General features: G+C 32.4%; 2 protein-coding genes and 1 long non-coding RNA gene across 3 annotated transcripts; 1 reads left to right on the forward strand and 2 right to left on the reverse strand.

Moving 5' to 3' along the window:
- The first annotated feature begins 201 nt into the window (after nt 1–201).
- On the forward strand, nt 202–5467 carry LOC143078939 (carbohydrate sulfotransferase 11-like). The gene is made up of 3 exons (XM_076254017.1): nt 202–473; nt 3619–3698; nt 4323–5467. The coding sequence occupies exons 1-3, from the start codon at nt 371–373 to the stop codon at nt 5442–5444; spliced, it is 1305 nt and encodes a 434-aa protein (XP_076110132.1). The 5' UTR covers nt 202–370; the 3' UTR covers nt 5445–5467.
- An 18841-nt stretch (nt 5468–24308) lies between these two features.
- LOC143078941 (uncharacterized) lies at nt 24309–31603 on the reverse strand. Its single transcript, XR_012979308.1, has 4 exons — nt 31512–31603; nt 28397–28789; nt 26209–26498; nt 24309–25263 (listed from the first exon to the last, which is right to left on the reverse strand). It is a non-coding gene; the product is annotated as an uncharacterized LOC143078941 (long non-coding RNA).
- Nucleotides 31604–37373: 5770 nt separating this feature from the next.
- On the reverse strand, nt 37374–53267 carry LOC143077984 (uncharacterized). Its single transcript, XM_076253025.1, has 3 exons — nt 53057–53267; nt 40266–40502; nt 37374–37976 (listed from the first exon to the last, which is right to left on the reverse strand). The coding sequence occupies exons 1-3, from the start codon at nt 53124–53126 to the stop codon at nt 37384–37386; spliced, it is 900 nt and encodes a 299-aa protein (XP_076109140.1). The 5' UTR covers nt 53127–53267; the 3' UTR covers nt 37374–37383.
- Nucleotides 53268–72089: the final 18822 nt, after the last annotated feature.

Raw genomic sequence — 72089 nt, forward strand, 5'->3', positions numbered from 1 at the left:
TAAAACAGGTGTTCCCCGTTACGCCTGATAGTATCATATTAACAAAAAAAATACCATTATCGACTATTTTTCATCATCTGTCATTATACATGTGTGGCCGTTAACATGTACATATAAAAAATTACGAAATCATACTGTCTTTATTTGTATACTAGTATGTGAATGTCATGCTGCCCATCAAGAGCCCTTCGTTGTCTTATTCTTATTATATATGCTGCTGACCTTTGGGAAGTTTTACAATAGTGATTGAAGTAATAAAAAAATCGAAAAGACTTATTACAAAGAGGATTAAGTGATTTGTACGAATAAAATTTTACAAGAAATTGTAACAGATGTCAAATTGGAAACGATTTGGAAGAATTTGAAATTAATGCAGCAAACGATGACGTTTTTAAACAACAAAAGTGGTTGTATGTTGTCTGTGATTTGTATAATCTGTATGGTGATGATGTTATTTCTCGTTAATTTAACAGGTAAGCAATACTGAACACAATATTCAATGGTTAGTTTGTTTATATTTAATCAAATGTCCAAGATTATTGGTCTTTTTTAATATTGAAGATTCGTACCCATAGATATACTAGTGAAAAAAAGTAAAAACAATATGTGGTAGAATGCGAAAAGTTTATTCATCGTTTTAAATAATTATATTTTAATTAATTTGCCCTTTAAAGGTCACCTTGATTAGTTAATAAAATTATCTGTATCTGTATTTTAAAAGTTGCCACGAAAATGTTTTATATACTCCATTTGACCACTATCGTAATAACTATCTAAATATAATCTGTGTCGATATTCTGTACTCCGTGAATTTGAACTTTCTCCTAATAAAACCTCTCATCCTAAGTTACTATGTATCAATAAATTAATAACGTTTTCCACGGAAATGCAATAGAACATTAGTTTTTTTTTCTCTGTGAAAGAGTAGATACCAGGCAGCGTCATAATTATGCATTTATTTTTAATTTGAGTACAGTTATTTCATAGTGTTATCTCTCAAATAAATTTTCTATCTCTCACAGGTTGAACATATAATAGCTAGTAAATCCTTCTCGAAATAGAAATAAAAAGGCTAACATGAAAAACTTAAAATATTGTATCAAATATTTACATATTTCCATGAAACAAAAAATTCATTATACTCTAAGATATATTTGGTACAAGAATGCAGGTTGGCTTTTGAATAAGACGTTGCTCACACATATTGTACCAAATTTCAATATTTTGTATCCGAAAGTCAATTTATAGTTTTAGTTTTTTTAGGGGGGTTAATATTGTCCTTTATAATAAGTTTTGCGATATAAACTAAAAATAAAACCCCCAAAAAATGGATTGTACTCAATACAGATAACAAAGTTGACCTCAATTTTGCTAGGGGTTGCCTATTAAGTGCCTAACGAAACAGAACCGTAAGGTATCATATAATTGATTATACATCCATGTCCGTTGTTATCTGGTGTAAAGTTGTCCTATTGGCATTCTTATAGCACATATTATCATTTTATTTATGGCCGTAAAGTCTTCATATTGTTGGAACTTGAGGATTTATATTAAATCAGAGTTTTTGGAAAGGACTCGATTTGTCGAATTTGCACGACACATACTAAATAAGAAGCACACTTTTAACAAACACAAATTTTTAAGGTACTTGTAGATACTAGTTCAAAGCCAATTATAACTAATAAAAGCATGGTTCCAGACAGACTAATATATCAATCAGTAAACATCTAGCTGATTTAAGTGTAAAAATGTCTAGTAAATATTGTGAATAATGGTATTAGGCAATGCCAAAATACACGGTGAATTAGGTTGCGTTAGGTTGCGCGCATTACTATTACATTTGCGCGAAAAAAAATCATTAGTGTGCATGCGCGCAGCTTTTTAAAACATTGGTGCGCATTCATTTTACAGGTAAAATCAGGTAAACATAGACAATACAAAGGTAAAATATACTTATATATGTATTTTTAATATGGTTATCCTGCAATTGCATTTTTAATGGTATTTCGCCATAAATTATATTGGTTACTTTAAATTGCGATTTACCGGAAATAATTGCAAATGATAAAAGTGGTCGATCGATTTTGGTCTTAAAATTGATAGTCACGAAAGGCATGGGGTTGCGTCTTCAGATCTGGTGCTCTTCTTCTTTAGTTACGGAATACCATCAACTTTTTGAGGATTACTTTCCGGCGCATGCCTGTATGAGGTCGATTTAAGTTAATTTCATTTTTTTATTATTACTTTTATTTATTTATGAGATTTACAATTTTTAAGTTTCAATTTTTACATTTTTTATATATATTTTTGTTATAACTATAAGATAAAAACAATAAGCACATTTAGTTCAGATGAGAGTATGTTTTAAGGAGCACCTCATGAGTGAGTGCATCCTTAAAGTTGTCTGTAGAGGTTTGGTTTGAGATATCGGGTGGTAATTTGTTCCAATATTTGATTGCTTGGCTGAAAAAAGAAAATTTAAAGGTGTCTTACGGCCATCAACAACCTGTCATCTATTAATAATATAAAAAAAAACATAAAATATATTCATAATTCTCTTTTCAGATCTGCTATAGTTTTAAGTTCTGCAATATTTTTTACTGTGACCAAGACATATTTTAAGTTGTTAGAAATAAGAAAATAGGAAAGATGATAACTTTTCTCCTTGCCGTATGCCATTGTCACAAGCAAGGTATTCAAAATTACAATAGTTACTATTTGATATTTTGGCAACTAATTACATAACAATCAATGATGTAATAATGATGTCATAATGAAATTGTTACAATTTGAAAGATTGATCCTTCTTCTTTCTTTTGGTACCTCCTTTATAAAATTTAAAGAAAGATGAGTGGAATTACATCAGTTTAAAGATGTCTGATTGGGGATGAAAAATCTTTGTATTGTGCTACCTTAATATCACTGCATAAATATAATATGACTATATGCATCTTTCTATTTATAGGAAAGGTCCTATGCTCATTGAAATAGAGCGTTGTCACATGCTTTGTATTTTAATCAGATTTTAATCGGTCATTAAAGAAAAGGGATTAACATTTGAGCTGCCTCGGATAGAAATCGACCTTATGCAAGTTCCCGTACACATGTACATGTATAAAGCCTTTAATGGATTTTTGAACATTCAGATTTCTTATAACAACTAAATGTTCAACTAGTCACATACTTTGCATAGAGATTTTGTCAATTGTCAACCAGAAATAAGTTACCATATACATGTATTGACATTAATTTGCATACGGTCGGTTTCTATCCGACGCAGCTCATTTTATGTAGAAGGTCCGTTCAAGGGCCAATGTTGGTCTAAAATTCGAAGAACATGTACCTCTGATGAAAGATTTTTGATTTTTATTTAAATACTAAAGTGTTCTTTTCAGTATGTTCAAGTAATTCATGTAAAAGATTTGAACTGAGTTGGTCACCAAAGACGCACAAATTCAAGCTTTTCAAAGTTCACATCTCAACAACTTTAAAAAAAAAAAAACTTATTTCATGGCCGAAAAAGGGTCTTACTGGGCTTACTCTAACTTTCTGAGATGTGCGATAGAGCACACATTGTGTTGTAAACGTCGATAACATTATGTTTTATTTTTGTTTCAGACCGTATGTATATACCATATGAAAAAATTAAAGACAATTTATTCAAACTACATCCAGATGTTCTCACAGAATCATCATTAGTAAGTATAATTAACTTGTGTCTTGTAAAAAGTATGCACGTCCAAAACAAATAAAGTTTTGGTTTTCTTTTTCTCACATTGCTTTTCATTCGGTAGCATTGACCCTATTCCTCTTTCCAATTTTAATTATTCAAAACAAACGGAATAGTTCATTCAATTTATAAAGATCACCGAAAAGTAGTTGCCAATCCGAAAGCTTAAACAAGTTATTTGTTAAACTTATACACAACTTTTGTAACACTTTTGAAGATTTTGATCTTGATATTTTGTATAGACACATGCCTGTAGTTGAAGTCTGTATGTTCAAGTTGCCATCTAGATGTTCCCCTTTTTTTTTGTTCAATGTCGGGTTGCTGTCTTATTGTCGTGTACCTCACTTCTAATGTTTTTATCGTCAGATCATCTGTCATACAAAAATCATTTTCATTGAATGCATAGGGCAATATTTGTGAAAAAGGCTTTCTGTTAAAATCATTTTCATTGAATGCGTAGGGCAATATTTGTGAAAAAGGCTTTCTGTTAAAATAGTATGCAATTCTATCCTTTGCACTATAGTGCATGCATAATACTTTCCAAATTATGAATTTCAATAGTATAAATAGAAATTTTTACTTTCTTCTTCAGAAATACCAGTCTCTGGTAAACGAGATATATGCAGAGCGAGTGCTACATTTAAGGGAGACATGTCGGGTCAATACAGATGAGTTTCTTGGTGATTCTAAAGATAATGATGTGAAACATAGTATACACGTAGAACAAAATCATAACTTAGTGTACTGTCAGATTCAGAAAGTTGGATCGACATTTTTACGGAAATTATTAAGTAAAGTTTTCATGAGTAGTAATATAAAGAAATCAAAACGAGGCTTTATAAGATTGACACAACATAAAGACATTGGTTTTGCAGAGCTGCATTCCGTTATACAAAAATCTGACAAATTTATGTTTGTTCGGGAACCATTTTCCCGTGTTCTATCTGGATATGTTGATAAGCTATTTTGTACTAATACACTTTACTGGAAAATAACGGGAAAATATATAGTCTCACAAATGCGTGATGATGCTAGTAGTGCTTCTTTGAGATGTGGGCACGATGTTACATTCCCAGAATTCGTTAAATATATCATTCAATCGGAAAACCTTAGCACACATAAAGACCGACATTTTACACCGATGTACGAACACTGTCGGCCATGTCAAATCCCGTACGATTTCATCGGAAAATTGGAATCTTTTAAAGAAGATGTCTTGTTTTTGATAAATGTATGGAACAATGCTTATGGAACTAATATAACTTTCAATGACTTCGACGCTGAGACATCAGAATCAAGAGTGTTAGGACAGGCTACACGGATATTTGGGATGAGGAAACAATTAGAACGATGTATGTCATTCTACAACGCTAGTGTACGGTCATGGAGAGATTTACAAATAAGAGGAGTATTACCGATACAGGAACCTTACCCATTCAGTCCAGAGTTTACTCGTGATCACATGACCAGAATGGATTTTTTCGAGGCAGCCAAACAGGCTATAGCTTCCGTGTCTGATATCAGAGCTGTCAAAGCTCAGCGTAATGAGGCTTTTATTGAAGCATTTAGTTTGATACCAATGGAGGATTTATATCAATTGCAAAATATTTTAAAACCAGATTGTGATTTATTTAATTATGATTGTAAACCGCCAAAAATATTTGCTAGATATAAGAACAACGATAAACGATTAAAATATTTTGACCTATTGTGAAAACTAAATTTTAACAAAAGCTCTCTCTTATTTACATTTTTTCCAATATTATTGTGTATAGGCGGTACAATATGGAAATAGCTGGAAGAAGGACGATTATAAAGGTTAAAGCATTTATCGAATAACATATCAAATGGTAATTGCACCATGTTAATGTCGCGTGATTAAGGTACAGTTAGGGAAAAGTCTATGAGATTTTTGTTTAAGGATGTTTGCTACTCTGTTTAAAAATAACAAGCTTTTTAAAAGACTGTTATGAATTGATAGTATATAAATAAAGAAAAAATAAAAGCAGAAAAAAATGGAGGGTCCGTGTGCTTGTTTTCGAGATATAAGCCATAGAAAATTTGGCGGAAAATAATTCTCTCTATATTTTTCATACATTTAACATTGACACCTTTTTTGGTTCATAAACTATGAAAAAATAACAAGGATTTTATAAGATTTTGAAATATGGCTTTTTGAACTTTATGTAACAAAATTATGAATAGAAAAGTCGGGTTAATGGGCAAAATTTTGAATGACAATACATGGATAAAACCAGAGGATTCCGAAAATCTGGCAAAAATTCAAAAATCCTTAATTTAGTATTTTGTTTCAACTTTTAATTGATACTGTCGATTTCAAAGGAAAATAATATATCAATTGCGTGATCGTCGATATGTTGTCATTAGCAGTCGCTAGCTTCTTGTGAAAATACTTTTAATGTGGGTTTTTTTCTGTTATTTTTTGTCATATTCGTGTTTTCTTTATAATTCCAAGTATTTGCATACTGAGGACAGTTGAGAAAAAAATGAACTGCATGACTGAACTAATTTTAGAGAGAAATTATTTACAAGGATTAAAGTGTGAAAGGTTCAATGCTCTTGATGCAAAGACCTATATTGATCATATATACTTTGTTGTGTGTAACTGGTGTCCGTTTTATTAATAAGACTCAGTAACATAAAATATTGGATATTCATACATATGGAACGTCTAGAAGATGTTACGCCTTATTTCTGTTCTATTAAACTTAATAATTGTGTACTGGTGTGTCCTATTTCGTTAGTAATGAAATATTAGCTAAAAATCGAGGATATGCTAGCCTGTAACCTCGACCGGTCTTTCTTCTAACAAGGTATACAATGGGCCAGGACAGAGCATACTATGTCTACAAAATGAACCCTGGCTAGACCGCTTCATAATTAAAATTAAAATTAAGAATTACACAAAGGGAATTCAATCTTTAACAAAACAAACACGTCATATACAAGACTACAACAAATACACAATTAACGTGAACCAAAGATATAAGAATATATTTTCTGCATTTACATACAAGAACCTGTCTGACATGGGTCCGTCGTCCTTAGTTCTAAACATTGTTTGATTAAGACACCAATAGGACACACAAGTCCTAGGTTGGATGTCACAATATAAGATCATGATGAATTGATGTTAATCATCTGCAATGAAGGGCTCTACATTTCTTACTCATTGTTTGTACTCTTGGGATGTATAACTACCTTAGTCCTTAGTTTTAAGCTATACTTGATTTAAAGATGGAAAATCAAATTTTGAAATTTTATTTAAAGTTAATTTCTTTTATATATCTTAAACAAACTTTTCGTTGTATTTAAAGTTAATTTCTTTTATATATCTTAAACAAACTTTGCAAGGAAAAAGCAAGAAATTGTATTTACACGAAAATGAAGATTTGGTATCCCAAGCCATGAAACCTTTTGTGTACCGCATTGAAAAGGGTCAAAGATATCAAAAGTTATTGAATTTGATAAAACATTTACTCATTGCATATTGTTGTTCAAGCACCTTTTAATAATTGCTTGATTGATTGACAATTAACTGATGTTCTGTCATTATAGCAATTACTCAAGAAAAGACTCTTTTTGTTAATGACTGTAACAACACAAGCTAAACTTGTCATAAAAACTAAATTTTTACATTTTCTCATTTTATTTGTATAAGAATTGTACTTCTATAAAGAGCCATCTGAACAAAGTGATTCGTTCGAAGATTGAAGCTATGTAAGTTAATAAACATCCTATTTATCATTATTTTAGAATATTTTGATTGATTAATAAGGTTAAAAAGAACTTTTTTTCATTTTTTTTCATCTTTAGAATTTTGCTCAATTGCAGAGTTATAAAACTCATTTTTTTGCGTCGTATAATGGTATCATGTCGTCTGCGTCGTCCGAAGACGCATTTAGTTTCCGGACAATAACTTTAGATTGAGTGAATGGATCTCTATAAATTTTTACCAAAAGGTTTAATACCACTAAAGGAAGGTTGTGATTGATTTTTGGGGTTATGGTCCCGATAGTTAATGAATTAGAAGCCAGAAAGGGGGCCCAAAATAAGCATGTTTGTAGTTTTCAAACAATAACTTGTGTTTAAGTGTATGAATCTCTCTGAAATTATACCACAAGTTTTCATACCAAGGGATGGTTAGTTATGACTTTGGGGGGTTATGGCTCAAAATATTTTGGAATTGGGGGCTAAAAAAGGCGAAATTAGGGGCAAAAAAAAAAGAAGAAAAACTAGGTTTTCCGGACAATAACTTTAGATTTAGTGAATGTATCTCTATAAATTTTTACCAGAAGGTTCAATACCACTAAAGGAAGGTTGGGATTGATTTTGGGGGCTATGGTCCCAATAGTATTGGAATTAGGGGCAAAAAGAGGGGGAAAACTATGTTTTCCTGGCCAATGGACAATTAAGACAATATAAAAGCAGTGTAAGAGAGGTAATACAAAAGCAGTTAACATACAATGTTTGGTCTGTTCGGATTTACATCCCTTGCACTACTTGTAAAAATGTATAAAGAAATGCCTGGTTTTAAACTCATTGCAAAAAAAGGGGGTGGTAGTAGTTTCAATTTTTTCCCCAAATTTCTCAAATTCCAAATTTTTGAAAAGTTTGAAGAAGAAAATTAATCATTTAAATGCACAATATTGCATAATAGATTTGTAAGATCTTGACATTTGTTTTGTATCAGAAACTCATATTATGTCAAGAATTTGATCACAATCCAAATTCAGAGCTGTATCAAGCTTGAATGTTGTGTCCATACTTGGCCCAACTGTTCATGGTTCGACCTCTGCGGTCGTATAAAGCTGCGCCCTGCGGAGCACCTGGTTTATAACTGTTGTTGATTTCAATACTTCCCAAAATAGTTAATTATTAGGCAGTGGCTATAGTATAGAAACTATGCTGTCTTTGTCGGCTCAGATTTAAATTTCTTAATTCAAGCCGGCAGAATAGCATATTTCAATAAAAATAGCGATTTTTAATCGTCACTGGCAAAACTGATGCTATTTAGACAGCTCTAGTTAAACAGAAGCCAAGTTAAAATTTTTGTTTCATATATGCAATTAAGAGAACTGACTATTATTTCAAAAGCGCCACTTTATGTAATGCTAAAATTGAAAGAAAAAAATTATTTTCGACTTGTCGCGAAAAAAATAGTTTGTACAGAAAAAAAAACCATAGCCCCCCCCCCCCCCCTACCGAAAATTAAATGGTTGCTGCCTAAGTTAAAGCCATTTTGCAATCGTTAACACATAATGAAAAAAAAAATATGGCAGATAACACACTTCCCTGCTGTGAAGTAATCAGAATTAATACACAAGTAGACACATTTGTATACAAAATTTTAAGACGTATGATACATTTTTAGGTTTACCAAACGAATATTTGAAATTTCTAAAAGGGAAGAATAACGAGATTAAAGTCCGATAAAATGCCTTTTCGTTTCTACTATTAAAACAGTCACAGTGACACATATTATAATTGTTAATGCATGATCGAGCAGTAGGTTTAATAAAAACAAACTGTTACATAATATGAAAGTCTTTCTATATATACTGTATGTACAGCCTTATAATAAGGGACTATTGAAACGTAATGGTACATCATATTAAAAGATTTATATATATATATATATATATATATATATATATATATATATATATATATATATATATATATATATATAAAGTGTTATTGCAGCACTTATAAGGATAAATCTATACGCCTTCATAAAATAAATGCCATATTTTGTACTAACACGACTCGTGTTAGTACAAAAACTGTCGAGAACTGTTATGAGTCATCTTTAGGATTCCCTGTTCGAAAATTCAGCAAAATGTTGTTAAATCATAACTTAATCATTTGAGTTTATTTTTTAAAGGTTGAAGTGGTTTTAAAAAAATACCCTGGTGTGAATCGATATATGAACCGAGGAGACCACAGTTATTTCGTAGTGCATTTCTTTTAGACAATAAATGAAAATTTAAAAAATCCTACCTGCACTTTCTCAATAATATTTTTAAAATTTGTTGTACTAATTTTGGGATAAATTATTTCAAAATTATTTCATCAGCTCTAACTCAAAATATGGACAACTTTATGTTAAGGGGTCTTGCAATCTTTTGACAGCTTCCTGAGTGCTAATTATTAACCATTTTCAGCTGGACCAAATTACTACTTTACTTTAATTAAAATTCATGACCCGAATTTGTGTACAGTGTTATTTTTACCCCCCTTTTTTCCCCTTACTGTGGAACCTAAAACATAAAAAAATAAATTTGGGAGGAGTAAAAAAAAATTGGCAAGCAACACTATGTCCATACTAGGGACTATACGCAAATCAAAGGACGATAACTGTAGTCTCAGACCATATGTGTCATTTAAAAAAAAATGAATTGCTAAATTGTTCCGAAGTTACTAATTCATACAACCCAGTCGTAGGCGAATCAGAACGAACAGTACCCAAAGAACAACATATACATAGATGCATGCAATCATGAATATATTGAAACCTTTTTTGATTGATGGCGCAACATTTTGTCTCTCCTGTTTTTTGGGGGTTATTTAGAAGAGGTTTCGATAAAATCAACTACTCCCTTTGATGAAGTGGAAGAGATTTTTTTTTCCAACACGTTATTGCACTTCTAACAAGTAACATTGGTGTAATTAATAAATATGTTGGTAACAGCATAGACACGACAAAAGTGTACCCAAATTTTATTCATTAAATGTCTTGAAATTTTTATCTCTACACTGTTATACAAGAAACGAGCTGTGTTAATATTTAGGTTACTTTAAGTTTTTGAAATTAACACTGACTAGTCCATATTCACAAGGATTTTAAGTAGCGCGAGTGTTGTGTTCATTTTTTTCGAAACTGTTCAGGGTTGGACCTATTAAAATTAATATATTTTTAAACGTTCTTGTTTAAAAAACAATAAATAAGGTCAATAGGTTAGTCATAAACATTTGAGGGAAAATAAAAAAATAAGCATAGGACATTTGTGCGAAAATTAAAATTAAAAATAAGCATAAGAAATTTGTGCGAAAATTAAAATTAAAAATAAGCATAAATTAAAATTAAAAATAAGCATAGGAAATTTGTGCGAAAATTAAAATTAAAAATAAGCATAGGAAATTTGTTCGAAAATTAAAATTAAAAATAAACATAGGACATTTGTGCGATAATTAAAATGAAAAATAAGCATAGGACATTAGAGCGAAACAGGATATTTGATCGAAAATAAAAATAAGTATTGGACATTTGAGTGAAATTAAAAATCACAAATAAGCATAGGACATTTGAGCGAAAATAAAAATAAGCACACCCACATTTGAGTAAAAAAATCAAGCACAGGACATTTGAGCGAAAATAAAAATATGCATCGGATATTTGAGCAAAAAAAGAAATTCGAAGGAGTGCCGCTTTTGTTCGCCAGATACAGTCAGGATTTTAATATCCATCAAAATTATCTCCCCATTACGCCATGTAATTTTTACAATCGTAAAAAAAATTACAATCTTAAAAATGGAAGCCATTGTAGGGATGACGCGCTGCCAATATTGCTTTTGAAAACCGTTAAATTTATCTACATAGGACAATTACGATCCTTACATGGCAGTTGAATTGTAAAAGACAAATTATCTACTATCTAATGACATCAGTTTATGTACTTGTCTGCATTCAGTCAACTTCAAACTATTATCTGATCGGTTGTCAGGTGGAACTTTCAAAAATTCTTTAAAAAATTCTGGTTCAATATTGAAGGGGAGTCTAAAAAATAACTGAAGACTTTTTGAATTTTGTTACCTGTTACATAACCTTAAATTACTTTAATTGTAATTTCAAGCAAGAAAATGTGTAAGTTAAAAGAAATATGTCATGCCATTTGACTTTAGACGGTAAAGCCTTTTGTAAACTTTAGTGTGATGTACCCGCGAATGTTGATAAATCTATTTTTAGATTCTCTCATTGATGGCCTTCTGCCGTTTCCTGATCCTTGTCTGTTTTTATATGCCCGTCAAAATTGTATTATGGTATATACAAATGTCCGGTGTCCGTCCGTCTGTCTGTCTGTCCGGCGTAAACATGTCGCACCGTAACTTGAGAACGACTTACCCAAATTTCATGAAACTTAATATAGTTGTTTCTTATGATGGTCAAATGATCTGTATACTTTTTGGTGATGATAAGATTTAAACTTTTTGAGCTACGGCACTTTGTAACTAAAACAGGGATGTGTTTTTTTCACATGTCGCACCGTATCACAAAAACGATTCTTGATTATTGCTTAAAACTTTACGCACTTCATAGTTATATTAATCTTAATATCTGTATACTTTTTGGTGATGATTCAAAATTTCATTTTTGTGTTATTGAGTATTTTGTAAAAAAGGGGGAGGTTTTTTTTTACATGTCGCGCTGTATCTCAAAAACAATATATGATTATTGCTTAAAACTTTACACACTTCTTTGTTATATTAATCTAAAGATCTGCATACTTTTTGGTGATGCTTCAAAATTTCATTTTTGAGTTATTGAGTATTTTGTAAAAAAGGGGGAGGGGTATTTACATGTTGTGCCGTATCTCAAAAACAATTTATGATTATTGCTTAAAACTTTACACACTTCTTTGTTATATCAATCTTAAGATCTGTATACTTTTTGGTGATGACTCAAATTTTATTTTTGAGTTATTGAGTATTTTGTAAAAAAGGGGATGTTTTTTTTACATGTCACGCCGTATCTCAAAAACAATTTATGAATATTGCTTGAAACTGTACACACTTCTTTGTTATGTTAATCTAAAGATCTGTATACTTTTTGGTTTGATTCAAAATTTTATTTTAGTGATATTTAGTTTTTTGTAAAAGAAAAAAACAGGGGGGGGGGGGGGGGGGTTCACATTTCCTGCAGTGTCTCAAAAACAATAAATGGCTATTACTTAAAACTTTCTCAGAAACTATTTATGACTATTTCATAAAATTTCCACACAAGACGTCAAGCGTATCATGCGCTCATGGCGCAGCTGTTTATTGTCTCTTTGACACGGTCCCTATTTCCCATCTCTGTTTTATCTTGTGAGAAACGTAGCCGTAGGCAGAGATGTTCGCTGAATGTCCGTTGGAGTATTGTAGTCATTTTAACTCTGAAATATAGTTTAACATACAGCTTTAAAACATACGAACTTTTACAATAAGGGAGAGGGGTGATGAATATATGTGTTTTCTAAATAGATCATAATCTCTACTGTAATGTACAGTCAAACCTGCTTATGAGATCCCTCTGTAGTGCATTTCATATAGTTTGAACCTGGGCCGGTTTTCGAAGCTAACTACACTAAGACATGTCATAAGATCTGTCTTAGGACATGTCTTATGATCCTCTTATGACTATCCTAGGACATATTTCAGACCTCGTTTCGAAGCTGTCTTAGCATGATCTTAGCAAAAATATCCTAAACTTGTCGTAAGTTCTTTAAATTTACAAATGAATTGATGGAAAAACATGGATGCACGTCATAGAAAAAATCATGTCTATGAAGAGTGTCTTTCCCCTAAATTACTTAACGTATTGATTAATATAATTAGAAAGGTTACAAACTTATTATAAAAATAAGTGCAACCGATATAAATAATCTATAAATAATACACCAATATACATAGAAAACTTTAAATACAAAATTTTGAAAAAAAAGAAGAAAATGAAGGAAAAAAAGGGGTACTTGTGAGTTGAATTCAATTTGTCACTGTATTGGTTATAATTATGTTAAAGGATACACAATCGTGCATTCTTGATATGAATAAATCGAATGTTCATTATTGAACAATCATAATATATAATCCGCCAACCTATAAATATTTAGGTATAAGCAGGAAAAGGAGAATAGAAAATTGAATAATGATAAGATAATTGGTAAAATTAATATAAAAATGAGTGTTTTTTGTATAAATAAACGTACGACTATCCTAAGACCATCATAAGACACCTCTACTGTAGTCCTAACTTTGTGACCAATTTAAAGAGATGTCCTAATTTAAGACCGCTTTGTGAAACCCACTTAAGACTAAGATATGTCGTAAGACCATCCTAAGACATGTCTTACTCCTAAGACAGCTTCGTGAAACTGAACCCAGTATTAAAAGACCACCTGTTATAAGAGACCACATGTTTGCTCTCTTTTTAGTGGTCTATTCAAACAGTTTCATTGTTTGTGCCTATTTTTTCGGTCAGCAAAAAAATTAAAGAAAAAATTTAATGTGTATGTTAGCTACGAGAACTACGTCGGTATTCAGAATCTGTATAAAATCTTGAAAGAATATTATCAGAAAACAATAATGGCGGTTCAAGTGCAAATCAATTACATGTTGTTGCTTAAAGATTACCGTAATCTGCCTTTTAACTTTTCCAACAAAGAAACTTGCATATTAACCATAGTGTTTAATTGATTTCGGAAAAGGTATGTTATATAATATGGGATCTTATTTATTTAACACTTTTATTTACAAGTCATTTAATTCTTGAAATAGTAAATAGGTTTCGGGTTTTTTTTTATAAAAAAAATATTATTCTCTTAATTTTTTCAATTTTTTATTCCAAACACTCTAACTAAAAAAGCTCTTCATTTATATCTGGAAGTATTTTCTGGCTCAAATTTGTCGACAAATTTGAAAATTGTAACACAATTAATCTATAACAAATATTGAAAAATATGTGTTTTAGCTAGTTTAATTCAAACAGTATAATATTTTATATTGTATAAGTATTTTTATTTCGGAGCTTATGTCATATTTGTTGTTTAATTTTTTTTTATTGTTATTGTAATTTTTAGGACTATCCCAAGACACCTATGTATATTTTAACTTTATGACAAAATTAAGGACACGTTGAATTAGTATTTATTTGGCCAGACTTGTATCTACGACGTGTCTTCAGACCATCCTAAGACACATCTTAGTCCTAAGACAGCTTTTTTGATACGGTCCTTGATAAATTGAGTTTTTGTTTATTATGGTTTAAATAAAAATACAAAAAGCGTTTAAGTCGGATTGATTATTATCCTTCTTGACTTTGTCAAAACATTGAATGGCAGATCGATAGTTTTTTTACGCACAAGTTTTAAGAAGACTATGATGGATAAAAATACGCATGTCATTTCTACAAGTACGTTCATATATATTTGCAATTTGGAAAACAAAATAAATCTCCCAGAAAAGAAGCGGGTAGGTTAAACTGAAATGTATTTTTTATCAGTTCGATATTCACCGATTTTCTTTCGAAACAAAACTCAGTGAAGGCTCAATATTAAAATTCTGTACGAAATTTATTTTGGACGTGGCTCAAGATCTTATTTTACAGTCATTATCTTTGTACTATGTATTCTTCATTCCAAACTATCTACCGATGCATAGGTGGATCCAGCACCCCCCTCTTTTTGTGGTAAACAAATATAACATAGGGAATCACTGAAGCAGGACTGAAGCAGGACTGGAGCGGCCCCACCTAAGGTCAGTCAGTGCCCCCCTTTTACAAAAAGTTCTGGATCCGCCACTGTGATGTACGAGTTTATGGCGGTTTGATTTAAAGTAAAAAAGTCAAGAGTTTACGGAAAATGAGAATATTTTTTAATCGGTATTTTTTGTTTTTTTTTCAAAAAAGTGAGTTGAGGTCTTAAATCAAGTTTAACCTTGCAACAAGGTCATGTTTGTTTGGTCTTCTAAAATCATTAACCTTGTAAGTGGTTGTCTTTGATACGATTGGAAACGTGCTTTTGTTTTAGGACTTTTATTTTATTGTCAGATCTTGGATAGACTCTCCATAATTTATTCATATCTTTTCTATACGTATTAGTGCAAGCCATATTGTAAACTAGATGTTAATTTTTAGAGATCAAACCTTGGTTTGTAGATATTTAATTTTTTTCTTAATGGATGAATCATTGGTGAAGTCCTAGTCTCTTTTTGTTATATATGTTTAAGGGCACATCATCAACGTGTGAACCTATTTCCTGTCTTCGTATTACCGGAAGCGAGCTTATGACACTCCATCGGGACTCAGACATACCTGATATAACATGTTTTTTTTTCGAACCTGCTTGCAAAAAAGTCGAGTTTTGTGCGCTATGAAGAACCATATAAGTTTGGGACATCTTCTGTTTCTCTTGAAAACTTCCCCATCCCTTCATAACTCAATATTATTGGGGGTTTAAAATTATGATTTCGCCTTCATTGCAAAAAGCTTTGTGGAATGTAAATATATTTGTTAAGCAATTTACATCCGTCACTTGAAGCTTTTATATTTTTAAAGTAATAGGCAAATTTTAAACGAGGACGCAAAAAGACCCAAAAGTGAATTGTCGGAACCTTAGCTAGAAACACAAAGTGCTCTCATAAGATTTGATATTTTTTAAGTAAAGAATTTGATATATAATTTTTTTCTCCTTCAAATTGTCGAATCATGCTTTCTTTTTCCATGCCTAGGCAGTGGTTGTGCAACCGATTGATAGGTCATGAATTCGGTTTCCCCGATGTCTGTTATTTTGTTAGCAGACAAACTTTATCCAAATCGGTATCCTATGACACCATATATATACACGACAACAAAACGTTCGAACACCAAAAATACTAGAATTTAAGATTTTTTTACGGAATACTATGTTACCTTATATCATAAATTGACATTTGAGAATCTGTAGAGGCATCCAAAATGAAATGAACCCATTATCTGTCATTCAGTGATATTTGCGGCCTTTTATTATTTTAAATGAGATTTCAACTCCTAAGACATTTGATATTAATTTAGATAGAATTGAGAATTGAAATTGGGAATGTGTCAAAGAAACAACAACCCGACCAAAAAGCAGAAACAGGTCCATTTTTTCATATAGCCCTTCAACTGTTTCGGTTCTTATCAATCTTTGACTTTGAAATATTTGGCTTTGAGCTTTCCTGACGGGGTCAATCAAGAAATGCGTTTCGGACGCATACAATTTGTGTAGAACACTTATTTACTATTCACAACCTTGCTTTCTCGGTCAAAATATATTTACTCGTGTCAGAAATATATATCGTTGAAGCCTTAGACAATGCAATAGAGCAAAGGTTTTTATTATTTTGAGTATCGGCCCTGTATTTTCCAAGTCTTGTACAGCTCGGGGCCAATCAAGAAATGCGTTTCGGACGCATACAATTTGTGTAGAACACTTATTTACTATTCACAACATTGCTTTCTCGGTCAAAATATATTTACTCGTGTCAGAAATATATATCGTTGAAGCCTTAGACAATGCAATAGAGCAAAGGTTTTTATTATTTTGAGTATCGGCCCTGTATTTTCCAAGTCTTGTACAGCTAAGGAAACTACCATTTAACTTCCAGGGATAAGGAGGCGGGTTATGTTTTTTCCCCAAAAAATATCCTAAATCCCGGTTTGATGGAAAAAATAATCTGAATTCACATTTTCCCCATACCTTATAATGTTAAATTTTGAAAAAAGTTAATCACAGCTAAGGTAATCTATTCCTGGGATAGAAAAGCCTACATAAATAAGGCCGTTAGTTTTCTCGTTTGAATTGTTTTACATGGTCATTTCGGGGCCTTTAATAGCTGACTATGCGGTATGAGCTTTGCTCATTGTTGAAGGCCGTGCGGTGACCTATAGGTGTTACTTTCTGTGTCATTTTGGTCTCTTGTGGAGAGTTATCTCATCGGCAATCATACCACATCTTCTTTTTTATAATTAGTAACTCAAAGTTTTGTAAACAGTCAATTTTTATATATGACCATATCAATGATAATTCATGTCAGCACTTATGTGCTGACTCATGAGCTGGTTATTATCCCCTGCTCGTAGAAATGTTATGTATGAAACAAATATGTAATGTATCTTTGTGTTACGAAGATGTCAGTTGAGTTGAACTTGACATGCTTGAGTGTTTGTTTTTACATCTAAGTCAAAACATATTCATTATAGATATATCATTCTTAATTTATGATACATTATAACATCTAACAACTACACCCCTCCCCCTAAAAAGCCTTCCAATGCAGTAACGTGCACATCACGTCAAGATAAAATGATATTTTAAAGGATCAAAAGAAACCAATTTTGTATCATATAAAACCTCTGTACTGATAACACGTCGTTATTGTGTTTTCGGAATGATTTTTAAGATTGGAACTTTTTAAGAGGGTTACTTAGAGTATACTTTGTTGTATAACATTGCTCATTATTTCAGTTCAGTAGAGATTAATGCAGAATCCTTCAATTGGTATCATATATTGTGCACATGATTTACCTCGCCGGTAATTGTAGCCATTTAGTATGACAATCGTTATTCTAAAACAACAATACACCATAAAAGTATGGATTTGTAAGAGTTAAAAAAAAAATTACAAAATAACACAAATTATTAGAATTTGATATGATTTTAAACACCTGTTGTTTAAATCTATCTACGTGTGACGTGTTTTTTTTATAACAACATGTGTTAAAAAATGAACGATCACACATGGCAATACATTAAATGTGCGCCAAGTAGTTCTAGTATACACACTTAATAATGCGATAAACATCGTGGGATGGATACTTATAAATAGGATTTTCTTTTTAATCTATTATAAAGGGTAAACGTGACACAGTAGAATCAAAAACTGCCATCGAAAATTATGAAAAGAAGTGCGTCAAAAAGACGCAACCCCAAATCACTCAGATCTCATTGTTCGGTCTTTATCCTCACTTGTGTCAAAAATTCTTTTATCTAAATAAACTAACCAATTAAGAAAACCATCAGACCTGTTTTATTTATAATGTTGTTTATTTTTACAGGTCGCTCAGCATTTCTCAACAAAAGCGTAAACGCATTTCATCGCCATGTTTAGACAACAAAAGACAGAAGCAAGAAAGATTACCAAAGCCACCATATTCATACACCGGTATGATAGTCCTTGCCATAGACAACCAACCAGACAAGATAATCACTACATCCGTATTGTTTGATTTCCTGCGCACTCTATTTCCATTCTTCTGTACTGCTTACACTGGTTGGAAACACACTGTTCGCAAGACACTCAGCATCAACAGATGTTTTGAATGTATTGACCGCATACATCATGGAGGAAAAGTATGGACCGTAGTTTTCGCCAAAGTTCCACGTGACGTGTTCCTGTTGCAAAAGAATAATATAGTTGACTCAGGTTCATGGGCACCAACACTTTATCAACATGTAAACTTAAAAGAGATAGCTCTACCAGCCAACAATGATTGTACTGAAGCCATTCCGCATAGTTCCATGTCCGAATGCCCGTTTTCTGCAATAACAACATCGTCGTCATCTCATTCCGTCATTCCTGATTTCAACTTTAGTATAGACAGCATGTTTACCAATATCAACCAATCACAAGTACAGGAAGAAACTGACGATTTCAGACGAGCAGACTGTTTCGACAGCTCACCTTTGAATGTGTTCTCCATACCACCACCTCAACTACACATTAACAGACGACCAAAACCGAGCAAGATAACTAAAACCAAAAAGTACAAAGAGTTAGAGCAGATGATAAACAACCATGCTTCAAATTTGTTCGTCAGCCCGGATATAGCCGTCAGCAATCTACGTCTATTGTGTGACTCAGTCACGTCAATCTTCCAAGGGGATCATCATGTCATTCCAGAACAACACAATTCTGTTTCCTTTGATATGCCTCCATTTTTTGTATCTCCAACAACTGACGCATCAGTGCTGACATCTACTTCTGCTGACATCCATGTACACGAGCGTATACGTTTACCTGTAGTACCAGGTCCAGTCAACGACCTAGCTATGTTTTGTTCAAAAACTCTTCCTTCAGTGCTTACAGCGGAATCACAAGTGTCAACAACTAGTTGTGCCGCTTACTCACCACAGAACATTTTATCGCAGGACTCAACTCCTGGTCCCAACAGTCATTCTACTGCAGCGGATATCCCAAGTCTTGTTACCATATCGTTACTTTCTTGAATATTGAGACTTAAAAAAAAATCCGGAATGTTAATATGAAACATCATATCTTGGTTAGTTTATTCAATGCATGCAATTTCTATTAATGTATTTTCACAAGTACAAATGTACCATGATATTAATAAGAGTGCTAAGTTTACATTTAGTAAAATCACTAACAATTTCATATTGAAATGTCTGTACATTTTTTTTTAATTTAGCTACTGTTCATCTATTTTTTTTATTCAATAGCTTGACAAGAATTAATCAGTTGCATTATTCTAGGTTCTAAACCTTTCGTGAATATTCTTTGGTTTTATTGACAATTGATAAAAAAAATTATTTATTTAAATCAGAATTGACATATATACTGCATATACTTCTAATTCAAGACCGGTCAAATATTAAGTGGTGGCAGAGACATATTTACATGTGTATACATGTCTCTGGTGGTGGTGTAGAAATCTGAATTGATTCTTACGAATTGTCACCAACTTCAATGATGCATGGTAAAAAAAAGCATTTATGCGTTCGTTGAAAATGTTGATATGCATTATTTTTCACTCCTTCAAGTTTCAATGATTTTTTTTTATGACCTTAATTTAGTGCTACACGTTTTGTATATATACAATGTACATACATATGCTTTTGTTTGTATTATGCTTTATATACATTTATTATTTATTGTCAAAGAATGTATCTTGAATATCATTGTATAATTTTACTGAAGCATTAATAAAATAAATGCAAAATCAATGTTGACGAAGAAATATAGTCTTTTTTTTTTTAAATTAATCTCCATTCTCAAAAAAAAAAATCTGTTCAATATATGAGATATATAACAATGAGCACCAACTGATCAGACGACACAAGGGACCAAAATAAGAACATCTGTACTACCTTTAACGGCATACAACAATGGAAAACATTCTAAACTTTTATATGGTCGATGGTTTACGAATTTAGTGATGTCTTACTGAAAGTGTAAGATAAAAGTAAATTAACAATCCGCTTTTCCGACGTAGTCGGTATAGTTTCGGTTTATGCCCTTTGAACTTAAGGACGCTTAACTATGGCAACAGAATACGCATGCTCGAAAATCCTTTCTGTGATTGGACAAAATGCTCTCATGGTGGGTGATTTGGTTGTGATTGAAAAAACGTCTCGTTAATTATATCGTGATGGAAAGCAAGTGAAAAACCACAGGCACTTGTTTCTGTCAATATTGGGTTTACTATCCATACCCGTACAAAAAAAACACAAGGTAGCTAACGGAAATTTTCAATGTGTTCGCTTCAACCAATATTTTTTTAATTTCCCTTGACTTTTTCACGAATAAAAGTACACCAGTCTGTCGGTAATTGATTTATCTTGACAATGAAACAACTGTCACGTACCTTGAGAATACCCCTCAAACAGTATAACACACTTGAGATGACAATTGTTGACCTTTTTCCAGACCATTGAATTTGTAAGGACTTAACTTCCGGTAAGGACTGAATAAATTTCAAAGAAATAATTCAAACAGATTTTAAAAATTAAACCTTTATTCTTTTGCAAAGAATGAAATTAATAAAGAAATGTGGTATATTTATCGAAGAGAATTCTGACGTGGTTATTTTATTTAGTTTAAAAGTGAAAGTGCTTTAAACATATATGAAAATTCTAGAGAGATCCGAAATAAAACGAAGTGGATGAAGAATTAGAGAAACTCGAACAATAATAATAGAGGTTCAGAGTTTTTTGGAGGGAACTTTTTGAAAATGGAAAAAAACCTTGAATATGACTTTCCTTTGGCATTCTGGTAACTACATATGTTGTGCAGCACTAGTTATACCATACAACCAATGAAATGAAAAATATTCCCAAATCAATATGTAAATAACACAGGCACTTGTATAACCCCCCTTAATTCTAAGGATGGACTGGTTATTTGTATCTCATAAGGGGGGATCAATGGGGCCTTTATTTTTTGTGTGTGTCCTATAAAGGGGAGGAGAATTTAAGGGATATGAATTTTTATGTGGGTATCATTTGGGTGATACCTTCAGAGGTGAAGAATGAGGGAGTATTGAATTTTTTGGAGTATTATAAGGGTGTAACCAATAAGAGGGAGATCAAGGGGGTCTAGAATTTTTTTTTAGTATCATTATGTTGTACATTGGTAAATCTACAATTAGGGGAACAAGGGGGCATTTAATTTTGTTTGGTGTAACATATAAAGGGAGGGGGAATCAAGATAATGAGAAGCATTAGGCTGTAACAAATAAGGGGTGGAGGTCCAAGTGGGGCCTTTTTTTTTTTGTTTTTTTTTTAGTATCATCCAGTGTAACCTATAATGGTTGGGGAGACCAAGGGGCCGTGAATTTATTTCTTTGCCCCCCCCCCCACTTCCTAAAAATATCTTGATCTTTCACTAGGCAGCAATTTTTTTAAGAAGCAGTTGCTGTTGATGAAAAACAATTGTTTAGGATCTTGAGATGCATGAATTAAGCCCAATTATTTCCCCTTACTTTGCACAGCTAAGTTGCAAGCCAATTGTACCACTTATCATCAGTTTCAAAATATTTCTTCATGAAGAATTGGGAATTATTGAATATAATGTGGGAATACAATTTAAAGGATACAAAAGTATACAAATCAGATCATACTCTGATACAATGTTTTATTGAAAAATAATACTATCAAATGCTTTATGTATACCTCCAACACATGAATTGTAAAACGGAAAAAAGGGGGGGGGGGGGTGAAAAAGTTTCAAGGGGAGGAAAAGTCTGGAAATTTTCTCATTCCTGCAAATTCAGCCTTAGAGATATAAATGAACAGTTCCTAACAATATCTATAAGAGAAAATTATAGAGAAAAAAAACAACCTTCAAAGGGTAGAACTGTGTTTTTTTCTCCAGATCTTTTATTTTCAAATGCCAAAATGCATTTACTTTCAATTGAAAAAGTGAAATAATTCAAAATCTTTCATTAGTTGATTGAAGGTTATTTAATATATATATATAAAAAAAAGAAAAGATGTGGTATAATTGCCAATGCAACTACTCTCCACAACAGACCAAAATGACACAAAAATAAACAACTATACATCACTGTACAGCCTTTAACAATGAGCTAAGCCCATATCGCATAGTCAGCTATAAAAGGCCCTGATATGACAATGTAAAACAATTAAAAGAGAAAACTAACAGTCTTATTCATGTACAAAAAATGAACAAAAAACAAATTGTTACACATAAACAAAGACAACCACTGAACTACAGGCTCCTGAGTCTTGACTCATCACTAATATAGAATTAAAGTTACATATAGATATAAGAAGATGTGGTATGAGTGCCAATGAGACAACTCTATCCAAGTCACAATTTGTAAAAGTAAACAATTATAGGTCAAAGTACGGTATTCAACACTGAGCCTTGGCACCCATCGAACAACAAGCTTTATAGGGCTCCCAAAAATTACCAGTGTAAAACCATTCAAACAGAAACAAATGGTTTAATCTACTAGTATATAGAAAAGAGAAACACTTATAATTATGAACCACACCAACAAACAACAACTACTGAACATCATGATATACATGTATAATGTAAATTCAGAAATAATTGCGTGCATTTATTAGTGCAATATTGTCATCTTAGACTTAAATGCTATTTTAATTTTTACGATTTTGATTAAAAATCCTGTTTAATTCACATAAAATATTTCTTGCGAGAATAATTATTACAACTCTGTCGCACCACAATAATTTCTGAATTTACAGTGTGTGAATTACATAAGTGATATATATATTAGAATTAATATAAAAACTTAAAGAACTTTTCATTCCAACTCATAATCTGTGTATTTGAAATTGATACAAATGACATAAAATGGCAGTTTTTGCTGTGCTGGTGCTTAAATCCATATATTTTGTTTTGACAACCTACTGTTCAAAATTAAAATGATGATATTTGTCATGGCACGTACGTAAAACAGGCCTAAAAAATCAGGGTACTGTCCACACACTTGAATCAATAAAAACAGTTTTGGTCAATAAACTCATCATAGATACCAGGACTAAAATTTGTTTATACGCCAGACGAGCGTTTAGTCTACAAAAGACTCATCAGCATGATCAGTGACGCTCGATTTTCAAAAAAGTTAAAAAGGCCAAAAAAGTACGAAGTTGAAGAGCTTTGAGGACCAAAATTCCTATAAGTGTTGCCAAATACAGCTACGGTAATCTATGCCTGAGGTAGAAACGCCTCCGGGTGCGGGAATTTCTCGCTACATTGAAGACCTGTTGGTGACCCTCTGCTGTTGTTTTTTTTTTGGTCGGGTTGTTGTCTCTTTGACACATTCCCCATTTACATTCTCAATTTTACTTAGTATTTCAAAAAATTCTAAATTTATAACTATAACCATATCAATGACAATTCATGTCAGCACAAAAAGTGCTGACTACTGGGCTTGTGACAAAAGAGAGATGGTTACTTTCCACACTTTTACTAAAACAAAAACGTTTCAGTCAATAAGCAATGATAAGGAGGAGGGTTTACTCTCAATACTAAGGCTAATACAAAAAAATAAGTGTTAAAAGTACTTTATTGTAAATGAAATGTAAAAAAACTACATAATCCATTGATAAAATGGGAAGACATATGGAACAATTGTAACTGAATATATGACATTAACTGATTATAAAAAATATACCACCCAAAAACAACACCCTGAGGTCACAATTGTCGCTTTAAATAATTGCTGTTACAAGAGCATTAATTACAAATAAGAAAGGAAAAATATTGAAATGTCAGTTAAGTTTTATAATATACAAGTACATTATGAAATGGCTTAGTTTGCTTTCATTAAATTTCAGGTTAGCTGAACATGTTGTTATTGACAATAACAGTAACACATCACTTGAACAAATATTTTCTTTAGCTGTTAATGATTATGAAAAAAGCACTCCATCTAGTAGATTAGATCCCAAATTAAGCTATATGATTACTGAGATGTTTCCACAAATACAGAAATCAAAAGTGTTTTGCCAAAAAACAGGGAAAAGAACCCAAAGCTTTAGGTGTTCAGTTGAAAGCTCAACATGCAATATAGCTGCAGTTGAATTTAATAATTTAGAGAAATGGAAACCATATGATTGGTTTGTTTTGAACAAACTTGACGACAGCATTGTTTTTGGTCATTTTTTTATGGAGACATTTAATGAAAATAAAACTGTAATGGAATTAGCGTTGTCAAAAGCAGGTCAGATTTCCATCTCAATTGCTGATGTACATATTAACTTGTCTGAATATTATATACCAAACAAAATTCAATATACTGCAAGATCTCTGCCTGCCATTTTTAGATGTACTAAACTAATAAAACATTGTCATGGATACGAAATAAAGACAAATGATGATTTGAAATTTTCCACAAGCTTTAGTTGCACAAAAGAGGTCTGCAAGGTTGGCATACTGAGTGAGTCACTGAATGTAATCCGAAGTGTTAGTTGTACCCGCTTCCTGCCGCTGAGGTCATCTATCTGTAAGAAATGTTCAAACTTTATTCAAAATAGGAAGCAAACTTTGCAAAAAAATGAAAATAAAGAAAACATTTGTAACAATTCTAAGGTTTCAAAAGAAGAAATTAAACAATTAATTAAGAGCATTGCTCCAAATTTACATGAGAATCAATTAACATTAATTTTATCTCAGATAGTTGCATCTAACACAAAGAGCAAAACAAGTGTTAGATGGGATAAAGATGTTATATGTATGGCATTGGTATTATTTAATCGAAATCCTGCAGCATACAGAGATATGACACTTAATAAATGGCTTCATTTGCCATCTGAACAAATGCTTAAAATATACAAAAATGCTGTCCGTCAGGGACCAGGTATCATTCCTGAAATGATGCTTTGGATGGCGAATGAGGGTAAACGACAAATCAAATTAGATGAAGGGTATTATGGTGGCCTGATACTTGATGAGATGGCAATCCAAGAGGACCTCCAACTGGTCAATACCAAAGAATGCTCAGCATTGTTTGGATTGTCAGATAGTGGAAATGACGTGAAAATGATGACGGCTTTAAATGAGGGAAAATTACAATCCCATATTGCAAACCATGTGCAACAATATGTTTTTAATGGCTTAACAGGTTTTAGGTGGCCTTTTGCAAATTTTCCCAACACCCAGGCTTCTCCTTCGGAAATATTTGTTACAAGTTGGTTGTGCATAGATGAATTGTATAGATGGGGCTTTAGGCCAATTTACTGCTGTATGGATGGGTCAGCAAACAACAGAGCATTTCTCAAGATGCATTTTCCTGATGGTAATTGTCTTTGTACAAATATGATTGCAAAATGTTTTAAATATCCAGGTAGAAAAATAGTTCTTTTTATGGACCCCTGTCATCTTTTGAAAAAAATTAGGAACAGCATTTTAAGCAGTGGCTTTTTAGAATCACATCAACGGTTACTTACCATAAATGAATCGGTCATAATCTGGAAAATGTGGATTGATGCCTACAACTGGGATCGCACAACAAACAGTTTCCACATTCATCATAAATTATCAGAAGAACACATATTTCCAAGTAACGCACAAAAAATGCGCAACAAATTAGCATTTGACGTCTTAGATTCTGAAATGTTAAATCTTATGCAACAATATACTAGTAGTCTAAATGCAGCATGTCAGGAGGAAATGAAAGGCGTCCTTCAGTTCTTACAACATACAAGCTTTCTGGTTTCTTTCTTCAAAGATTTCAGACCTGTAAAAGACATAAATGATGAACGGTTAAGATTATTTTCCGAGGCTTATAATTGGTTCAAATCATGGGAAAAGTCAAATGTAGGTAGTACCGACGATAAACATAAGAGGTATAAAACCTTAATGACCATGGAAACAAGAGAGGATCTAGACTTCCTATATCTTGGGTTTATGTCTCTTACACATATAATGATAACAGAATTAAAAAGTGAGTTAACTCCGGCAAGAATTAATAGTGATATTGTCGAGAACATATTTTGCCAAGAGCGTTCCCTATACCATGGAGCAAACACAAACCCTAATTATAATGAGTATAGGACAGGTATCAACAGTATTATTTTAGGGCAGGCAACGACGTCTAGGAAATCAAATGCTGGTGGGGTTAAAGCAGAACCATTTGCTCTTGGACCTCCTCCCAAGAAAATGCACTTCCTGATATAGTATTAACAATAAAATCAATCCACATGTATGTAAATAAAGTCCAATTACTGACACCAAATGATGTTTACAAACCCATTTATTTTAGAGAAAATATCTAGCTCAACAATGTCTAAGTTCTTCAAGTTTGGGTTAGCATATAAATATAAATATTTAAAAAAGATGTGGTATATATGAATGCCAATGACCCACCTCTCCACAAGAGACCAATGACACCAAAATTATTGACTTTAGGTCATAGTAACCCTTCATCAATGAGCAAAGCTCATATACATTTTTACATACATGTACATGTAATTTGTCTGGTAGTTTGTTCACACATTGTTATCAATATAGTGGAATTAGTAGTGACTGTCATACAAGTGAGACATTAATAAGCTAGCTATAAAACCAGGTTCTATCCACTAATTTCTACATTAGAAAATGCCAAGTCAGGAATATGACAGTTGTTGTGTTTTTTCTTTCGATTTTGCTATTTGATTATGGGCTTTCCGTTTTGAATTTTCCCTAAAAATATTTTTTTTGCGATTTTGCTTTATCAATGTTTATATCCATTGTCAGCTAGATAATAACAGGCTATCATCTTAATTTGGAATTAATTCAAATTTTGGAATGTTGAAAAATTAATTTGGAGGATTCAAATCTGATGCCTCTTATAATAAAATGTATGATTTACATGTTGCATGGAAAGTTTTTGTACCTCAAGATCCTTGTGATGAAAATTGAAAAGGATTTTGAATTTCCTTTCCCTAATACAATTACATGCATGATGGTTCAACCACTGCAAACCCCCTTACACGTACATTTATTTTGCCTAGTTCATTATATTTATAATATGTAAATTGAGAATGGAAATGGGGAATGTATCAAAGAGACAACAACCCGACCATAGAAAAAACAACAGGTCACCAACAGGTCTTCAATGTAACGAGAAATTCCTACACCTGGAGGCGTCCTTCAGCTGCCCCCTAAACAAATATATACTAGTTCAGTGATAATGTCAGAACGCCATACTAATTTCCAAATTGTACACAAGAAACTAACATTAAAATAATACAAGACTAACAAAGACCAGAGGCTTCTGACTTGGGACAGGCGCAAAAATGTGGCGGGGTTAAACATGTTTATGAGATCTCAACCCTCACCCTATACCTCTAGCCAATGTATAAAAGTAAACGCATAACAATACGTACATTTAAAATTCAATTCAAGAGAAGTCCGACGTAGAATGTTACAAGTTAATAGATAATTTTCATCAGAATTACGCCATTTGAGATATAACCTCATTATGAAAAAGCATACTACATTGTATTATTCATTAAAGGTCAAACCTTTCTAGAAGCAATTTGGGAGATAACTCAGTTTTTGTCAAAAAACAGAGTTATCTCAACCTTTTTGATATAGAAAAAAAAGGATTTTTGTTCAAACTAATATAAGAAAAGGCATTAATCTATAACTAACCTTCAATTTTTTTTTACTGTAAACATTTTGGACAATACCAGTCACTGTCACCAATCTTTTCCCACAATTCATCACTAATTTGTGAACACTGTCTGTTGTACCATGAATCACACAAATCACATGCTATCCACTCATTATGCTCATCTCCATCTTCATAAATAATATTACATATTGGACATTTAGTCAACGAGTCCTCCTGTGTTACCACTTTCTTAGATTTCTTCTTCTTGCTCATAAAGGTAGATTTTCGCTTCCTTCTTACTTTGGTGGTGCATGGTGTTGTTTGTGAACTAGCTTTAGAACATTGAACTCCTAAGGTAGAAGGCTGGTAAGTGTTTACAGGTTCAGTTGTAACATGTATTTGGTCACTTGTTTCCAAATGCTCTGGGAAAACTATAGAAATTTGTGAGGGAATTAATTCACAGAGTTTATCTTTAATAACACTTTTCTTGGAATTACATTGTATTTCAATTCCATATGCTTTACATATATTTAATAATGCCTTTTTAGAAAAATCAATTAGACCAGCTGCACCATGGTCAATTATAACTGCTTGTAACTTATGGTGAGAACTTATTTTAGATTTTGATTTGTCTTGATTTATACACTTCATTGTAAGAACTGATGAAGAATTAGTTTTAGAATCAACCCTTTTTCTTAATCTTTCTGTTTTCTGTTTACCATAAGTTACAAGGAAATCTTTTCTAAATTGGTTGTCTGCAATTCTACAAAACCTTTCAATAATATCATTATAAAGTTCTTTTAAACAACTCTCTGATGATTCCTGATCATTTGGCAAATAACTACTGGTATTAAGATTTTCAAATGTGGCAAATAAATTTCTCCATGAAGTAAACAAATTTGAGTCTTGTAGAATTGAAGAGTGACAATATTTCAAAAAATTTGAACCAAGTAAATGAAAAACTTTATCATGTTGAACAAATTTCCTTTTTTCCTCCACAGCTAAGATGAATTCAAACATAGAGTCGCATATATTTGTTAACCCCTGAGAAAGGTTCTGTTTTCTTTTTGTCTCATAAAGTGTACTTTTGTACTTAGAATTATTTTCCAAATCAGAACTGCTTTTAGTCAGATGGTCCATCATTTTCACTTTCAAAAAGGACTTAGCAACACTTTTGATTTTATCCTTCTTGTACAAATTATTTTTAGCATGACACATATGGTGAAACCTACATTTTGCTACACACCGTCCAGCAATATATCTTATTTTACCTTTTCCCCCATCAGACAGACTCATCTTTGACTCACTTTTTGTGTCATGTTTTTTCACTAGGATGTCCATTGGTTTTTTCAAAACTTCAGTCTTAATATAGTCAAATATTTTTGAACAAATTTCAAAATCCACTTCATTTGGTTCAGATTTGAATAAAGATTTTACAAGAAGAATATAATCATTACAGGTGGCATATGAATAAAGTTTGGAGTAAAAATTTGTCCATGTCTTTGAGTCAGTGTTTTTATTTGACACATCACCACAAGTTGTTTTAAATAAATCTTCAATTTTGGAATACAACTGATTAACAAACAGTTGAACATTATCTTTAGAAAGCAAAAGATATGAAGACGAACTTTTTTGATCGAGAGGAGAAATTTTCTGTCCTGAGAATAATTCAGAAATTGCATCTAAATTTATGTCATTTTTAGTTTCCAAACTAACAGGAGATGTCTCAGGAGGATCACAAATTTCTAAATCATCAGACAACAAAAAATCAATTTCTTCAATTTCTTCAACACAAAAATCTGATAAGTCATCAAAAACAATTTCTTGTTCTGCATCATTAAAAGCAATATCATTAAGTGGTACTTCAAAATCCTTTTTGCAGCAGGATAATTGTTTTTCATAAACTGTGATTGAATTTTCTGAATAAAATTTATACAAGCTTTCATCATGACGCATGACTGATTTCGAATTGAAACCCAAAATACGGAGTCCTTTTTTTTCTTTTGCCCTTCCCACTGCTACTCCTAATTGCCCTGCAGCAAAGATATAACTCGCATCGACTTCAACACGATCAAGAGTGAGACCTTGTGACTTATGAATTGTTATTGCAAATGCAAGACATAAGGGAAATTGCTGTCGGGATGCAACAATTTTACTATCTAAAGAACTATATACAGTAAAAGTTTCTCGTTTCAGGTCTACTACTATATCATTGTTAAAATGTACAGTTATAAATTTAGTAGAAACAGCAGTTACATTTCCTCTTAAACCATTCACCAATTTATCACTGAGATTTTTAAGCAACATAACAGGGCAACTTTCTTTCAAATGTAAATGTTTTGGAGCTTGAATGTTTTTCAATTTTGAATTTTCTCCCTCATCAATTGATGTAAATACTGATACCTCACCTTCCATATCTATCAGTTTACATGAATTGTGAATGTCACAGTCAAAATTTCGAGAACATAATCTAATTGGATCTTTTCCTGGTGGTAATTTACGAGAAAGTCTCATCAGTAAGTTATTAGTATCTTCAGGTAGGTCACCCCTTGAAATATCATTAATAGCATTAATAAAGTCTACCTGATTTTGACGCATTACTCGTTGAAGTACAAATTTGTGTTGAAACAATTGAACAAATATTTCAGACTTAAAACAATACTCTCCTGCATCTAATTTTAAGTTATCAGGTACTGGAGGGAGTTGAAAGAAATCCCCAACAGCTATCACTTGAATACCCCCAAACATTAAGTTTGAATTTCTTATTTTTCTGCAAATGAACTCCAACTGTTCAAACAATTTTTTTGACAACATTGATATCTCATCAATAAACAATACATCAGTTTTAAGAATATTTTGCTTATATTTTGAATAGTGCTCATTGTTTTCTATTTTTTCTCGAAGAACTTCATTTGAGTAACGACCATCGCCTATCCCAGACCACGAATGAATTGTTTTACCGTCAATATTTAATGATGCAATTCCTGTCGAAGCCGTTTTTTGAACAGATTTTCCTATTTTCATCAATTTATGGGCTGCGTCTTTTAATATAAAGCTTTTACCAGTACCACTCTGACCTAATAGTAACAGAGAATGTCCTTCTAGTACCTTATTAAGGGCTTCACCTTGTAAATTTGTTAAACTCATGTTTACCTTTCTGCGTTTATGTCAACTTTCACTTTGGTATTTGATCTGGTAACTTGTAAACAGAAAACAGGAAACCAGAAAAATCTTGACCAATCAGATGCCACGGTTAAATTTACTTCCTAAAAACCGAAAATTTACCGGAAGTTAAGTCCTTACAAATTCAATGGTCTGGAAAAAGGTCAATAATTGTCATCTCAAGTGTGTTATACTGTTTGAGGGGTATTCTCAAGGTACGTGACAGTTGTTTCATTGTCAAGATAAATCAATTACCGACAGACTGGTGTACTTTTATTCGTGAAAAAGTCAAGGGAAATTAAAAAAAATATTGGTTGAAGCGAACACATTGAAAATTTCCGTTAGCTACCTTGTGTTTTTTTTTTGTACGGGTATGGATAGTAAACCCAATATTGACAGAAACAAGTGCCTGTGTGAAAAACTATAAATATTTGAACTAGATCTTACAAAGATTTATATTTTTAATAAAATAATTTGTTTCTCCAATAGCTCTTTGCATCCATGACAGCTGTTTATTCGGAACAATTATATAATTTTTAATGTTTACTTTGTTGTACAAACGTACATGACTTTTAGAACGCACCTACGCATGTGACATTTCAGCGGGGTTTTGGTAAATGTAAACAGAAAGATACGAGGACCGAGAATACTGAACAAAAACAGAACACGTTATTTAAATGGTAAATCACTTATTTAAATATAATCGGAATATTCACAAAACAATTTGTAACGTTCTTTTGTTGGTAATTCATTGATTTTTAGATAGTTAGAGCATTGTTGTTCACAAGATGAAGGTAGTCAACGGGCGTTGCCACCAAGGACAACTTGTGTCAAACTATGCAGGTTTTCAGTGCACTGCAATCGCCTTCTTGTAGTTACATTCAGATGGAGATTTAATTAAAGAGGTCCTGCATCATTAAGTCATTGTGCTTCTGAAGGTCATCGAAATGATAGTTTTAAACATATACTCAAATTTAAATACGTCGGATATCTTTTTTAAAGATAGTTCTTGTTTGTAATATATTGTCTCTTGATATATCTTAATTATCATTGTATTATATAGGAGTAACACGATAGGTGTCATATGCGAGTAGGGTCTGATAACCTTTCGGAGCATATGCAATCACATCGATAGTCGATAACTAAAACAGGCACTGACAGGGCATACAGTCATGGAAACAAGTGTTTTCTATCGTAACTGCTATAGCATAATGAGAAAAGTGAAATCTATGGTGTAGAGATTTTAACAGCTAAAACACTTATTAACCTGTGAATAAAATTCAAACGATATCAAGGAGTCATTACTTAATAAATCATTAAAAATTATGCAATCAAAAACATCATTCCAATGAAGATTTAGGAGTTTTATCTCCTTTCTCTTTGTGCAGCATGGCGGCCGCCATCTTTGTCAAGTAGTAAATTAATCTCGTTTCACAAACGAAATAATTATAAGATTTTTACTTGCGTAAAAAATCTCTTTATAAAGACATAGAATAAAATTCAAAACAGTGTGGCTGTGGCCATTGATTGAAACATTAAATTCATCCATTGACTGGGACAATTTAGGTGAACGTTTGTATGTAACGACCATTGCTCACTGTGTACTTTTTAAAGACACTTGAACTATGGGGTCACCAAAGGTTCTCAACACCTTAATAAAGTAATTCGAAAAAAACGATGTTTTGATTTATATCAATTATATAAATCAAAACATAAAGGTTATTCCTGATTAATTTTTCGAATTATTTTATAATTAAAGGCGTTAATAAACCTTGGTGACCCCACAGTTTAAATGTCTATCGTAGGTACGTCGTGAACAGTGGTCGTTACAAACAAACGTTCACGTAAATTGTCCCAGTCAATGGATGAATTTAATGTGTCAATCAATGGCCACAGCCACACTGTTTTGAATTTCATTCTATACTTTTAGTTAATATAAATGAAATATATGTACAAGTCAATCACATTGACTTAATATAACTTTAATGAAAACTTTAGTTAGAGGTTGCGCATCGAGACAAACCACGTCCGCTCGATAGCAAAGTTAGCAACACATTGAGGTTGCAGTTGCGCAGTACTATCTCATCTAATACCGGAAGTGTTATGACGTAATATAATTCGGAGTTTAGTATGTCGTCACTTATCACTGAACTAGTATACACATTTTTAAAGGGGCCAGCTGAAGGACGCCTCCGCCGGGGTGCGGGAGTTTCTCGCTACATTGAAGACCCATTGGTGGCCTTCGGCTGTTGTCTGCTCTTTGGTCGGGTTGTTGTCGCTATGACACATTCCCCATTTCCTTTCCCAATTTTATTAACATTAATAAAAAAAATATTGAGATCTAAAGATTAAGCAACACGAACACCACCAAAAATCAAGGTGAACCAAAGTTCTCCGAAAGCAGTTCTACTCCACTATAACGCCACTCTTGGCAAGTACAATACAGTATTACAACAACTTCAATAATGTCTTATTCGATTCAGGACAACTGGATTATGGTTAAGATATTAATTGCAATGAATTCCGCGTTTGCTATTCTTATTTTTAAAAAGGACAGAGGGTCCCGTGCCGAATATCATATGTGAATAGATCAAATATTGATCAATTAACTTGAACCATAGATGTAATACCCATGGGTATTACATCTATGCTTGAACAGTTGTTCCATACAGTCTATCTATGTGCGTGTGTGTTTGTGTTCTTTTAGTAAAATTTACTAACGTGCATAACCAAACGACCAATTCTAAAATATTATTTCATTTCTGAAACAAAAAACATTGATTAAAAAACAGTCAACAACAAACATAAGTTCTAAGACTTGTTCCCTTTATCTGTCTCCTAAACCCCATCCTACTTAGTTGCTACATAACAATATATCACATGTAAAGAAGACAACAGAAATCATGAAGCAAGGTGTAAAAGTCCAATTCACGTGAGACGTCTTTCATCTTACCTCATATACTGTTAAGGTCAAGCATAGATGTAATACCATGGGTCTATGGGTCAAGTTACAGCAAATGGGCTATGTCACAGAATTCAGTAAAATTTTGCATACAACTCTGGCTCGATGAACTTCAACTGAAAATCGAAAAAATAATGCATTGATTTATTTATCATTTAAAATATTACTGATTAAATTCTTACAAAATTGGTGATCATTTGTATAGAAAGCACATAAAATCGGCATAAAACCATCTAAAATTTGTTTTAAAATCGCCCCATCTCTTAACCTACTCCATAGATTTTTCTTAAAAAACTATATGTTGTTGATACATAAATTACCGTTATAATGATGTAAAAGAAAGATAGGGTGACCGACTTTATTTTTACGGTATACATCATTCAATGTTGTGTTCTTTGTGAAAAAATCCTATAAAACGTCGAAATAATCGTAATGTCGCCGTGTTGCAGGCCGTAAAACGTTGATTTTTCGACGTTTTTCACTACCAACAAGGTAAAAAAATGATTATTAGACAACAAACGAAGTCGGTGACCCTATCTTTATTTTGCATCATTATAACGGAATTTTATGTGTCAACAACATACAGTTTTTTAAGAAAAATCTATGGAGTAGAATAAAAGATTTGACGATTCTAAGACAAATTTTGTATGTTTTTTCGCTGATTGTATGTGCTTTCTTTACAACTATTCACCCATATTAGAAGAAATCAATCTGCAATATTTCAGATAATAAAAGAGATAAATGCATTATTTGTTCGATTGTCAGTTGTAGTTCACCGAGCCTAGATTGTATGCAAAATTTGAGCAAAAACTGCGGCATAGCCCATTTACTGTTCCTTGACCTTAAGGCTATTCTAGATAGTATATAATCATCTTAAACCTCAGAAATATGTACATGTGATATGTGTCCGACGTATTGTTCTATCATAGGAAGTAGTGACTGCATGACTTATGTTAATTCGATTTTGTTATTCCTGTCTCGTGACCCTGCTGGAGTCAGTGTAGCGTCAGTAGCCATTAGTTGCTATAAATTGAACAGCATATATAAATTGAGATATGTAAAATGGTGAACAACTTTGTCATGGTGGTAAGCGTCTTTTATTGTTAGTGTAACGAAAATCGGTGATAGTTCATTTGTTTTGATGTGAAATACCAGTTGTCTTTCCCTGTTAAATAAAGGCAACAGTAGTATACCGCTGTTCAAACTCATAAATCCATGGACAAAAAAACAAAATCGGGGTAACAAACTAAAACTGAGGGAAACGCATTAAATATAAGAGGAGAACAACGACACAACACTACAATGTAACAAAACACACTAATGAATACATTGTTATTCCTGTCTCGTGACCCTGCTGGAGCAGTGTAGCGTCAGTAGCCATTAAGTGCTATAAATTGAACAGGCATATATAAATTGAGATATGTAAAATGGTGAACAACTTTGTCATGGTGGTAAGCGTCTTTTATTGTTAGTGTAACGAAAATCGGTGATTGTGTTTCTATATGTATATAAGTTTCTCCATAGTTGGAGCACCATCTATTACTTAAAACACCCCTAAAGTTGGTATAATCTTATTTTTCACCCCTTCAAGTATAATGGACCGTTCCATATGGTAGTATATAAACCAGCTCAAGACAGAGAAACTTTGTCAGTTTTATGTGGACCATTGAAGGGTAAACTTCTAGGATTAAATATTCCAACTGGTAAGTAGAGTGGCTTTAGTGATTCAAAGGATATAAATTATAGTGTTTGGATTTATATGTGAATATTTGGAATAGTGATTGTGTTATAAAGTGAACTTATATAATAAGTTATTGTACAGTGAAAGTACAAGGTGTATACTTGCTTGTGTTGCAAGTTGTTACATTATGGACGTGTATTAGTGAAAATACATGGTGAAATCTTGCTGGTGTTGCAAGTTGTTATATTGTGGAAGTGTATAAGTGAAAGTGCAGTGTTTAATTTTACCAGTTGGGAATATATTCATTTCGTTCAGATTCATAGTGATAATTAGTGTGTGAGTGGAGCTGTGTTCATATACATTCCTTGTGCATTGAAGCATTGTGCAAGTGTAATTGTGTCATTGTGTTATTGTGGTTAGTTGTAGACTAACAAGGTGATATTACAAATTGGTGGATATTGTTAACAGATATTGTATATATATGTGGTAATGTGTTCATACGTTTTGTGTGATATGTATTGATGCATGTTGCATAGTAATCCGTTGGTGCAATAAAGTGTCTGATGCATGTTGCATAGGGATATATTAGTGACATTGGGAATAATCAGGCTTAATACATGTTGCATAGTGATTGCATAGTGACATTGTGTGTATATATTCTGTAATAAGGCATTGTGTTTATACATAGTGAATGAGGAACTTCACCTTGTAATTTGATTTATGTGCATTTTGTAGCTTATATATTTGACATTGTGAATTCATTTAAGGGTGTGATAATTGTTTTAAATAGGACAACTTGTTGTGGTGCAAATTTTAGTTGAACACTTGAAATCTTGATTTATTCAGATACGGATCCATTGATCACCCGGTTACACGTTACATTTTTAACTATATTTGGAAGTAAATGCAAGGAATTAAAAGATTATAAATGTTTTCCCAATGTACTTAGTCTAGATAATTTCACTCATTGAACAAGATTAGTGTAAAATGGAAGGGGTCGGATCTTATATCTAGCAGATCATGTAAAAAGCATTAACAATAAGTGCGGTAAACTGTTTCAAAAAGTTCGAAACTAAAAATGATCTATCTTCTCAATAAAATGTCATACAAGAACGAATTTCATTAAGAGGTTTTCAATTGACCATAATTTGCAATAAAGCGAACAGATCCTTGGCGATGTCTATTAAATGGTACATATATATCAGACTTTGATTTCATCTTTATTTTCGTGAAAAAAAACCAGTACAATCACTTAATGTCATTAGAACCACAGGTAAACATACAACAACTATACCAACAGTACCAATAGTAACAGACGATTTCCGGTCATCACGTGCACTGGTGTGACGTCGAATATATGCTGACGTAGTTTTCTTGTCAACCGTAAGCTTTTTCTCGAGTTCTTTTATCACATCATACAATTCTTCCTCGGATAAATTCTTGTTGTTTCCACATGGACAAAAACACTGTTGTGGCTTAACAGCAACTGTTGTTTTCTGTTCAGTTATAGAAATCATGTCAGTTGTTGGTGTCTTTTCAGTTGTAGTTTGTAGTTCAGTTGTAGATGTTTTGTCCGTTGTTGTTTGTAGTTTTGTTGTAGAAGTTTTGTCAGTTGTTATTTGTAGTTCTGTTGATGAAGTTTTGTCAGTTGTTATTTGTAGTTCTGTTGATGAAGTTTTGTCAGTTGTAGTTTGTAGTTCTGTTGTAGAAAAATTGTCAGTTGTTGTTTGCAAATCAGTTGACAAAGTTTTGTCAGTGGTCGACATTTTTTCAGTAGTTTCAGCGTTTGTTAATGTTGTTGATGTTGTAAACACTGAAAAGGTCATAAATACAAAATAAAGTTGATCGATTAAAGAAACAGAACACAAATGCTTGTGTTTGAAAGCTTTTGATAGATGAAAGGCTATTTGATTTGCTAATATAAATGTTCCAGACCATATGAGTATTTGGACCGTACGCGTACGGTCCGGACCGTATACGTATACTCGTACGGTCCGACCATACGCGTACGGTCGGACCGTATGAGTATACGTGTACGGTCCAGCTGATCATACATGTTTTGGGATCATATGGGTTAAATTTAAACAAAAATTTATAATAATCTGTATTTTTAGTTACACAAATTCTTATTATTACAATTAGATGAACTCAGTAAATAATCGAACAATTGAAATTAAATATTTGTTTAATTTTATATCCGTGAATCCTATTTTGTTACTCTGGCCCAAGGTGAGACTTGCTTTCACAAGGAACGTCACATTTGTTTTACATTAACAAGTTTTGTGCATGCATGTTCCTATGCATATGCATCTTTTGTAAAGTTCCTTAATATTCTAAAACAATTGTCCTCCCACATTATCTTTTCTTCTGATAACTTCAATTACAAGGAGCATAATGGGCAGCAATTATTGAAATATACTGACATGCTAAATACAGGAGATTAACAGATTAAATCAGTGTGATTTGTTTTCAAATAGTTAAAATATTACGTTTTTATTTCAATTACTATTGAACTTTTTATATTAATTTGAGATATAAGATATGTTGATCTGTTATATACATTTGTATCTAATAAACTTGACCAACTTCTTAATATTAATCAGACCGTACGCGTACGGTCCGACCATATGCGTATTTTGAAAAAGTACGCATACGGTCCAGACCGTACGCGTACGGTCCAAATACTCATACGGTCTGGAACATAAACATATTCAATTAATCAGTCTCTGTTATCGTGCCATCTTGCCATCTACTTCAAGATGACTGATGAGTGTAAAGCATGGCATTTGACATACTTAGCCATTTCAGTCACAATACATTATCAGAGGGACAAAAGATACCAGAGGGACAGTCAAACTCATAGATAGAAAATTAACTGACATTGGCATGGCTAAACAATAAAAGACAACCAGACAAATAATAATACACAAGACACAACATAGAAAAGACTAAACAACACGAGCACAACAAAAAACTGGGGGTGATCTCAGGTTATCCGGAAGGGTAAGCAGATTCTGCTCCACATGTGGCACCCTTTGTGTAGCTCATGTTATTACAAATCCGGTAAATAGTGTAATTCGGTAGATCACATTCGTGAAAGGGAAGGGGATTGTAGTTACGACGTAAGGATGCACAACGGTCAACCAACGCGTGATGGCGTCTGTGAAATTTACGAAGGGGATGATTTTAATTTCACCATTTGGAACTTTTTGTTTAATTTTTGTTTGAACGAATTTTGATAAGCAATTTTCGGTAACAACATCCATATTCAATTTACCAGTAATATATAGATTACGCTCATTGAAAATGATGTGTATAGAAGGAATTTATAGGCCACCGGTAGGTCACATTAGTGGTGAAAAGGGAAGTGGACGGTAGTTACTTTTTCACATACCTAACGTCAAGACTAAAAGGATGTATAAAAGCTTTTCTTCTTTTTGACTTTTTGGTCTGGTGCCATTTGAAATTTTGTCCGCGAACCTTTAGTATTTTTGTCTTAATTTTACTTCTAAATCTTTAAAAAAAAATTATGAAAGAAACAAGATGCAAATATTGAATGTATGAAATCTGAAGAGAGAATCACTTCTCGCCAAATTTTCAATGGCTTATATCTCATAAACAATGAAAAGGACCATGCATTAGCTATTGCCGTCTTTAAACTAAACCTATATGATGTGCCCCAAGTCGGGTGTCAGATTCACAAAAAATCTTACGACTTAGATTGATCGTAAGTCATGCACAATTCAGTATACTTTAAAAGATCAACCTTAGTCGTAGTTTTTTTTTTTAGAAACAGACTCAAGGATTCTATGGTTGTCGTTTGTTTCTGTGTTACAAATTTGTTTTTCGTTTTTTTTTTGTACTTTAATTTGGCCGTTAGTTATCTCGTTTGAATTCTTTTAAATTTGTTATTTCGAGGCCTTTTATAGCTGACTTGCTCATTGTTGAAGGCCATACAGAGACCTATAGTTGTTAATTTCTTTGTCATTTTGTCTCTTGTGAAGAGTTGTCTCATTGGCCATCATATCAAGTAACTTAAAGGTTAATGTAACTCTACTTCATTTTATTATTAAGCATGCAGATAACATAAATGTATGTTTACCACAGTATTGTACATCGCAATATTCCCATCTTATAGCCGGGTCCATTGTATAACACCAAGGACCTCCTGATGTATTGTCCGGGTTGCGACAATAATTTTCCTGGTCACCAACATATTCCTTGAAGAAACTTTCAGTAGGCCAATCAGAAGTCCATTTTTTACATTGAATACCTGTGACTGTGACGTTTTTTTGGCCTTTGTATTCTGTCCCTAATGCTGTTATTTTGCATTCTAATTCTAAAAAACATAGAAATTAATTTATTAGTCGCCAAATAAATATAGATAACGAGTTTACCTAATAAGCCTCTTATAACTAGTAAATAATTGACAGTATAATAATTGGTAGTCTGGTGACTTTTGGTTGTTTCTTTTTACTTTTTGCTGTACTTGTTAATTTTCATTTCGTTATATTAAAAACTAATGTTGAAACATTCCTGCATTAGAGTAACTTGAGGGTACCCATTTTGCACCTCTTTTAACAGTTTTATCATCTATATTTCATTATGATCTAGACAAAAGTTCCCATTCTGTGTTCATTTTAGAAACTCGTGTTCGGACGACATAAATGTGATTCTGCTCAACATTCAATTCCGTCATTTCCCCCCTTTAAACGCGCACACAACATTGAAACTTTGAAAGAAATTAAAATATCTACTTATTTATTATTTTTCAGTTACTATTATCCGATAAAGAAATTACGATTATCAAACAAGAAAAATGCCAGAGTTACGATTATCATCCCGAATTTTTCAATGGCAATTTTCAAAGCGCTTAGACAATTCCAGTGCACCGTTACGATTCAAATATGATGTAATGGTATAGAAAAACCTTGCAACTGAGTAACTATTGACAAAAACATGCTACATTTGAGAAAAATGACTAAAGATTTTACCTATATCTGCCGTCGCCATATTGGGATAGTCGTAATTCCAGTTACGGTTATCAGTTTAATACCACTGATTCTTTATGTGCCTGGCCTATAGTTAAGGGGTTGTCGTTGCTTCATGTCTGTCATATTTGTTTTTTGTGAATTGTTTTGTTATGAATTACGCCGTTAGTTTTCAAAATGGAATTGTTTCATATTTTTCATGTCGGGGACTTTTTTAGTCGACAATACGGTATTGATTTTTCTCATTGTTTAATGCCGTACGATTGTTTATAATTGCTTTTTATATCCATTTCATTTGAAGTTTTGCGGATAGTTGTCTCATTTGCAATCATACCATATCGCCTTTATTATATTTAGTTATTAAATGGTTTGTATTGTAATAAAACTAAATAATGGTGTTGATGTCTGCGTACTATATAAAAAATGAAGATGTGGTATGATTGCCAATGAGACAACTATCCACAAAAGACCAAAATGACACAGACATTAACAACTATAGGTCACCGTACGGCCTTCAACAATGATCAAAGCCCATACCGCATAGTCAGCTATAATAGGCCCCGATAAGACAATTTAAAACAATTCAAACGAGAAAACTAACGGCCTTATTTATGTAAAAAAATTAACGAAAAACAAAAATGTAACACATAAACAAACGACAATCACTGAATTACAGGCTCCTGACTTGGGACAGGCACATACATAGATAATGTGGCGGGGTTAAACATGTTAGACATAATATATAGTATGGTCTATCCTTTTTCATTTATCTTACTCTCAATAGAAGAGCGACTTCTATGAGAGCTGAAACTTGGTCTTTACATGTTGGGGAAAACTAGCTGTGAACAATGCCTATGATGGTTTAAGGAATTGCTGTCGCTGTAGAAGAGACAGACCAGAATCGAATGACACCTATTGCGGAGAGGTTCGCATTTTTGCAATCCAGCTCTTGTTCAAGCTGATATAGCAGTACGCGCTGATGCTATGGCTACGTAACTTTTTTAGTTATTATTAGCCAAATATCGAATTTTCTGAAAATATGTCCAATTGTTAAGTTGTTTAAGAACAGATGTTTCTATTATTTCCAAAGTTATGTAATAAATTTTAACTTGTTAGTGAAGGTAATTTGATTAATATCTCATCAAAGATTTGTTCTATCAAGAAATAGTTAATTATTCTTTTGCATCAATCTTGTAATGAAAAAGATGATGTCTTAGAAGATTATTTAAATTAGTATTGACAATACCCAACTACAATTTGTAGTATTGATATTGATTCTACTTATAGTGAAATAATAGTTTTAGACCTAAAATTGAGAATGGAAATGGGGAATGTGTCAAAGAGACAACAACCCGACCATAGAAAAAACTAGTTTGTTATACAGTTGTATCAAATATTTCGTCACCATATTTGCATTGATTTCTCTAAATTAACGAACTTTTCCAACATTCCCGAAGTGAAAATTAAAAGAGGAACGAAAGATTTCAGAGGGACAAACCAAACACAAATCGAAAATAAACTGACAACGCCATGACTAAAAATGAAAAAGACAAACAGACAAACAATAGTGTACATGACACAACATAGAAAACTAAAGAATAAGTAACACGAACCCCACCAAAAACTAGGGGTGATCTCAGGTGCTCCGGAAGGGTAAGCAGATCCTGCTCCACATGTGGCACTCGTCGTGTTGCTCATATTATAACAAATCCGGTAAAAAGTGTAGTTCGGTAGATCACATTCATGAAAGGGAAGGGGATTGTAGTTACGATGTAAGGATCCATAACGGTCAACCAACTCTGATGGCGTCTGTGATATTTACGAAGGGATGATTTCAATTTCACCATATGTAACTCTTGGTTTAATAGCTTCCTTGTGAGCAGCAACTATCTATCAAGAAAATCATTAGTTATCATTCAGTTAGGATATTCAGTTTTTAACCAAATATACAGCTGAATTCTAAAACCAAATATTTGTACCTTATGAACGAATTTTGATAAGCCATTTTCGGTAACAACATCCATATTCAATTTACCAGTAATATATAGATTACGCTCATTGAAAATGATGTGTATAGAAGCAATTTATAGGCCACCGTCTTTCACTTTGAGAAAAAAAATATCGTATATCGGTATATGTTCGTTTTGATCTTCCCATGTGGAACTACGATATCCAATTATCGAAACAAAATTAATTTCGGTTTATATCAGATTATTTAAAAACAAGTGCCCTTTAGTTAATACCAGATTATAATTAAAGAGATGTTTTCATCATATTAGGCAAAAATAAGAAGGATTAAATGGAATCAAACGGCTATTTTGCTATAGACTGTATATCAATACAGAAGCAAGTATCTTATCAAAGGGCTTGAATGATATTTATTCAACATGGATTGTATAAACAGAACATACAACCTCTTTCCATTACCTTTTCTACTTCAGACTATATTATCAAAAGGACTCGATTTTGATAAATATACCAAAAATTGTTATATATCTACTACAAGGCTGAAGCCAGCGAAAATAGCGAACAATAAACCAGCGGACAATCAGATGATTTATCGGTCGTCGTCTAGATATCCCACATGATAAAGCCAGTATCAAAAACGAAACTACCTATTATTCTATATTTATCGTTCGTCCCACTGCTATTCTGCTCAGTTTTGCATATCATCGCTTTGTGACGTCAAAAATGTTGACCCAGATATATCAGCGACGTATCAAGTTTGACCCGAACTTATCAAGTCATCTTCCGAATTGCTAGTGCAACAAATAAAACACTTCCAAAAGATACAAACACAGCCCGATAAATCGATTGTCAGGTTATCTGCTAGACTGATACTAATAGGTATAGTATAGATTTTGTTTTTTGTCCATGGATTTATGAGTTTTGAACAGCGGTATACTACTGTTGACTTTATTTATAGGAAGCTCGACACATTATAAAAGTTTTTATAAAATTCTCTGCGCTCACTCGACATAAAGTTTGCTATTGTGACTCGCAGCTGACATTTTTCAATATCAACATGCCACAGACAACCTGATAATTGGTACATATTTAAAACCCGAAAATTAGAAAAAGTCAGCAACGGCCGTTAGAAAATTCTAAAAAAAATTTAAAAAGGCGGAAAATCCGTCCACAAATTGCAGTATACAGCTCTGTCATGAAATGGGATTTACCACATCTATTTATCCAACAGTCCAGACCTCTTTTCAGAGTACAATTTAATATTCAGTACCACAGTAAATTCACACCTGTAAACGGATTGGTTGATATAAGACAACGGAGAATGGCTGTACAGGTCTTGTAGAGAAGAAACAGGCGCATTGTTTGCACCAGGTTTCGACTGGTGCCATGTTTAAAAATCTGAAACTAGGGGTCTATTTTTTTTTTTTTTTTTTTTTTTTTTGTTTAACAAAAACAGGTAATTTGCCTTTTCCGTGGCTTCCTATATATATATATGCCTATTAGTAAATATAACTTTTTTCTCCACTGAGTTGGCTGTGCAACACCGGGTCATTTCTGATCTATTTCTATGTTTCAATCATAGAGCCCCATATCAAACTGTGTTCAACAGTGACAGCATTCTTGGTTTTACAAGTAATTAACTAATTAATATTATTATAACATTAGTAAAATGCAGAATACAACATTTACTTTTTTAAAATATATATTACTTTTTCTAAAGAGACAACCGCTTGTCCAAATTTCTCACTTGCTTTAGAAATTTCTTCACTGTTATATTTATGGCCATAAACTTGTGTAAATTCATTTATCTTATATCTTAAACAATTACTTAACCCTGAAAAAATAACAGCACAGTAATATATTGTTCGAAGGAATTCTTCCTTCCTCATTCGGTTACTAGTACTTGGATAAGAAAAGAAAAGAAAATTAATATTGGAACACCTTCAAAAATTAGCACCAGCGGAAACCATTGTGAATAATAAGAAAGATCAACATATTGATGAAAATATTGCTTTTTCTTTTACAAACACTAATGCCTTTTATTTACCTTCGTAAGTTCGATAAGTTTAAATTCTTAAAGAAAAGAATATATATAGAATAACCATACAATAGACCGTAAAAAAACACCCAGCTTTTCTGGAGTTCATTAGAATCAAAACTGCCATTTTTATCAGAAATAAAAATGTCATCCTATGGAGTTTTATAGTTTATGAGTGAATAGGCTCATTTAGCAGTCACATAAACTTAGAAACATTACAATATCGTGTTTCACTTTGTTCTTATAAATACATTTTTATAATAATAATAATAATAATAATAATAATAATAATAATAATAATAATAATAATAATAATAATAATAATATAGGGTTATTGCATGAATATTTGGGAATATTGTCCCGAGTAGAATTTTATATTGCACGAGCTTGCGAGTGCAATATATGTTCTACGAGGGACAATATTTTCCAATATTCATGCAATAACCCTTTTATTGTATAACAATATAATATTTGAAAGTAAAAATTGGTTTAAACTAAGATTTTATATTTGATGACGTCATGAATTTTGAAGATTTATTGCACTAGTGCAATATTAGAATTTATTGCACGCTAACATTTGGTTACTTTCTGTGGGAAATATTATATTGCTATGCAATAATAATCTTTATTTGTCATATAAGTAACATTATACTTGTGACATAAACAAAAGTAACAATAACAATAAAATAACTGAGTTGAACTATAAAGAGTACTTGTTTTTTTTGTACCGTATGTTTGCGTCCAAGTTTATTCTTTTGCAGTTATATTTATGATTATACCATTCTTTATAAACGGTATTTGACAAAGCCTTTTCGTTTAAATTTATTTTTTAAAAACTGTTATATCATCTCGCGATACTCGGACTCACGTTCTTAAACACTAAATTTGGTATGCCAGCGAAATTAACCAAAACATTGTAAAGCAAAAAGTATAAAATGTGTTGAACTATTGACACCAAACAAGATCAAGTCCTTTAGTCACTATTGTATGGTTGTCCTATTGGCAATCCTGTGCCTGTAATTCAGTGGTTGTCGTTTTGTAAGCTGTGTATATATCATATTTGTTTTTTCGATCATTATTTTGTACATAAATAAAGCCGGTTGTTTTTTCGTTTGAACTGTTTTACATTTTACATTTCTTTACGTATAAATATTATTTTTATATATTTACCACATCTCTTTATTTCTTTACGTATAAAGTCTATTAGATTTAAATGCCAATGCCACGTCAGCTCAACTTAAGGAAACTGTAACCTAATTTGTTTCATCAGGTACAATTTGAACAGAGACTTGATGAAACATTAACCAAGAGGATACTTATTTACAAAGTGACTATAGGTTGCACTTTGTAAATACAGCTGTTTCTCAAACCACGCCTCTTTTGGAGAGATTTAAGATATTCATAGAAAATTAATTTTGTTTACATACTGGTTCCCAGTTATGCTCTCTGTGATCCATCTCATAGAGACATAACTTGGCAATGTTACCAGTAAATATTCACGTGCATATTGTTACATTGGACTCCGTGGTAACCCTTCATTCGAGGTAGGGGTAGTTAAGACAATTAGGGTTAGTTTAAACTTTGAAAAGTTCAGGGCATATATAATTAAGTAAGTAAGTATTTTTTTTTATTATAGTGACATGTGTAATCACATTTCAGTAAAGTACAATACATTACATAAACAATAAAATACACCCGACCCATTGGGTCTATAAGTCACTTTCAAATCATATAACGTAATTCTTTTATCACGGATTTCAAACAAAATAATGAAAAGTAAATAAAGGCAACAGTAGTATACCGATGTTCAAACTCATAAATTCATGGACAAAAAACAAAATCGGCGTAACAAACTAAAACTGAGGGAAACGCATTAAATATAAGAGGAGAACAACGACACAACACTACAATGTAACACACACAGAAACGGTCCAAGCAACAGACAAAATCCCACGAGAATAACAAATATAACATCAAAACCAAATACATGAATTTGGGATAGACAAGTACCGTGACATGTCTTATCGCAATGTGAATTTACACTCAAAAATAAGAGAAAACAAACGACGCAACGTTAAAATGTAACACATACAGAAACGAACTATAATATAACAATGGCCATATTCCTGACTTGGTACAGGACATTTTTAAAGAAAAAAATGGCGGGTTGAACCTGGTTTTGTGGCATGCCAAACCTCCCCTTTTATAGCCATGTGAAATATAACATTAAGATGACAACTCAACACTACAGGACTACAATATAAATAAATTGGAGAATACAATTGACAAAGAAACACACGAACAATAGCCAACAAAAGGCACCAAGTTGAAATTTTAATACGCCAGAAGTGCATTTTATACACACAAGATTTACTAATGATGCCCAGATACAAAAGTTTGAAAGCCGAAACAAGCACAAAGTCGAACAGTAAAATTAAGCCAAATTCAAAATAATTAATTAATAGTGAAAAATTCAAACTTATATAAATGAAAAAAAATAATAAGTTATTAGAGGATCGTTTTAGTAAATGTCCGGTTGAATGCATAATAAATAAATATTTATAATAAAGAAACTGGAAATATTCAGATTAACCATGAAGTAACCTTTTTATAATCATCAACAAATTAAAGTTTTCGATAATTAATTAAACTTGTCCGAATACAACTTGACATCGTTTCCTAATTGCGTCCACCAGATATTTAGCCGTTTTTCGTGGAAAGTTGATTAAGATATGATAAATTTTTTCGTCATTGCTCATTTGCAAGTAGTTGACATCTGATATAATGTCTTTGAAATGTTCATTTCTAAGTTCAGTATATAGCGAACAGTCAAGAACAAAATGTGATTCGTCTTCAATGCTGTTTTAGGTACAAAATTTACAAATGCGTTCCTCTCGTTGTTCACCAATGTACCTTCCGGTCTCTATTCTTAGCGGTAGTATTCCACACCGTAATTGTGCTACGCACGATCGTTGTGATTTGCTGAGATTCAGCTTAACGTATGATTCTTGTTCAACCATTGTTTTCAGTTTAACGTTCGTTCTAAGCTTGGAAACGTTAATAATGTCCCTTTTCCACAAAGATAGGTAGAAGTCATGTAATCGTAAGTCCAATAACGACATACCGATGATTTCCTTACGTTCAAAATGGCTGACTAAATCTAGTTTAATAAGGATGTCTTTAAAATCAAAGCACAAATTGTTTCGGCAACGCTCATAATCAAATTCGAAAGCAAGTTTTGTAATCCGCTGATCGTCGAACGATATAAGTCTATTCCAAAGACGGGCCATGTTAATGTAAGTTCGGTAGTGACAAGGTAGCCATCCGATATCACCATAAATCGCCAAAAAAGGGTGCAAAGCGATGTACTCCTAAGAAATAACGTATCGCTCTATTTTGAATATTCTCCAAAGCTTGAAACTTACGGCATCCCCAAATTCCTGATCCATAGTCTAATATAGGCACTACACAGGCATAAAACAGTCTTTCGTATAATTCAACTCCGAACTCTTTAAACTGGTGAATACTTGATATTATTTTCCCCAATGCTCGTTCCGATCCCTTTGATAATGCTTCAGTATGCGTTGAGAAGTTTCCATTATAAGTAAACACGACTCCTACATACTATATATATATAAACGTTGAAAATATGCCGCACAGCCCTATATTTTGACCTTTGAAAAAAATTATAGTGCATATGAACTTTCAATTCTAGGATAAGATATTTTTCAAAACTTCATAGTAAAAGTGGTACAGTTTTGGCCGTAAAAGGAGTTCCTATGGGAAATTGCATTGTCAATATTAACAGAAATGCAACCTTTGTTTATTGAAAAACAGCAGCACAGTGTATATTGTTTCCGTGAATTTTCCAGATTCGGTTACCAGTATTTATATAGAATATAGGAAAATACCTGAATAATTGAGAAAATAACACTTTCAAAATTTTTCACCAGTGGAGAACTTCATAAAAAGTTATCAAAGGTACCAGGATTATAATTTAGTACGCCAGACGCGCGTTTCGTCTACATAAGACTCATCAGTGACGCTCATATCAAAATATTTATAAAACCAAGCAAGTACAAAGTTGAAGATAAAATATATATAAAAAAATCAACATATCGATCAATTGAACATATATATGTTTCTACAAACATTTAGAAGGCATATTCATTTACATTTTGTCTCGACTTCATGATCTTACAAAGAAAAAAATACGAATCGTATCGATGAGTGGAACATTTGTGTATTCAACATTGCACGTGTCAACATTTAAACTTTAACTGACGTGGACTTGGAAATATGAGCCAATAGAAGCTAACCTAAACAAATATAAAAAAATGTTTGAAGGTTGACATAAATAGACAACATTTAACGGTTTCGCCAATATTTGTTTAAATCAAAACTCAACGTTATGAATATAAAAGAGGGGCGAAAGATACAAGAGGGACTGCCAGACTCATTAATCGAAAACAAACTGACAATGCCATGGCTAAAAAATTAAAAGACAAAGAGACAAACCATAGTACACAAAACAAAACATAGAAAACTAAAAACTAAGCAACACGAACCCCACCAAAAACTAGGGGTGATCTCAGGTGCTCCGGACGGGTAAGTATTATACTTCTCTATACGTGGCACCCGTCGTGTTGCTCATGTTATTAAAAAAAACCGGTAAATAGTCTAATTCGGTAGGTCAATTTTAAATTCCAAACAGCTGATAAGTGTAAAAAAGTAATAAATAAATTTGGTGTATTTACTGTCTTCTGATTGGCTAAATAAATTGGCTTTATTTTCAATGTTATCAATTTTTATGGAGACACGCCCACTCTAACGTTGTGTATTCATACGCAAACATCTGTGTACGTTGTTATTGGTATTAATATATATCTTTGAGCATTATTTTTGATAGAAATTTATTTGTAATGAATGGCAATAATTTATTTTGAATTTATTGAACCATAAAATTAATTTTTGACTGTTCACATTTAACATAATCCGCGATGTGAAGAGTCAAAAATTAATTTTATGGTTCAATAAATTCAAAATAAATAAAAGCCATTCATTAAATATTAAAAAAATGCCGTTTTCCAAAGTATCAAAGAATTTCTTCATAGCTAGTTATTGGTCACGTGCATTACAAATTCTTAATTTTCAGCTCTGGAGGAATCAAAGTTTAAATATTTTTGAAACGTTTATACCTTTTCAATAAACAATAATGGAAATTCTACTTTCTTTTTATGACAAAAATTAAACATCAAATAACATATTTTATGATTCCTATATACACTGTTTTTTCTGTTTCTTTTGTGTTGGTTAATTGCTTCATCGTAAATGTTTTATCATTGTTACGTTAACTTATCGATTTATATTCGAAAATTATAGAAGAAGCAATTAATTTTCAAGTCACATTGAAATTATTTTCATGCTACGCCGACAGATCGTTAATTTCTCCTCATGTCACGAAGACGTTGCATAACGTTACAAAGAAATACGCAGCATTCAAGATGTACAACACCAAGTACATGATCTCAAAAACAAAACTTAAAGAAATATTCAATTCCCAGAATTTATGGTTTCCCGCGGCAATAGGGGGTTATTTTATATGGTTATCTTATTAATGATCTAAATTTCCTCAACTGAAGAGAGGAATTGTAGGTATGCTTTCTAGCTTCATGACATTTCCTATCATTACATGTATAATGAAATATTCCCCCAAAAAACTAGATGTAAACAGAATTCATGCTCAGAATTTACACATTATTATAATGAGTTTTACATGAGAACATCATATATTTTTTATATAAATAGTTATATAAAATAATATTGGTGAATAAGAATAAGAATAAGACTAAGAATAAGAATATTTATTATTCCAATCAAGGGGCCTTGATGGGTAGCATAACATGTACACATAAAACAATACTTCATGATTTGTAACAGAAAAACATTTTTATATATTGAAATGAAACAATAAAAAGTTCAGACAGATGTTATTATCTTCATTCTATAAAAATCACATGTATTTAATTCCAGGCAGGATCAGAACTATAAAATCATAACAATTATCATGATGTGTGTTTGTCTATTTCTAAATTGGCAAGTGATATACAGGGGAGGGTTTCGCCAATATTTGTTTAAATCAAAACTCAACGTTATGAATATACAAGAGGGGCGAAAGATATAAGAAGGACTGTCAATTTCATAAATCGAAAACAAACTGACAATGCCATGGCTAAAAAATTAAAAGACAAAGAGACAAACCATAGTACACAAAACACAACATAGAAAACTAAAAACTAAGCAACACGAACCCCACCAAAAACTAGGGGTGATCTCAGGTGCTCCGGACGGGTAAGTATCTATACCTCTCTATACGTGGCACCCGTCGTGTTGCTCATGTTATTAAAAAACCGGTAAATAGTCTAATTCGGTAGGTCAATTTTGAATTCCAAATAGCTGATAAGCGTAAAAAAATAATATTAAAAAAATGCCGTTTTCCAAAGTATCAAAGAATTTCTTCATAACTAGTTATTGGTCACGTGCATTACAAATTCTTAATTTTCAGCTCTGGAGGAATCAAAGTTTAAATATTTTTGAAACGTTTATACCTTTTCAATAAACAATAAAGGAAATTCTACTTTCTTTTTATGACAAAAATTAAACATCAAATAACATAGTTTATGATTCCTATATACACTGTTTTTTCTGTTTCTTTTGTGTTGGTTAATTGCTCCATCGTAAATGTTTTATCATTTTTACGTTAACTTATCGATTTATATTCGAAAATTATAGGAGAAGCAATTAATTTTCAAGTCACATTGAAATTATTTTCATGCTACGCCGACAGATCGTTAATTTCTCCTCATGTCACGAAGACGTTGCATAACGTTACAAAGAAATACGCAGCATTCAAGATGTACAACACCCAGTTCATGATCTCAAAAACACAACGTAAAGAAATATTCAATTCCCAGAATTTATGGTTTCCCGCGGAAATAGGGGGTTATTTTATATGGTTATCTTATTAATGATTTAAATTTCCTCAACTGAAGAGAGGAATTGTAGGTATGCTTTCTAGCTTCATGATATTTCCTATCATTATATGTATAATGAAATATTCCCTCAAAAAACTAGATGTAAACAGAATTCATGCTCAGAATTTACACATTATTATTATGAGTTTTACATGAGAACATCATATATTTTTTATATAAATAGTTATATAAAATAATATTGGTGAATAAGAATAAGAATAAGAATAAGAATATTTATTATTCCAATCAAGGGGCCTTGATGGGTAGCATAACATGTACACATAAAACAATACTTCATGATTTGTAACAGAAAAACATTTTTATATATGGAAATGAAACAATAAAAAGTTCAGACAGATGTTATTATCTTCATTCTATAAAAATCACATACATTTAATTCCAGGCAGGATCAGAACTATAAAATCATAACAATTATCATGATGTGTGTTTGTTTATTTCTAAATTGGCAAGTGATATACAGGGGAGGGTTGAGATCTCACTGAAATATTTAACCCTGCAGCTTTTTTTTTTTTTTTTTTTTTTTACATCTGTCCGAAGTCAAAATCCTTTGGCCTTTCTTAGTCTTGTATATTTTTTAATGTTGAATTTGACGTCCATTTCCATTTAATCAACATACATTTTTGTTACAAGATGTTGAACAATATTTATTTCGATGGGATTGGCCACGATTATTATCCTTTTTATTTTTATTTTATAGCTCTTCATCCTTATAACCCTTTATCGAATAGAATACGGTATTCAACAGAGAAATACATGTGCCGTTTGGCGGACAAAATATATCGGATGTTTAAAAATAAAGTTTTCTATATCGCAAAAAAAAACCAAAAATATATCAACATACCTTTGCTTTCCGTAATCGACGTGAAGAAACTCCCAAATATAATTAGTTTGATGTATATCATACCGTGCATAGTATATCATACCGACTTCCAAATCTAATTGTTTTGATGAATATCATACCGTGAACATAGAATTAAAACATTCCATATAAAAACTTCTTGGGTCGAGTGTTACATTTTATACCCTTTATCTGATCAACTCTGATAAAACAATAATTATTAAAACTAATATTTCCGCAGAAGGAACAAATAATCATTTAAAATGGTTAAACTATTTATTCCAATTCAATCAACATTTGCTTATGATATTGTTCAAATTTGGTTCAGTTTAAACAGTTTTATACTTTTCTCTCTGTAAATGCATACTAGGTATTCAATCAATAATAATTTTGTATAGAATTCCACAGGGTTCTTGCACTTTAAATTGAATCCCATGATGACAAGGCTTATCCTAAAATTCACAGCAACTCAACATGAAAGAGGACTGATATATAAGAAGTTGAGATCCACCAGCTTTATGTTGCTTAATACGACAGAAAACCAAGCGAAACAATATTGGACGCATTTTCGGATAAAAAAAAAACTTTGGACAAAAAACAAAACCAAATAGCGATAATAAATTGTTACTGTACAATCTTATAATATCTACTATATAGTTAAACTGTCAATCAAAATTAAGGAAATATCAATTTGCACGGAGAACTGTAGTGGAATCTCTTTCTCTCTTATTTTTAGATGATATGTATGCAAAAAAAAAGTATAACAAAAATATCAAACTTCGAACAAATTCAAAAAGGAAAAGTTCATAAAAAATCGAAGAATCAAACGCTATATCAATTAACGGAAAAGTAAAAATAAAACTGCCGTCTTCTTGACTTAATACGGGCATTTCTGGAAGAAAATGGTGATTTAAACGTGGTTTATAGCTAGCCAAACTTCCCCTTGTATGACAGTTGTTTATTGTATCGTTTTATTGACAAAATTTGGTAAGCAACCGAAACATACATAAAAGGGTAATGCAACAATATTTTGGATCCAGCAGTCAAAACTTTATAGTATACATTACAGACAACAACACAACCGACTAAAAAATGAAAACAAACATAAAATTAAATCGCAAAAACTCCAAAAAAGGTGGATTAGTAGATTAACAAACTTGACAAAGACGCCAATATGTTTGCATATTTTTTAGTTCTATTTGGCAAAACTTGTAGGGTAAAAATCGCGAGGCTTGCCGGCTGAGTGTTTAAATATTTAAAAATTAACTGTTCACATTGGATAAATATCGTTTTACAAGAGATATGGTGGTGGAATCAGTTTCTCAAATGATTTTTATGCAGTATGCAGGCAAATTTATTCCTTCTTTTCTCGAGATAAAAAAAATATGTGTTCTTTCTATGTGAAGTTATCAGACATGGTCGCTTTTATCAAATTCAGAGGAAAACGATAAGTGGCCTAAGCATTAGACAAATGTTTTACAATTATGTTCGTACTTCAGCTAAACGTTCACAAGATGAGGAACGTTACGAACCGAAAACCATGATAAATTAATAGTTGAGCTTAATTGCCCTTGATAGGGGTTTCTTCTTTGTTTATTTTTTTTAACTTTTAAGCCATTTTCTTATATCCTTTACAAAGTTTGCCCATTTTTCTCTATATTTTATATTTAAGCACCCTTCTATACTTTTTTCTTTGTTTTGTATTGCCTTTACTTTTCTATTCTTTATTTTTTGGTCCAAAGTCGAATGGATAAGTCTGTACTAGAGTTGCAACTGGACCGAGTTCAATCTTGGAAACTCTAATGCTACTATACAAAAATGTGATAGTTGCAGTTGTTGCCAGTATCAGTGAAACCAGCTTTAGATTTATAATTATATATAATAGAAATAAACCCATTTATTCAAAACCAGTTGTTGGCAAGATACGGGCTATGCTCTTGTTTTATACTTTATAATGGCATGGCATGGATTGTGGTTGATACTCATATTGTGAAGACATAACATTTCAATCAGTTTATTTGAAGATTGGAGATAGCATGTCAGTAATTGGTTAATTATCTCTATCATTGTCATTTTGCTTAACTTCTGTTTTAACTTTGCGGTATAGGGGAAGGGTTGAAACCTGACAAACATATTTCGCACCGCCGCATTTTGGCACCTGTCTCGTGTCAGGAACCTCTAGCCAGTGTTTTTCTTGTGGTGTTTTTTTTATTATTATTTTGGTTCATTCGTATGTTTGAGAGTGTAGCGTCATTTTAAAACAAAAACAAATATCTTCACAAAAGTACTTATAGGCTCTAAAGTGAGCACATTTGGAATTTGGTGTAAGAATGATAATGTTCTGCATTCTTCACACCAAAATACACCAGAAAACTTTGGTTGCAATCTACAAACATAATGTTCTATGACCAAAGTTCCAACAATTTTAATGACAATAGACATAGCAATTTCGAGTAACAAGCATACTGCTAAACTCAAAAGCTGTGGTAGTGTCGTCTCTCTTACGCGAAGCTGACTTGCATTAAGCGTGGCGATGTCGCCATTATTTCGAAGTTCAGAATTAAGCTCTAGCAGTATATACAATATCTAAAATATTTATTCAACTGGAAGTTGATTCATATTTATTTATTATGTTTTAATATGATTCATTTAGAAAGAATGAGATCTAGGATAAATGTTCATATGTTCGCGGTTCATACAAAATGTGCCTCAGTCAACACTTGTTTTCCCTTATAAAGTACTAAATGGCCAGCATTCAATGCAGGGGCAATTTGAAATTTTTTTTCATATTTCGAGAGCGACACAAAGTAAAGAATAATTATAACAAACCAAACTCTTTAATAAGCAGGTTCAATGAAATGGTGAAAATTTCATAAAAAAATGTGCAAACTATTCGCCAAAGGTAAAGAAGAAACAACGAATTCAAAATTTAAACTTTTCATCATTTGTAAAACAATAAAAGAGTGTTTAGATTCGTTAAGAAGTTCGCGGGTATAAGATTTTCAGAAAAAAATAAACATACATTTTTCATTACAAGTTTTACCTATTACCTTTTGTAGTTGTTACTTTATCTTATGGTACAAAAATCATTCCAAAAAATCAATTCGTGTTGGCCCCAGGTGACTTTTAAAATGTAGATATCATTGAAAAAGCTCTTTGGTGCAAAAATGCCATTTTTTGGCATTAAAATTGAAATATCTTTTTTACCTCATCGGTGACCTATATCTTTTATTGTTGTTTTTGAATAAACTGTACATAAACTAAATAATTGTAAAATTTAAGCGATTTCTGTAATTTAGTTCTTTTTTTATTTCGATATTAACGCTATTTCTCCTATCAGTTCAACAGAAAGAAAAGACATTAACAAAAACGTATGCTTCTTTCGAAGGCAGATTGTATGCGTTAATGAACGGTGACCCCATTTTTTATTTCATTTTTTTCTATTAAGTATAAGATAAAGTTCAGTTATAGAAAAATATAGCGAGATCCTATATTAAATTAAAAAAAATGATTTAGACCCGCGATCCCCCTTATGTAAGAAAACAAAACATCAAACCAATAAATTCGCCTATCCGGTGATTCTAATCTGTTATTTTGACTGCATTGTATCTACATGTTTTCCTGATGTTCTCTGCGTTAGAACATCTTTTTTAAAGCATCTCTCAGTTTTTCACTCATAACTATATATATAAGAAAGGTTGAAGAACAATCAATGATCGTTGACAATTTTAGAATTTCCGTGAGAAGTTTTAAATGTTCCAAGTTAATGTTATTGGTTCACTGTACGGCGGAGAAACAAGTTTCCCAACAGAGTTTTCAAATTTCTGTTTTATGGATGTTAAAGGTGGGATTCAAAATTATGAGATATATTCTACCAGTGGTGTTAACCAGGTGTGGATTCTCAAAAATAGTGCTTAATCTTCGATCACAATCTTTGCAATTTTGCAGCAACATGAAGACTTTAGTTTTTTCTACGCTTTACACTACTATTCCCCATGCTCAGTTGAAAGATCGACTTCACCATCTCATAAAACAGAGCTTTTTCTACAAAAATGGGAATCGTAGATACAAATTTCTGGTTTTGGGTTACACTAATTCATATTTTGTGAAGAATCACACTGAATCTTCCAGAAAATATACTGAAGATGATATTATCAAAATGCTGGACTTTTTGATCGACAATATATTTGTTGAGTTTGGAGGATTTATATTTCAACAGACAGTCGGTATTCCAATGGGTACTAATTGTGCACCCCCTATTGGCCGATTTGTTTTTGTACCCGTATGAAGCAGAATTCATTCAGAACCTTCTAAAAGACAAAAAGAAAAAGCACCTTGCGAAATTCTTTAATTTTACTTTCCGATATATTGATGATGTTCTATCATTGAATAACCCATATTTCACCCAATACTTACATCTCATATATCCCAGCGAACTTGAAATTAAAGATACTACTGATACTGAAAGGACTGCTTCATACCTTGATCTTTTCCTCAATATTGACACAGATGGACGACTTTACACGAAAATCTATGATAATCGGGACAATTTCAACTTCCCAATTATCAATTTTCCATTTCTCAGCAGTAACATACCCTCTGCCCCTTCGTATGGTGTTTACATATCACTATTTATACGTTATTCACGTGCATGTTCACACTATATTCATATGCAGAAGTGTGCCTCTTACACAGAAACTGCTTCAACAAAGTTATGAGGAGGACAGATTAAAATTGACACTCCGTAAATTTTATGGACACCATCACGAATTAGTTGATCCATACGATGTGTCTTTGACCAAACTAGCTAAGGACATTTTTACCACATGGTAGATTGTGGTTTGTCATTACGCCGTCTTATCTTTTAATTACCGAACGTGACTTATTCCCGATTGTGACTGTTTTGCTGAGTGTGAATTCGCATTACTATAAGACGTGTTACGGTACTTATCTATCCCAAATTCATGTATTTAGTTTGATGTCATATTTGTTATATTTGTAATTTTCATCGAATTTTGTCAAATTGGTTCACGTCTTTTCTATTATATTCATGTGTTATGGCAAAGAAAATTAATCAACACCTTCATTTATTAGTTATGATTTTGTTCAACGTAATCTGTACGATATTTGATGATTGAAGTTAGATTCAATACAAACCGGACATATATATACTATAGTTAATTGCTATTAATTAGTATTGCAATGTACATTGTGTTTAAATGTAATATCAGTATTTATCTGAGACAACGTGGGGCCAAATGACATACAAATATATAAAGTAAGAAATATTTTATTTGGCAAAAGTACAAAATTGTACGGCCACGGCTTGACAAAGAATGGGACTGCCGAGAAACATAATTGGCAAGTCCCTAGTATATATAATTAAACCTTATAGTCCATTCCTTATTCCTTATTTCCACATTATTGTCCATTCCTTATTCCTTATTTCCACATTATTGTCCATTCCTTATTCCTTATTTCCACATTATTCTTATTCCTTATTTCCACCTTATTGTTATTCCTTATAATGTCATTTCCTTATATATCAATATAATATCCTTATTAACATTATTGCTTCCAAAATATATCGGATGCTGGCCCTGGGAAACAGAAGCTCAGCGGATACATAATTCCATTATAAGAAGCATAATATATTTGTAGATGTTGTGTCGCTATTTTCGCCATTAAATGGTCGGAGTCTTTGTCTGAAGCCGTGACGAAGGATTGGGATTACAATGGTCGGAGTCTTTGTCTGAAGCCGTGACGAAGGATTGGGATTACAATGGTCGGAGTCTTTGTCTGAAGCCGTGACGAAGGATTGGGATTACAATCGGAATAAGCTACCAGTCATTTCAACCTGAAAAATAGAACAAAAACAGCAGAAAAACGAACAACATGATATAACATAATATAACATTTAACACATGTATATTAACTACATTTTAGGAGTATGTCTTTAATCTAAGTGGTGGGTGGGTGGGTAACTTTTGAAACAAACATTAGTTAATTCATACGGAACCCAATTTTTTGCGTCTTCTCTCTGCTGTATCGTACGTGGTAAAGAAAGAATGATGACGTCAGTTATCAAGGTTAAAATAATTAACGTGACTCATAATACATAACAAGTTCCACCACGTGTTCAAAGCGCGACAACTCCCAAAACGTAAGCCCACTTTCCTCCGATAACCGGATTTATTCTTCATAGGAATAAATCTTATTATCTGAGACAACGTGGGGCCAAATGACATACAAATATATAAAGTAAGAAATATTTTATTTGGCAAAAGTACAAAATTGTACGGCCACGGCTTGACAAAGAATGGGACTGCCGAGAAACATAATTGGCAAGTCCCTAGTATATATAATTAAACCTTATAGTCCATTCCTTATTCCTTATTTCCACATTATTGTCCATTCCTTATTCCTTATTTCCACATTATTGTCCATTCCTTATTCCTTATTTCCACATTATTCTTATTCCTTATTTCCACCTTATTGTTATTCCTTATAATGTCATTTCCTTATATATCAATATAATATCCTTATTAACATTATTGCTTCCAAAATATATCGGATGCTGGCCCTGGGAAACAGAAGCTCAGCGGATACATAATTCCATTATAAGAAGCATAATATATTTGTAGATGTTGTGTCGCTATTTTCGCCACATGGTCGAATTCAGTGGCTATGCCAAGAGTTATTGGACACTGAGTTCGACCACCGCCACAAATGCGGTAGCGACACAACACACCCGCCGTGACCGTACTTTTAAATGACCACACACATATATTTATATTTAAATTACCCTGTAATAAAATAAGAAGAAAAACAATTGCCCACATGAGATAAAGTAACGCCGTCAGATGTGAATATATCGGGCTTATTATATATTTCAGGCTATTTTATGTAACAACCTCCCAATTGTATATATAGCTAGGCGGCAAAGGTGTACATTCTTGTGGCTGCTTTATTCATGCTTATTGGTTTTTACCATATCTCCGATTCAAAATGAAACTGAATCCATTATTCCTACATGTATTCAAACTTTTAAAACTTAGAACACATGAACACTGGTACTTGTCACCAAAGTCAGAGAATAAGGGGACTTTAACCTTTGGTCTTTGCATTTCATATTTTTAACAAATAAATTAGACAATATTCTAGTTTAGTTTCTGTTATTTCTATACATGTACCATGACAACATTGATCCGTTTTTGAGAATGGGATAACAATAATAGCAAAATTTTGCAACGTGATCTTTCTTTACGGATAACAGTTAGCTGTCCTATAAACCCATTTAATTTGTTTCAAGTGACATATAAGCAATAAATATAGTTTCATGCAATAAAAATGCCTTAAGTGATTCTAAAAATGGTGGCCAAATGATATCATAATTATACAATTTACGGAACGCTTCGAAAGCCACTAGACATGTACACTATGTTTCTGGTGTATCTACTTGATACAAATCAAAAATACTAAAAAGACACAATTTACAGACACTGTGTCCTATCAATGTATCTACTTGATACAAACTAAATTATCCCAGTAAAAATACACAATTTACAGACACTGTGTCCTATCAATGTATCTACTTGATACAAACTAAATTATCCTTAAAAGACACAATTTACAGACACTGTGTCCTATCAAATGTATCTACTTGATACAAACTAAATTATCCTTAAACGACACAATTTACAGACACTGTGTCTAATCAATGTATCTGCTTGATACAAACTAAATTATCCTTAAAAGACACAATTTACAGACACTTTGTCCTATCAATGTATCTACTTGATACAAACTAAATTATCCTCATAAGACACAATTTACAGACACTGTTTCCTAACAATGTATCTACTTGATACAAACTAAATTATCCTTAAAAGACATAATTTACAGACACTGTGTCATATCAATGTATCTACTTGATACAAACTAAATTATCCTTAAACGACACAATTTACAGACACTGTCATATCAATGTATCTACTAGATACAAACTAAATTATCCTTAAAAGACACAATTTACAGACACTTTGTCCTATCAATGTATCTACTTGATACAAACTATATTATCCTTAAAAGACACAATTTACAAACACTGTGTCATATCAATGTATCTACTTGATACAAACTAAATTATCCTTAAACGACACAATTTACAGACACCGTGTCCTATCAATGTATCTACTTGATACAAACAAAATTATCCTCATAAGACACAATTTACAGACACTGTTTCCTAACAATGTATCTACTTGATACAAACTAAATTATCCTTAAAGGACACAATTAACAGACACTTTGTCCTATCAATGTATCTACTTGATACAAACTATATTATCCTTAAAAAACACAATTTACAGACACTGTGTCATATCAATGTATCTACTTGATACAAACTAAATTATCCTTAAACGACACAATTTACAGACACTGTGTCCTATCAATGTATCTACTTGATACAAACTAAATTATCCTTAAAAGACACAATTTACAGACACTGTGTCATATCAATGTATCTACTTGATACAAACTAAATTATCCTTTAAAGACACAATTTACACACACTGTATCCTATCAACATATCTACTTGATACATTTAAACTAAATTATCCTTAAAAGACACAATTTACAGACACTGTGTCATCAATGTATCTACTTGATACAAACTAAAATATCCTTAAAAGACACAATTTACAGACACTGTGTCCTATCAACATATCTACTTGATACAAACTATATTATCCTTAAAAGACACAATTTACAGACACTGTATCCTATTTACATATCTACTTGATACAAACTAAATTATCCTTAAAAAATTCAATTTACAGACACTGTCCTATCAACATATCTACTTGATACAAACTATATTATCCTTAAAAGACACAATTTACAGACACTGTCCTATCAATGTATCTACTTGATACAAACTAAATTATCCTAAAAAGACACAATTTTCATAACAATGTATCCGCTCGATACAAACTAAATTATCCTAAAATGACACAATTTACAGACACTGTGTAAATATTCGTCCTGATAGATATGCGTGAAATATTTGCCACTGGACATTAAGCAACCAACAATCAATCAATCCTATTAAAATATCAACTTAGTACAGAGAAAATTTGTGGTCTAATAAATTATCTGAATTAATGAAATATATTGGAATACCCTTTAACAAGCATTGTAATAGTAATTTCAAACAGAAACTAGAAGATTTCTACAAAATTAAATTAAATTTGAACTATCTAAGATATAAGATGGAAACTGTGGTTAACTTTTTATTTATCACTAAATTAAGAATAAGTGCACACTCATTATCAATAGAAACTGGTAGGTATGCAAGACCAACAATACCCTCTAATGAGAGATTTTGTAAATTTTGCACTGGAAACACGGATACACAAAATATTTTAACATGTACAAAAATGTATGTATTCGGTTATAAAGTTAGGTGCATCTTCTAAATGTACACCAACATAAATACTTATGTAAATAAGGAAAGCATCTAACCATGTGTTAATATCAGTAATCTTTTTACTTAGTTTAGTTTGGATAATCAGCTGTCCATTTGTATTTACTGTTCTGTGCCTGAATTTGTATTAAAGCAATATATACCTAAATCTACATATTCACCATTAATTATTTTGTTCCGAGTTTTGTGAAACATTTAAACATAGATTATCATTTGCACTAGTTATTGGCAAATATTAGAACTTTGTGTTATACCTGTATTCGATTGTTGCCTTTCATTGACTGAGTCAGGAGATGTAACACTAACAGTAGCTGGAGAGTGAATAAGGGCATTGCCATTGACAATCTGAACAACTTCATTCCCAAGTTCTGGAGTCATCATACATGTAGCTAAAACTTGCGTGGAAGTATGCTGTCCAACGACATTGCTAGATCTGTTTCCCAACGGTGTCGGTACGCCCCTCTGCTGTACCCTTTGCCTTTGGCTGCATTTATAAGGACTTTTAGAGGGCCTTTGTGACATACGATATGCTTTCCCGATTTCCATAACATGTTTGGTTTTTAAAACTGAAAAATTACTACAATAATATTAGTGAAACGACCGTTGAAAAGTTATAATATCTATACAACTCGTCTTAACATCAACCCAACAATGTTAGATCTGTATATTTTATAAACTTCATACATTTATTCATTATTGGTTTCTCTTTAAATTGCTTGCTGTGTAGCAGATGAAACATTTCATATAACGATAGTTTTAAAATCGCAGACGTCCATGCGACACGTGTCTTTAAAACCATGTGCGCAGTTTTTATCTGAAATTACGGGTCTGTTAAAATTTCTATTTTTGGAAATATAATTCATGATTTCCACTGAATTAAACCAACAATTAAAAATTTACAATGAAATATTTAGAAACTCTTTACAGAAGAAACAACAAAAGATATAAAATCTTTAACACTATTTTATACTGGATCAAAACCATGTGCTTTTCCTATCTTTCAAACTTTCCGAACCTTTTCAGTAAAATAAGATTTTTTGAAAGACATCCATTTCATATACCAAATCAAAGAAATATTATTAACTTTTGAAACAAACATTAGTTAATTCATAACTTTTGAAACAAACATTAGTTAATTCATACGGAACCCAATTTTTTGCGTCTTCTCTCTGCTGTATCGTACGTGGTAAAGAAAGAATGATGACGTCAGTTATCAAGGTTAAAATAATTAACGTGACTCATAATACATAACAAGTTCCACCACGTGTTCAAAGCGCGACAACTCCCAAAACGTAAGCCCACTTTCCTCCGATAACCGGATTTATTTCTGTTTTATGGATGTTAAAGGTGGGATTCAAAATTATGAGATATATTCTACCAGTGGTGTTAACCAGGTGTGGATTCTCAAAAATAGTGCTTAATCTTCGATCACAATCTTTGCAATTTTGCAGCAACATGAAGACTTTAGTTTTTTCTACGCTTTACACTACTATTCCCCATGCTCAGTTGAAAGATCGACTTCACCATCTCATAAAACAGAGCTTTTTCTACAAAAATGGGAATCGTAGATACAAATTTCTGGTTTTGGGTTACACTAATTCATATTTTGTGAAGAATCACACTGAATCTTCCAGAAAATATACTGAAGATGATATTATCAAAATGCTGGACTTTTTGATCGACAATATATTTGTTGAGTTTGGAGGATTTATATTTCAACAGACAGTCGGTATTCCAATGGGTACTAATTGTGCACCCCCTATTGGCCGATTTGTTTTTGTACCCGTATGAAGCAGAATTCATTCAGAACCTTCTAAAAGACAAAAAGAAAAAGCACCTTGCGAAATTCTTTAATTTTACTTTCCGATATATTGATGATGTTCTATCATTGAATAACCCATATTTCACCCAATACTTACATCTCATATATCCCAGCGAACTTGAAATTAAAGATACTACTGATACTGAAAGGACTGCTTCATACCTTGATCTTTTCCTCAATATTGACACAGATGGACGACTTTACACGAAAATCTATGATAATCGGGACAATTTCAACTTCCCAATTATCAATTTTCCATTTCTCAGCAGTAACATACCCTCTGCCCCTTCGTATGGTGTTTACATATCACTATTTATACGTTATTCACGTGCATGTTCACACTATATTCATATGCAGAAGTGTGCCTCTTACACAGAAACTGCTTCAACAAAGTTATGAGGAGGACAGATTAAAATTGACACTCCGTAAATTTTATGGACACCATCACGAATTAGTTGATCCATACGATGTGTCTTTGACCAAACTAGCTAAGGACATTTTTACCACATGGTAGATTGTGGTTTGTCATTACGCCGTCTTATCTTTTAATTACCGAACGTGACTTATTCCCGATTGTGACTGTTTTGCTGAGTGTGAATTCGCATTACTATAAGACGTGTTACGGTACTTATCTATCCCAAATTCATGTATTTAGTTTGATGTCATATTTGTTATATTTGTAATTTTCATCGAATTTTGTCAAATTGGTTCACGTCTTTTCTATTATATTCATGTGTTATGGCAAAGAAAATTAATCAACACCTTCATTTATTAGTTATGATTTTGTTCAACGTAATCTGTACGATATTTGATGATTGAAGTTAGATTCAATACAAACCGGACATATATATACTATAGTTAATTGCTATTAATTAGTATTGCAATGTACATTGTGTTTAAATGTAATATCAGTATTTAGTTCTATTATAATCTGGACCAAGTCGGTTGTGTCTATTTTCTGTGTTGGTCTTCAATGTATTATGTATTCGGGTTTTGTTTTCTGTGATTAGTTAAGACGTCAGTTTCATCATGTAAATCTTTTATATTCATTTGATAAAATTTACTGTTTGCAATAGCATAAATTGTTCTAAATAATAAGGATGTTATTATCGCAAGCAGAAAACCCTAGCCGCATTTGGCACAACCTTTGTCAACTTTTGATCCTCAGAGCTGTACAACTTTGTACCCCCTTTTTTGACTTTCGAACTTTTATATCTGGGCGTCACTGGTAAGTCTTGTGTTGACGAGGCGCGGTTTTGACGTATTGAATTTTAAACCTGATGCCTTTTGTTATCTATTATTCATGTGTTTCTTTGCCTAATACGTTCTCCTATTTATTTGTATTGAAGTCCTGTATTATTATGTTGTCATTTTAATGTTATATTTAACAATGCCATTAAAGTGCGAGGTTTGGCATGCCACAAAACCAGGTTCAACCCACCATTTTTTTCTTTAAAAAAAGTCCTGTACCAAGTCACGAAAATGGCCATTGTTATATCATAGTTTGTTTCTGTGTGTGTAACATTTTTACGTTGTGTTTCCGTAGTGTCGTTTGTTTTCTCCTATAGTTGAGTCTCATTTCACATTACTATAAGACGTGTTACGGTACTTTTCTATCCCAAATTCATGTATTTGGTTTTGATGTTATATTGGTTATTTTCATCGGATTTTGTCTAATGCTTAGCCTATTGCTGTGTGTGTTACATTTTAATGTTGTGTCGTTGTTCTCCTCTTATATTTAATGCGTTTCCCTCAGTTTTAGTTTGTTACCCCGATTTTGTTTTTGTCCATAGATTTACGATTTTTGAACAGGGTATACTACTGTTACCTTTATTTATGATAACTTTTGATTATTTTTTTTCTAAAAACGACATGTTTTCTGATACTACACTGTAAGATATTATCATTGTATAATCATTGTTATGTGGTTTATATTTTTGCTCTTTGTTAAAGGCCGTACAGTGACCTATAGTTTCTAACATCCATGCCATATGGTCCAAGGTAGATAATGTGTCACTTGTTACTCTACAACATCTTCTCAAAATACACACGATTAACAAAGTGAAGATATATTGTGATCGGGGCTCGTCCGTCCGGATCAATTTCTTCAAAGGATGAATTCCACAGAAACTTTCTTACATAAGTTATATAATTGTGTATCTGGTTATTTACTTGTTGATCAGAATTAATTCGGGAATTTTCTACACAAAAACGTGGACTGTGAAGTTTCTATGCTAATTATTAATATATTCCTCATCCACAACTCCTCCAAATCCAATGAACGGATTTAATCAAATACATAGATTTTTCATGACGTTAATATTTTTTACTCCGTTTTATTATTTGGTTTTCCTACCACATCATGGACTTTGCGATTGCATTATTTGGGGGTCCCATTTTGTATATTGAACTCTTCCTTAACCTTTTATATCTGGGCGTCACTGGTAAGTCTTGTGTTGACGAGGCGCGGTTTTGACGTATTGAATTTTAAACCTGATGCCTTTTCAGGTATATTTTTAAAATATCAGAAAAGGGCGTCAACAAACTTCTTCACAACATTAATCCGAATAAAGCGACAGGCCCTGATGAACTATGTGGGAAGGTATTAAAGGAAATGAAAGATCATCTCAGTCCTATCATCACACTCATCTTTCAAAAATCTATTAACACTCATAAAATACCTACAGACTGGAAACATGCAAATGTCTGTCCTGCATTCAAAAAAGGCGACAAAAACAATGCCATAAATTACAGGCCAATTTCACTAACATGTATACTTTGCAAAATAATGGAGCATATCATAGCTAGTCAAGTAATGGAACATCTTGAAAAAAACAATATTTTATATGATTTACAACATGGCTTCCGATCAAAACGCTCTTGTGAGACACAACTATTATCTTTCATTCAGGACCTTGCAAGAGACAACAATATTAACATACAAACTGATGTCGTTGTGATGGACTTTGCCAAAGCTTTTGACAAAGTCCCTCACAAAAGATTACTTTACAAATTAAAATACTACGGCATAGACAATAATACCTTGGCATGGATTGGTGACTTTTTACACAAACGTACACAAACAGTCATGCTAGATGGAGAACAATCAGAAAAAATTGGGGTAACATCTGGGGTGCCACAAGGCACTGTCCTTGGCCCAATTTTATTCCTCATCTACATAAACGATTTCCCAGAATATTTACATCACAGCACCTTAAGATTATTTGCCGATGACAGCATCATCTATAGAAACATCAAAAACACAGATGATGCTGCCAAACTACAACAGGATTTAAATTCAGCGGCACAATGGGAAAAAGACTGGTTAATGTCATTTCATCCAGACAAATGTTCCATACTAAGAATTACACAAAAAAAGAAACCAGTCAACCATGACTACATCCTGCATGGTCATATCCTCCAAACTGAAACAGCTACAAAATATTTAGGCATAACCATCCAATCTGATCTAAAATGGAATAAACACATCAATAACGTAACAGCTAATGCAAACAGACAACTGAATTTTCTCAAACGTAACCTTAAAGTTTCATCCCAAAAAATCAAAGAAAGGGCATACATGTCATTAGTTAGACCTAAGCTTGAGTACAGTTCTTGCGTCTGGGACCCTCACACCAAAAGTCAAATCAACCAAATTGAGATGGTCCAACGCAGAGCTGCTCGCTACACATGTAATAAATATCACAATACCAGCTCTGTCTCAAACATGCTTGAGCACTTACAGTGGCCTACATTAGAATTGAGACGTATACAAACAAGACTAGTGGTATTCTATAAGATTATACACCAACACATAGCAATCTACCCTAAAGATCTTCTAGTTAAATCAGACAGTAGAACAAGATATAAACATACAAACCACTTTAAACAAATTCAAACAAATAAAGATTCATACAAGTTTTCATTTTATCCACATACAATAGTACAATGGAACCTACTTCCTACATCAGCAATCCTTTGTACAACAGTCGACGGCTTCAAAGAGCAGATTTCTATATCTGCTCTTTCACAAATATTCTAAAAAATGCATAACATGTACATAGTTTTAACAAGAAATATACATAGGATAACAATCCACAAAAAAAAATTAAATCACTGTTATATTTTTACTTTATTTATTTTTTCTAAGCACCAATGCAATGTAACGTAATATTACTACAAATTTATTTATTTTTAATTGTAAATAAGCCACGCATGCAACGGCACGTAATAGTCAGAGTTGTGACTGAGTGCGGAAATATGAAGATAGATAGATAGATAACCGCTTATTACAACTTCCCACTATCCTATCCATACGATGCTATTTTGAATCTCCTACTGACATCATGCCACTTAAAAACCATCTTCGCTAGCCAATGGTTACGATCCACTCCCTTTCTCTTCACCCTTGGCGGATTGAGATAAAATTTCGGAGACACAAGGTTAGGATTTTTATTAGTTGCAGTCGAAACTCGCTGCATCCAATCAAAACGCGCCTATAACATGATCACGTGTAGATGTAGAAAGTGTTTGTAAACAATTGCCACGTGTTTTTTGTGCAACAAGTCTTTACATTCTATAAACATACGACTATATTTAGTGACAACTTGAATGTTTTTAATCAATTAGGAGAAGTTCCTGTGTATGTTTCATGCACAAATGCATGAATGTTGACGTATATTTTCGTTTGCGGCTTTATCAAGTGAGTAGAATCTACACGCTACCGTGTTTTTACCTCCAAATTGAAGAGTTCAAGTGCTACAATTGGTCAAGAATAATGTATTCGGAATGGGCGTGACTTTAATCTTCCGATAGATGGCGCAACATTGTTTACACAAATTTTGGCTCAATCCGCCGAGGGTTAGGAGAAAGGGAGTGGATCGTAACCCTTGGCTAGCGAAGATGCTTAAAAACAAACAGATAGGTTTTATTATATTTAATTTTAAACTAAATTCAATCATTTTTTACATATACTACAAGTCAGTCATCAATCCATTTACCAACATATTGTTCATACTGTACGCACGAACTCAATTTTAGAAGAATATAGTGGTAGGGCCAATAATTGCATACCTTTCCATTGTGATGAACATTATCATATGTGTTGCTTTGTTTCATAAAAAGATAAGGTTACCTACAACCTTATTAATGCAAGGATTAGCTTTTGCAGACGGACTCACGGATTTAAACCTTTTTTTTAATTTGCATTATGAATAGATAGGAAATGATACTTATAGTATCAATAACATGAAAGATACACAGATGGAAGAATTCAATAAACTAGTTGCACAACGGTTTCCTTACTGTTTGGTGCTAGCTGTCTTACAAACTTAGGAGACACATTTCACCTTGTGTCTATACTGTTAACAGCGTGTCTTGGGTTACAGAAAATTCTAGCTGTAGCATGTCCAACATGGAGCAAAACAAGGATCAATAAACGAAAATCTTGCATTGTTTGCTGTGCATGTTTTATGTTTACTCTAACCGTAAATGTGCCAAGATTATTCATAATCAAATTCAATCGTGGGAAGGAAGAAGGTGTGTGTTTAGTCTCCAAACCACAACGTACCTTTCAGAAGTATATTCTATCATTTGATCCGATTATGTTCTCCGTTATTCTGGTTGTTGCAGTAACAACAATGCTTATATCAACATGCGATATCATATATATACTATGCCGACGGAAACATGTACATGGCCATGCCACGACTTTCAGAGCTGAAAAAAATCTTGCATATTAATTGTGTGCGTCATGATAGTATTTTGTCTCGCAGAAGTACCAAGGCTTTATTTTAACTTAACTCTTTTCAGTACATATGAATTTCATTTGGACACGCTGAATAAATCCAATTTGGAAATGCAAAATATATAGTATGCAGAATAATGCTATACAGAAACTGACGACCGAGTTTCATCAACTGTATTCAGAATGTCTCGATGCTAGCCTCAGTCATATCTCGGGGGAGCCATACCTCTCTAGTTTTAATGAACTGCCACTTTATCAACAAAAAATGATAAATCATGTGGATAGATCATTGTCTACATTAATAACATATTGCAGTATAATGTCAAAAAACATGTCGTTTTTAGAAAATTTAATCAAAGGTTATGATCATAAAACACAGAAATTTAAAAACTCAGTTGTGGTACTTGTTTCTTCGCCATACGGTGAACCAATGAACTACTTACTGAACATTATATGGGGACATATTAACATTAATTTGGAGCATTTGAAATTTTTTGTAATATTTCATCACTTGATATATCTTAATTATCATTGTATTATATAGGAGTAACACGATAGGTGTCATATGCGAGTAGGGTCTGATAACCTTTCAGAGCACATGAAATCAAATCGATAGTCGATAACTAAAACAGGCACTGACAGGGCATACAGTCATGGAAACAAGTGTTTTATATCGTAACTTCTATAGCATAATGAGAAAAGTGAAATCTATGGTGTAGAGATTTTAACAGCTAAAACACTTAATAACCGGTGAATAAAATTCAAACGATATGAAGGAGTCATTACTTAATAAATCATTAACAATTATGCAATCAAAAACAACATTCCAATTAAAAGATACAAGCCAAAAAAAGACGAAAACAAACAACTTTGAAATTTTGCGCCTGTCCCAAGTCAGGAGCCTCTCGCCTTTGTTAGTCTTGTATGATTTTTAATTTTAGTTTCTTGTGTATAATTGGGAGTTTAGTATGTCGTCAATTATCACTGAACTAGTATACACTTTTTTAAAGGGGCCAGCTGAAGGACGCCTCCACCGGGTGCGGGAGTTTCTCGCTACATTGAAGACCCATTGGTAGCCTTCGGCTGTTGTCTGCTCTTTGGTCGGTTTGTTGTCGCTTTGGCACATTCAAAAATTCATCGGTGACCTATATTTTTTATTATTGTTTTCAAATAAGCTGTACATAAACTAAATAATTGTAAAATTTAAGCAATTTCTGTAATTAGGTTATTTTTTTAATTTTTCGATATTACATTTATTTCTCCTATTAGTTCAACAGAAAAAAAAGGACATTAACAAAAATGTATGCTTCTTCCAGAGGCAGATTGTGAGCTTAAATGAACGTTGACCCCATTTTTTTATTTCATTTATATGATAAAGTTGATTTATAAAAAAAATATAGCGAAATAGTATAATAGAAAAAAAAATTGATTTATACCCAGGAGTCCCCTTAATAATTTTTTTTTTGAGATCTAAAGATTAAGCAACACGAACACCACCAAAAATCAAAAAAGTTCTCCGAAAGCAGTTCCTACTCCACTATAGCGCCACTCTTGGCAAGTGAAATACAGTGATACGACAACTTCAATAATGTCTTAATCGATTAAGAACAACTGGATTATGGTTACGATATTAATTACAATGAATTCCGTGTTTGATATTCTTATTTTTAAAAAGGACAGAGGGTCCCGTACCGAATCAATTAACTTGAACAGATGTTCCATGCAGTCTATCTATGTGCGTGTGTGTTTGTGTTATTTTCGTAAAATTTACTAACGTGAATAACCAAACGACCAATTCTAAAACATTATTTCATTTCTGAAACAAAAACATTGATTAAAAACCAGTCAACAACAAACATAAGTTCTTGTTCCCTTTATCTGTCTCATAAACCCCCATCCTACTTAGTTGCTACATAAGAATATATCACAAGTAAAGAAGATACCAGAAATTATGAAGCAAGGCGTAAAAGAGACGTCT

This window comes from Mytilus galloprovincialis, chromosome 6, assembly GCF_965363235.1.
Source record: "Mytilus galloprovincialis chromosome 6, xbMytGall1.hap1.1, whole genome shotgun sequence".
NCBI lineage: Eukaryota > Metazoa > Mollusca > Bivalvia > Mytilida > Mytilidae > Mytilus > Mytilus galloprovincialis.

Coding starts and splice junctions, on each gene's coding strand:
- LOC143078939 (XM_076254017.1), top strand. CDS start 371: ATGCAGCAAACGATGACGTTTTTAAACAACAAAAGTGGTTGTATGTTG. Junction 474..3,618: donor ATTTCTCGTTAATTTAACAG/GTAAGCAATACT, acceptor TTTTTGTTTCAG/ACCGTATGTATATACCATAT. Junction 3,699..4,322: donor TTCTCACAGAATCATCATTA/GTAAGTATAATT, acceptor TTTCTTCTTCAG/AAATACCAGTCTCTGGTAAA.
- LOC143077984 (XM_076253025.1), bottom strand. CDS start 53,126: ATGCACGGTATGATATACATCAAACTAATTATATTTGGGAGTTTCTTC. Junction 40,503..53,056: donor GTCGATTACGGAAAGCAAAG/GTATGTTGATAT, acceptor TATGTTTTTTAG/AATTAGAATGCAAAATAACA. Junction 37,977..40,265: donor TTGCGATGTACAATACTGTG/GTAAACATACAT, acceptor TGACCTTTTCAG/TGTTTACAACATCAACAACA.